This window comes from Propithecus coquereli, unplaced genomic scaffold (assembly GCF_000956105.1).
Source record: "Propithecus coquereli isolate 6110/MARCELLA unplaced genomic scaffold, Pcoq_1.0 Scaffold153, whole genome shotgun sequence".
Lineage (NCBI taxonomy): Eukaryota > Metazoa > Chordata > Mammalia > Primates > Indriidae > Propithecus > Propithecus coquereli.
Window position 1 is genome coordinate 6,078,079 of NW_012139747.1, and position 71,071 is coordinate 6,149,149.

Consider the following 71,071-nt stretch of genomic DNA (forward strand, 5'->3'; position numbering starts at 1 on the left):
GAGGCGCACAAAAGAAGGCCTAAACAATGACAGAAACATGCCATGTTCATAGGTGAAAAGAATCAATATTGTAAAGATAATGGATTCTCCACAAATTGATTACTAAAAACAGTGCAATACCAATCAAATGCCATGAGGATTTTTTTATAGAACTTCATAAGCAGATTCTAAAATTCATAAGGAAGAGAAAATGTATAAGGATAATTTTTAAAAGAAGAATAGGGGCTTATCAAATATTTAAAATATACTATAAAGCTAGAGCAATTAAAAAGGTGGTATCTATCTAAGAATAAACAAATCAATGAGAAAAATAGAACAAGCAGTAGACCCATGTTGGTATATTTCTATGTAAGAATGGAATATATGGTAAAAATGATATTTTGTACCAATGGGAAAAGGATAGACTAGTTAGACAAATAGTTATGGGACAATTATATATATATTTGAGAAGAAAATAAAGTTAGATACCTCACAATATGTAAAACTAATTCCAAATGAAATCTTGGTGGTAGAAAGGCTTTCTTTAGCAATAGTAAAAATGCAATAACCACCAAAATAGGATTGATAAATGTATCTTATTAAAATATTATCATTTAACATGTTTAACATCTTTAAAACATGATAAAAGACATTATAAACAAAGTTAAAAGATAAGAAACAACTAGGAAATATATTTTTTTACATATATATATCACAAAAGATTAATAATCAGAACACTTAAATAACTTCTAAAATCAGAAAAAGACAAAAGGAAAATCAGTAATACATTAATATATATTTCACAGAAGAAGAAATGAAAAAAAAAACTTTGGAAAAATGCTCAATATCACTAGTAATCAGGAGATTGCAAATTCAAGTGATGAGATACACTTTTCATCCATTATATTGACAAAATTTACAAAGGTCGATGTCTGGATTTGGTGAGGATGTGAAGAAATGGGTAATCTTAATATACACTGTTGGTGAGAGGATAAATAGATAAAGCCTTTTGGAACAGCAGTTCATCTTTCAAGAATTTGAAAGTTTCAAGAATTAAATGTGCATATACTCTTCAATCCAGAAGTTCTACTTTTTAGTTATCTATACTAGAATAGTAGTTATCCATGTGTAGTAATTAGTATCTTTTTTTTTTTTTTTTTAGTAATTAGTATCTTAATTGCAAGATAGTAGTTGCAGTCTTGTCATTGGAAGCTACTTAAATATCTGTCAGTAAGGTAAATGGATAAATAAACTCTGGTATGCCCGTAGTATAGAGTACTATGTAGCAGAACAAAGAATGGGATAGATCTATTAGTAAGGCCATAGAAAGATGTCCAAGACATACCACTAGTGAAGAAAGCCAGTTGCTGATGGAATATGATACTATTTATGTTTTAAAAAAAATCACATGCACACAAAATCGTCTACCTACCTACCCACCTACCTACCTACCCACTTACTTACCTATGGTGTGTGTGTGTAAATGAACATTTTAAACCAATGACAGGGTATAATTTTAGTGACAAGGGAAAGAATTGCAGGGGAGTGAAGATGAAGTTTTTCTATATAGAGGTGGGTTTTTTCCTTAATAAAAAGAAAGTATTTCCAGATAATTTGTATACTTAATTTTGTTTTAAAAACTCACATTTTTATTATTAGATAAAAAGGTGATGGGACAATTAATAGGGGACATTTATTTTCTTTCTTATACATTTTCATATTTTTCCCCCAATAAACCTGTATTTTTTAATAACCAGAAAAAATGCACTAAGGTGATTTCCATTCTGAAATTATCTTTCATGCTCTTCGGCTCAACCAGCAGAACATCCTAGGCCTCTCTGTGTCCTGGCGCCGGGCCCAGGCCCTGTCCCTTGGCAAACAGTGAAGTGAGGTGTTCTTGCCTGAGCCATCCCAACTGCTATCTCTGTGCCTGCCAGCGTCACCTTGGCTACCTGCAGAGACACTCCTGTCGCTGCTGTGCCAGTGGGGAGAGCTCCCTCCCCATTGGGTTGCAGTGGTGACTAATATGAGATAAGTGCGGAGAAGCAAAGAGAGGCAAAGTACAGAGGGCCAGGCCAAAGGAACAGCCCTGTTTCCCCAGCACAGACACCGGGACCCACATCACGTCTCTCTGATTAATCTGGCTCTCCCAGTTTCTCTCTGTGGAGAAACTCGAGATAGGTTTCCCAGCAGCTGGTCAAAGGGCAGTCGGATGCAGTGTCCCATTGCACTTCCCTTGCCACCTGCCCTGGGGTTCCAGACCACGCCCGGGCACTTCATCTCTCCCCCACCTCAAGCTGGCTTCTCTGCAGGAGCTTCTGGAATGGCTTTAGCTGTCTCTGCCTCCCACCTCCCCAATGAGGTATTCTAGAGTCTCAGTCCTGTGCCCGACATCTGCCCCACTCGGCTTCCCACTTGCTCTAGGGAAGTCCGTACGTCCATGGCATGACCTGGCAGATTTATGACATGCCTTTGGTGCCACCTTCTGGGTCCCTTTCCTGGGACCTTCCCACATTTAACAGTCCCATTAGCTGTTTTATTTGAAGCACAGAATAGTACCCTAAGTCTTTTCTTGGTTTATTTTGTGATTAATCCTCTTTACCACATGTTTACTGTGATTCCAGACTGTATTGTGTGTATATGTGTGGGGTGTCGATTCTAAAGAACATGGCTAATACGTAATGCTGCTCTGTTAATAAACCTCAGTTACACAGGATAAACCGGATGAAAAGCAGAGTCAAGCTACGCATCACTAGTTTTCAGTAAGTGGTTTCACTAGCCTTTTCATTGAGTATGTTTATTAGTATATTATATTTTCTTTAGAAACAAAATCGGCTGATGGGAAGTTAAAGTAATGCTGACTTTGTTTCATAAGAAATAAAAACTCAACTCAGGAGGACCCCAACCATTATCAGTGGCTCATGCTCTCTACATTTTCTCTGAACGAGTTGATATTCCAGATTCCTGTCTCTCCAAGATGCCCAGTGTCATATACGCAGAGATAGAGGGATTTTTACTCAGCGAGGAAAATACTTATTTTCCTTTTTTTTTTATTTTGAGGAGAAAATATTTTCATTTTCATCTTCATTAATTTTTATGGTTTAATGGTTTTTCATTATGTTAGCCAAAAAGAGTCTGGACTAAATAAAGTGTAGAACCAAAGCCATTTGAAAAGTCTTCTTGGCCACGAAGATATTGCAACCATCTCAGGGAAATTTCTGACATCAGGAAAGACAAACGGAACCTCGGCAGGTTAGAAAGGGAAACTCACAGACTCCAGGCCTTGCTTTCTGCTTTTTTTTCTCTGAAAGCTTGGAAGTGGAGTCACAGTTTATTTGTTGAATGTGCTCTTTTTGTTTCTTGTAACCATGGTGATTTAGTTGAGTGTTTCTTATGTCAGGCTACTGCTGAGCCAATATTTATCATTTTAGAAATTTCCATGAGTCATAAAACAAACCCATAAGCTGCCGTACCTTGTATGGGCGTTCCTTTTCTAGAGTTATTTAAAATGAAAGGAAAAAAATGCTGAACCTAGAATCCAACAGTGGTATTTATCAGGACACATGCGTACTTTCTCCTGAGTGGAGACTCCTCTAACATTTCAAAAGCCCTTCAGCACACGTCCCAGGTGTGCTGCCTGCTGCCTGAGGCACCCAGTTCATCCAACAGCCCAGACCTCTCTCCAGAGGGCGGGGTCTGGGCTCAACAAGAAAGGAAGCTCTACAGATTTGCAGGGAGGAAGTGACTCACTAGCTCAAGGGGTGGGAGGGAAGTCTTTCCGCAGGATCAAGAATAAAAATGAACAAGTGATTCCTTCCACCTCGGAAAATTTTACTAGAGGACCAACTCTTAATGACTGGGCCTGAATTTACTGCTCACTCATCTCCCCACCCCCACCCCCCCAAAAAAGAAAAATAGAACAGGACGGATTGCAAGATGTGACATAGTTGACTCATTTACGCGTGAGGATGTGTGAAGCTAATGCTGTTTGCTCCCTTTGCTCCAGTCAGCTCCCTTTCCCCGGACACGGATAGCCGAGAGAACCCTGTCACATCTGCAGTCTGGACAACTATAGCAATTCATTGCTCTTGCTATAAAAAACAGACCCTGAATCTAGAGCCCAACGCCTAGAGTTTATAAATCAAAATTCAAGGACCTGCCTTAGCATTACTAGGATACTCCAAAAATTGCTAAGCCTGTGCTCAATAAATCTGTAGAGCACAGGCATCACATTTTTGAGTTTAAAGGGGTCAAACTCATTAACACCTTCAGTTTACAGGTGAAGACAAGGAGGCTCAAAGAGGTGCCCCTTGCAGAGGTCACGTGGCCAGTCAACAGTAGGGCCAGGCAAGATTAGAGCTCCTGTCAACCAGAATCAAATACCTCATTGGAGGACTGCTGATACAAACATTGGAGTCTTAGTGATAAAAATTAAACAGTTATACTAAAAGACACTCTAATTTCATATCCTGATAATTGCCCTTTGGCTGTTTCTGGCAGAGTTGTCCTTGAATATAACTTCGAGTTCCGTCCTCAGGAAGAACTGGGTTTCTTTGGCTGAACCATCATTTGACATCCTTCCTCCCATACCCAGAAGAAGGGAAAACTAGGAAGTTTAAGGCAGAGCAGTCTCTGAAAGAAAACAAAAAACCCAAAAAGTCTCATTCATGTCTAGGAGCAGTGGCACTCGCCTGTAGTCCCAGCTACTCAGGAGATTGAGGAGGGAGAATCACTTGAGCCCAAGACTTCAAGTCCAGTCTAGGCAACATAGCAAGACCCCATCTGTAAAAAAAAAAAAGAAAAAAGCCATTAATATTTATATCTATCTTATGTATCTTGGACCATGAACCATGGAGTTTAATTTTTTGGTAGGAACTTTAGGTGTTCTCTTCTTCCAAACATCAAATTCTAAGTAACTCCTGCAGCCATCTCTTCTGTACTCATATTCACCAACGTGAGAAGTCATGTCATTGACAAACACTTCCTTCCTCTGTGAATGTCTCATTCATCAGATTTGGTAACATCTCCTGGTGCGATCTGCCCCACCAGTCATCATCCTGAGAATTCCCAGGGGAAGATAGGCCAAGTATATCTTGGTGTTTATCTGTTTTCACTTGTGATCTCCTTGTTTATCTTCATATTCCTGGCAGCTAACATGGCCACAGCTGGCACACAGTGGGACCTCAGTGAACATCCGTCAAATCTAACGAAAAATTTCAAAGTTGGATCCCATCGTGAATGTAAACAAGATACTTGTTTTGCCTTCAAATGCAAACTTTTATTTTTTCACACTTAGCTCCTCTCTTTCGTATGAGAAAATCAGGAGGTAATAATTGATGATGAGATTATCTGAACAATTCTTTTAAAAGTCCAGGCAGCTCAGACTCCTACTTGGTTAGCATGCATTAGATTGAACCATAAAAAATTCCTGTTTTTGCAGGTCAAAGACAGTTGGATATTATCAGCAGGAAACTGTTCAACCTCATATAAAAGAAAATAATATGACTATAAATACATCGCTCAATACTGAGGCTGTAATTCAGTTTTTTCACAAATCCACCCTGATCTCCCACCAAGGTCTCTATGGCCCTATATGATCAGATTGCTGGTTATCCTTCAGCCTCATCTGGGTCCACCCCTCTGGCTTGCCAGGCCCCTTCCTTCTGTTCTTTGAACACGCCATGCTCATTCCCTCCACCTGGGATGCTCTCCCTCCAGATCTTCACGTGGCTGGGTCCTTCCTGGCATTTAAGCCTCAGCTTAAATCCCACCTCTTCAGAGAAGACTTCTCTGAGTACCAATGTAAATAGCACCCTCCCCACCCCCAATTACCCACAGTCATATCACCCAGTCTCTTTGTCACCAAAGAACCTATCACTCACAACCCGAGACTTTTTCGTTTAGCTGTTTGTTGGCTTCTGGCAGACTGGAATTTACGCTCTAGGACAGCAGGAACCTTGTCTGCCTTATTCATGGCTGTGAACAGAGCAGGCACATCACAGGCAGAAAATAAATATTGAAACAATGGATTCAGTAATTAATTTTTAAAAAGTAGCAGAATCAAAGTTGCAGTCATTATTTCCGCAAATATTTCTTTCTCTTTCTTTTGTTTTACTAATTTCACTATCCTGGGATTCCTTTATACAACATGGGCCCTTTTCCCTCTATCTTTCTCGCTTCAAACTTTTCTCTGATTCTTTGCATCTCTTTATCCCTCCTTGATACCTTCTGAGTTAATTTCTTGACCTCGTCTTTGGATTCACATCTTTGTTTTTTGCATATATCTGGTTTGTTTCCCACCCCATCCACTGAATCTTTTATTCCTAATGTCCCCAATTTTTCCATAACTGCTAGTTTCTGTTATTGGCTTCCCAATATCTCTCCTTACGTCTCTGAGAATAGTTACTGTGCTCATTTTAATTTCTTGTGCTGTTTCTTCTGCTTGAGTGGATTCAGCTTGCTGTCTTTCTTTCTTGGATTCCTCTTATGTCTCATTCTTTACCTCTATCGTTATCTGCAGACCATACATATGTCCTTAGGGTTTCCATCTACCTGGGCTTGCAGAGGATACCTGGCGGGAGAGTGAGAACTGGTGCTGCTCCTGGAGTTTATAGAGAGACACGTAGGGACGCACCAGGCTGAGCTATCACTAATGTTGTAACCTGGGCTCAACCTCACACCTCAGCCACGAGGTCCTGTCCCTTACAAATGATTTCCCGTTCCCCACCCCTCTCTATCCTAGGATATAAATACTCTTCAGAGCTAGGGGAGGGGAAGGAAAGTTCCAGCCTGGGCAGTCCATTTGCATGTGTTGGTATTACCTTCCCAACCCCAGCAGGGTGCCGGCGGTGCATCGACATTACCTGGCAGCTTCTGGAGTGGGCACTTTGCCAGTCCTGAGGTTTTCATGTCCTACAGTAGCTGTGGGAGAGGCAGAAGCCTGCAGAGAATAGTGGGACAGGGTAAGCAAAAATGGGTCCCAACCAGAAAGCCTGTCACTACCAGCCTGTTGCTGTTTGTGACCTTTCTTCTCCTCCGTCATTTTCCTCCCATTCTTACCCATGTAAAACAGTCCTCCTATTTTTCCTAAAATAACTTCTGAGCTTTCAGAAAAGCCCTCATTTTTATATGTTAAAATTTGCTACAAATTTTCTAGTTACTTTGCTCGCGTCATGATTTTACGACTTGTAATTACACTCAACCCTTGGGCTTCTTTACCTCCTAAAGAGTTGGAACTCATTTAGTCTATTCTCAAAGAACACAAAAACAAAACACCTTGATTCCCTCATTTGCCCCTTTCTGAATCTTTGGTAGCTCAATTTTCTTTCTCCAGAAGTGCAACAAGCAGATTAGAATTGTAGAAAGAACGTACCATACTTATGAAAAATGGGACAACATGGATAAATCCCCAAGAGATACTGCTGAACGAATGAATAAAAACAAGCTGCAGTCCTACATGTACTGCTGAGATCACTTGTATTCTTTAAAATGCTCTGTATTGTAAGGTCTGGAAGGTTCCGTGTTAAACTGATAAACGCTGTGATATCTACTCTGATCTGAGCGCGTGCATGAGGAATTGTTGTACTGTTCATTTATCCCTACGTTGTGTTTCCTTTTTAGAACATTCCCAAAAACTTTCCTGAAATACCTGGCTTAATAGATGGGCTTCAGGGCAGTCCATGAGCTCCCCGAGATTACGGGCCAAGCTTTGCGAGTAGGAGCAATCTCTCTTTCTAGAGAGAGGTTTTATACCATTCATAAGAATCTCAAAGGGCACATATGGCCCAAGAGGGGTTAAGAACCACTGGGCAAGCCTGTTGTGCCACTTTCTACTCCATTTTCTCATGGTTTAACTCAAGTAGCCCACTATTACCTGAAAAGCACATATAATTGGTCAATCTTTAACATTATAAAATAGTGGTATATGACTTTTATTCTATCATAAGGACTAATAGAGAAATCAATAATGTTACCATGTGGTACTGTATTATTCCCATGAATATGCTTAAATATATTTAGCCTTTTCCTAAAATAGATGCCAGGGCCCTTGGGGCTGCCTTGTCCACCAGGCTACGGGCAGTAAGGAATGTCCAGAATGTATTTTCTATAGCTTCCATTTGTTTCATTTTGCCCTCTGTGGTTTGCACCCCCTCAGAGGGTATTGAGGAAGCAAGAAATGCCGCAGTTCTCTTGTTTGGCCTCACCCACAAGTGGTGTGCCATGTGGCCTGATGGCAAAGGGTTTGGGGTCAGATCGCTTATTCCCCTGGGCTCCCACAGAACATCTCCTCACCTTACCTCGTCCGTAGAATGAGACCAGTAATAATATCTACCTATGGCAGCCACAGCTGGTTATCTCCCAATAACCATTTTCCCCTTCTTCCTTAGTAGAGGAACCGCGATGTCTTAGCTGAGCACACTGTTAGTTAGAGAACAGACCACATTTCCCAGTCTCCCTTGCAGCGATATGACTTAAGTTCGAATCAATGAGATAAAAGCAGAAACTCTACATGGGAAGTTTCTACAAAAAGGGGGGTGCCTTTTTATCTTTCTTTCTGCCTAGAATGTGGAAGTAATGGCTGGTGCTCTAGCAGCCATATTGGACCATGAAGTGACCTTAGGAAAGTGTTGTACAGCAAGGCAACAGTATAGAAAGTAGGTTTGGAACACCACCTAGTTAATATGCTGAATCTGAATTTCTTGCCTCTGCATTTCTTTTATACACAAAGTAAACATCACACCACAAAAAAATGTAATAGTTGCTCAAACCCCTATTTTGTAAGTTTTTGTTACTTACAGCTAAATATAATCCTTACTAAAATACTATTTTTATTCATTTAATAAATATTTATTGAATATGCACCCTGTGACAATCCCTGTTCTAAGCATTTGGGACAAGGCAATGAACAAAACAGAGAAAACCCCCAGCCTTGATAGTTACTTTTTAGTAAGGGAGATGAACAATAAGCAAAGTGTATAATGTGTTAGATAATAATAAATACAATGACAGGAATAAAACAGAAAGAGGGAGACAGAGGGTGCTTGGGATGGTAGTTTCCATTTTAAACAAGCAGGTAGACAAGGCCTCATGAGAACATGATGTTTCTGCAGGACTTTAAAGGAAGTGAAGGAGCAAAGCTTGTGAATATTTGGGGAAGGAGTATTCTATGTAGAGATGCTACAAATGCAAAAGCCTTGAGAGAGGAGTATGTCCTGGGCATCTGAAGAATAAAGGAAGCCCAGGTGGCTCGGATAAAGTGGGCCAGGGAGGGAGAAGTATGATCTGAGATCAGAGCAATAGCCTGGAAGCTTCAAAGAGTTACTGGGACAACTAAATGAGATTGTAACTCCGTAAAATCAATCCGGTTCAGGCTCAACTTTTAGTAACAAAGTTGTGAGTTGTTTTTCAGTTGCCAACAACGCCCAGGCTGAAGGTCTTGTAACCTGAGCACACCCAGATGAACCAAGCATGCAACCATGGTGGGAACCCAAGCGCTTGCACCGAAGAGTGGGGACGGAATTAAGAAGTGGACACTGCATGGCAGGATCCCGGATCCAATCAGTTTGAGCCCTGGCATCACCCCACTGAAAGATTCTGTCAGATCTCACGTCATTACCCTCTGACTATAAAACCAGCCCAACCCCCTTGTTCAGGGACATGCTATTTTGGGAACTATCCCTAGTGTGTTCCTTACTTGTGTCAAGTAATAAACCCACTTGCTATAACCAACTTGGCTGTGTCTATTGACTTGCTACCCACCAAGCAAATGAACCCTCTGTTTGGGAAGTAACAAGATGATGTCCATGCCATTCTTAGAATAGTGCCTGACATACATTAATAGTACATGCTCAATTAATGTATTCTTTCCCCTCAAACTGCCCCCTCCAAATTTTCAAACATACAGAAAAACTGAAAGAATTTTACAGTGAACACCTGAATGCTCCACCTGGATTCTATAATTAACATTAATAAGCTATTGTTATCATAGGTCTATCTACCTATCAATCTAGCAGTCCATCTTATTTTTTGTGGTACATTTTAAAGTAAGTTGTGGATTTCAGTACACTTGACCTCTAAACATTTCAGCGTGTATATTATTAACTAGAGTTCAGTATTTGTTTAGACAAGGGTTCTTTTTTCTTTTCCAGGTACGATTTACATATGGTGAAATGCACAAGTCTTAAGATGAGTTTTAACAAATGTACATACTCACGTAACCTAAACTCCTAACGAAGTAAAAAAAACATTACCCTCACCCCTAAAAGTTCCCACAGGCTCCTCCCTAGTCAATAATCCACATTCCCACCCCAGTTAACACCTATTCTGAATTTTTTTAACATAGTTTAGTTTTGCCTGTTCCAAAATGCCTCAAATTTTTAATAAAAAGTCAATGGAGAATAAACAAATATTCTCAAATACTGTGGGATTATAAATTGGTATAGCCTTTTAAAAAGGCAATCTGGCAATATGTAATTATAAAAATAAAAATACATGCACATTCCTTTTTGCCTAGTAATTTGAATGAGAGGAATTTTCTAATAAGTATACTAGCTCAAGTATGCAAAGAGGCCGGTCACAAGGTTGTTCACTGAAGCACTGTTTGTGATAGGTAAGAACTGGAAATAACCTAATGGTTAACAGTAGGGGAAAGTTAAATAATGCACAGTCATGCTTTGCAGCAATGACATGATTTATTGACATGGCAAGACTGCCAAGATAATTATTAAGTGCACGAAAGCACGCTACAACTATACAACCAGTACAAAACTGTTAGACAAAAGTATATGTACAAGGTGTATTTCTCTGTAAGGCCATACACTAAATTGACAACAGTGGTTACCTCTGAGGAAGAGACTGAGATTAGGGGAAAGGAGAATAGGTGCTCAAGGGCTTCCCTTTATTGCGCTGTCTGAATCTTTTATGAGGAGACTATATTCATGTCTTACTTACATGGTTAAAATTATTTTTTAAAAAGACTACAGACATAAATAAGGGCAGAGGATAGGGAATAGATTAATTTGTGGGGAGGCAGGGGAGAGACTAAAAATGGTTTTTTATATGCTATACACTGACAGGATTATGTCACCTGGCAAAGGAGCTTTTCCTAGAATTTTTTAAAGAGATGGGGTCTTGCTTGTTGTCCAGGCTGGTCTGGAACTACTGGCCTCAAGTGATTGGCCTCCCAAAGCACTGGGATTACAGGCGTGAGCCACCGGGCCCAGTCCCCAGATTATCTATTAATATGCATCTCTCCTTAAGCTCCTTGTTAATGTATAATTTATTTTTCCCTGCCACTCATATTAATGGCTTTAAATGAAAGTGCTGATATACTCACAGATTGTTAACTATACAAAATGTTTTCTAAATGAGAAATGGAATATGCTGCTCTCATATTTAAGGAGAGATTTTATGTGTTTTAGTTCATTTGGGCTATTATAACAGAATACCATAGATTGGATGGCTTAGAAACAGCAGAAATTTATTTCTCATTGTTCTGGAGGCTGGGAAGTCCAAGATCAAGGCACCAGCAGATTCAGCATCTGGGGAGGGCCAACTTTCTGATTCACAGATTGCACCTTCTGTGTTCTCACAATCGTGAAAGGGGCAAGGCAAGGCAGCTCCCTGGGGCCTCTTTTATAAGGGTACTAATCCCATTCATGGGGGCTCTGCCTTTATGACCTAATCACACCCCAAAGGCCCCATCTCCAACTACCATCATACTGGGGATTATGTTTCAACATTTGAACTTTGGGAAGGAATAAACATTCAGTCTATGGCATTATGTTTAAACATTTTCTCTCTGGGGGTGAGAAGGAATGAAAATATCTAGAAAACTAAATGGGTGTAAATACAGAGGCTAAAGTTCAATGAGACCTTACAAATGAGGGCTCATGTTAGGCTACAATAAACTCATATGGAAGTTTGCCTGATAAATCATAAAACATCTTCAGATATTGGTTCACTTAACAAACATTTATTAAACACCTATATGTATCATAGGCTATGCCAATTGATACTAACATATCCTAAATATCCCATGACCTCGAGGAACTCCCGGTCTAATCTGGCAGCAGTGGCAAATAAATATAAACAAATAATTATGGAGCTATATTAACAGTAGGGAAAACCTATAAAATCTTCATACACAAAGTTGTGGTCTTAAGACCAGCAGCATCTGCATCAATGAAGACATCTAAAACTACACCTCTAAATTCCTGAGTCTGCATGTTAACAAGATCCCCAGTTGATTTGGATGCTTGTATGAACTAAAAATCTTAAGCCCCTCAGCTGACTAAATGGACCCCACCTCCTGGCCAAGGAGACCCCAGAAACACCCTAAAGCTGAGTTGCTGGCCATGAGAAGGGAGGTCAGACAAGCCTCATCATGCTCCCCTCCCTTCTTAGAGATATACATTGTAACTCCTTAACAGGCTTTAGGCTATATAAGGTAAAGCTTAAATCACACCTGCTGGTCAATTTACTTATCACTTGAGTCTGGGTATTTATCCATATATGGGATGGCTCATCTCTGACTAACATACTTCCTTATCTTTTCTGTTTTTAAAGAGACTGGATCTCATTCTATTGCCCAGGCTGGAGTACAGTGGCAGGTTCATAGCTCACCGCAGCCTTGAACTCCTGGGTTCAAGCAATCCTCCTGCCTCAGCCTTCCGAGTAAACTCTCTTATCCTAAAACATCCTAAGCCTTTAGACGAAGCTTCATTTCCTTAACCCATCACAAATCAAAGAGTCTTTAAACTCACCTCTAACCTGTAATCCCCTGCTTTGAGATGTCCTGCTTTTTCGGGTCAAACCAATGTATACCTTCCACGTACAGATTTACAACTTTATGTGTAATTTCTCACAAATTTGGCTCAGAATAAACCTCTTTAAATTATCTGACAGAGTTTGGGTTATTTTCAACTGATACTTATTACTATTCGAGAAGTGATGAATTGCAGGATTATAGGAGGAACCAGAATCGATCCCTTGGGATGTGGACAATGAAGTCTTCAGATGGGAGAGGTGACAGGAACATTCCAGGATGAGAAATGAGCAGGCCCATCATCATGGCAGTTAGGAAGTGCAAGTGTTTCAGAATGAGTTTAGTCCAGGAAGACCAGTGGCCACTGGAAGATGTGGGAGATAGGGCAGAAAAAGTAGGCTGTGGCCAGAGGCAGAAAGGCCAGACTGAGGATTCTGGAGGAAGCCACTGAAACTTTTAAGCAAGAGGGGAGTGGGGAGAAAATTTTAAGCAGGAAAGTAACAAGACCAGAGACTTAGGTTTGGACATAACTCTGGTGGCAGAGTGGAGGATGAAATGTAGAAGTGAGAGGCTGGAGCTGGCAGACGTGTGTCCTTACATGAGGACTATTCATTTTTGGACTAGAAAAGAAGCCTGATACTTAGAGGTGGAGGGGGCCTCTGAGTCTTAAGTAGACAGAAAAATAGAATTCCAGCTGTAGTTGGATACAGGTGGGTTCTTTCTCATCAGCCCAGGAGGGTGGTCTTCAACCAGCATCATTAGCGCTACCTGGGAATTGATAAAAATGCAAATTATTACCTTGGAAGTACAGAGTCAGAAACCCTGGGGTTGGGGCACACAAATCTGACTTTGAACAACTTCTCCAGGTGATTCTGCTGCATGTTAAAATTGAGAACCACTGCTCTAGCCTGCCAAAAATCTTGTAGCAGGTGGTAGAGGCTTAAAATTGCCAGAACTTCCTTACTGTCCTAACAAAAAGAGAGTAATATAAAATGGATTTCTATGTTGAGTGGACAGAACAAAAGCCACATACAACCTAGACTTTATACAGTGCCCAGAAAAAAGCAAAAAACATACTGACCATCTTGTCCAAAAGCCCCATATTTGTAGAATTAAAATAGTTTTGGAAGAGGCCACGAAGTTCTCAGTAGCCTAAAGTAAGTAAAACTTATTTTTTTAAGTAAAAATAAATTAAATAATCATCCCAGTTGTAAATTCTTTCTGTCCCCTTTATTCCCCACAAAAACACCCTCAGGAAAAGCGTTGGGATGCCTTCCAGCCCTCTGGAAATTGTGTTTCTGATGCAACCGCCCTCAGAAAAAACACAATCCCAAATTAAAAACCCAAAAAAGCGGAGCAGCGGGGCTGGCGCCATCATCCCAAGACAACGCTGCCGTTTCCCAGCCACACCCCTGCAGGCCGCCGGGCCTGTTTCCCGCGGCTGTTCCCAAAGATAAATAAACCACTCCTTGTTTTTCCAGACCTGAAATTAGCGGTGACTCACAGAGCACTCTGAACGGCCACGGTCGCCTCGGGAAGGAGGAAGAATGTGCAGATTTTTCCCCTCACGCGAGGGCCCGAAGTGCCGGGCTCGGCCAATCAGGGGAGGGTGGCGGGTATCGCACCAAAGTAGGTAAAAAATGCGGGATGCGTCCCCTGGGCCGCAGCCTGCGGCTCCGCTCCAGCGGCTTCTCCCGCGTGACCCCCTCCTCTGCGGGCCCCGCCCACCCCTCTCCCCCCCTTCCTGGGCCCGCCCCCCGCGGCGGGGTGCACCTGGCCAGGTGGCTACTTCTGTGTAAGGGCATGGGGGGGGGGCCGCAGTGGGCGGGGCGCCACATGGCCCCGCCCGATGAGGGGAAGAAGGACCCCCTCCCAAACACACATGCGCCCATCATATTTTGTCCGCTCCTCGTAAGCAGGCGCCAGCCCAATCCGCTTCCGCTCCCCTAGCCGACGAGGGAGGACCGGCCCCCACCTCCAAACACCGGAGCTAGTGAGGGGCACCCCGCCCCCTAGCCTCCAGCAGGTGAGGAAGGCCCCCGCTCGCCCGGAGTCCGGACGGCCGCCGGGGCGGGGCGTTGCCAGGCCGATCGGTTGCGTAGCAACGGCGGGCGGTGCGAGACGTGCGCAGCCGCACTTCGGTCCGAAGCGCGCCCGCCCCTTGTTAGACTTGCGCCGCCGCGTCAGCTCGGCGCTCGGTCTCTCGGCCCGCAGCTGTGAGGAGGACGTTCTGCAGTCTCCGCGCCCGCCGGCTCCCTCCCCTGCGTCCCTGCGACCACCGCGGCGAAGATGGTGAGTTGGAGGGAGCCCGACTCGTGGGCTGAGGCGGCCAGGGCGGCGTATCTCCGGGGCGCCGCGAAGTCGGGGCTGAGGAGGCTGAGCCGCGCTTGGCCGAGGCAGGGACCCGGGCCCGGCTGCAGTCTCCGGGCGGAGCATGGTCTCGGGCTTCCTCCGGCTCGGCTGGGCCCCAGAGCCCCGCGGCGGATCCCCGGCCGCTGCGTCGCTCCCAGTTGCTGCGAGGCCGGTGCCTCGGAGCGTGTCCTCCGCCGGGCCTCGGTACGACTGGCCCGGGTCGAGCACCCCCACCGTGGAATAGATCTCGGGGTCTGCAGACTCGCAGGCGGGAGGGCGTCGGAATCCGGCGACAGTCTTGCTGGCGCGGGTTTCCCGAAAGCTGGCGCTGAAGCGGCCCGTGACTCGTGTGCGTTTCGGTCCTTGAGGTCTGTCTCAATAAGGAAAATAAGGCCTTTATTGAAGGATCCTAGAGGGCGGAATGATCGCTAACGAGCATGACCCTGGCATGATGTAGAACAGGCTAGCCTTGCAGCCGCTTTGTTTCTTCTTCTTTTTTTTAATCTGGCAATCAGCTTTCAGCAGCACTCTCATTGTGCTTGTCAAGCTTGGCAGTGTCTCTTTTAACCCTCTCCTGTCCAATTTGTCCATGTATGGTTAGAAATTTTATTTTACGTGTAAACAGTTTGGTTCTACCAGAACTTAGTGTGTAAGGTGTGGGCATGATGCTGGTATGCTAATACAAGCAAATTTAAGAGTTTTTAAAAAGTCAGTTAATTTACTGAGGTCACTAAAAAGTAAATAGATTCTGCTCAGTATTTTCTATATGATGGACGTTTTGCTTAATTTACATGTTTTTCCCCCTCTAAACTGTCACTCTAATGTGCTGTAAAACAGTATTCTCAACCAGGGGATCAGATCAGGTAGAACATTTTGTCATTTTCTGTAGTCTGCACAGACTGTTACCATTTTTGGTCAATGATTTGCAGGCAAAGCCTTACCAGACTTTGCTAGAAATATTACACTGTTAGTGCATCTGTCTGCCTCAAAGCAGTTGGTAATAGCTTATCTGCATACAGACTTAACTGAATTACAATTTCGGTTTCCTCGAGGTATTGCCACTTTCATGAAGATGGCAAGCTGACTCTTTAGGGAAAGAAAAAGATTAACAGGTAGTTTCTTGATGACTGAAGATATGTCATAGGGATTTGATATTCTTCAGTTTTGGGTTCTTCTTTGGTTTAATGCTATAAGCTACAAAGGCTCAGCACCTTAAGTCTTTTTAACCTCTTATAGATTTTAGATGTATATACTACTTTATACTGAAAGACATTTAATCTAAGGGCTTTGAGTTCTGATAAGTTTAAGATCATCCGCACTCTGAATGTGCTTTAAAGTGGACTGGAGCCTGCTCTAGGGTATTCCGATTTGACATTCTGGTTTTTTTGAGTTGCTAATACACTTTATTTTTCTATTTGAAAATAGGACCAAACATTTTAACTTCAGTTAAATGATTAGTTTCAGTTAAAGCTTAACTTTGGTACTTCCATACATTCAAATAAAGCAAGAGTGTGTTATATTTTCTGGTTTTGGCGGGGAGAGGGAGAAATAAAGCTGAGCAGATTCCAAATACATTTTAAACTTGTTGGCTTTAAGAAGGTCAGGAAGACCTTACAAACTGCTCTTGTTTAGATACCTGTTTAGAATGAGAATTCAGAATATAAACTGACCATTTTTAAAGATTAGTTTTATATTTAGCTTTATGAGCACAGGAGCATCTTAGTTCAGTCCAGCAATTAGAGAATACTGTGGTTCTTATCCCAGGTTAGATGCTTGGTTCCAAGTTTCTTTTTATTCTTTTTAATATTAAACTTTAACTACTGATGGATTTGTTTTAAATTAGCAGAATCACTTCCTGATACTCACCAAGTCTTCTAGAAGTACTTGAAATAAAGCAATTTGAAACCAACTCAAAAAATCATCATCCTGGGCACTTTGGGATGAGATTTTGTGTTGCCAAAAAATAAAAAGTCTACTTCCTTGAACTACATTTACACACATCAAATTAAACTTTTGTGTGTGTGTACTGGGTGTGCCGGCCTCCTTATACAAAGATTATTTACCAGCCCACCATCAAGTTCCTAGGGTTATTTGCTCAGTAGTTTTTATTGGGTGTGGATTGAAATATCACACGTAGACTTGGCTACCTCCTTTTGTAACCAAAGTGTGGATTTTCAGCTTAATTATATGGCTGTTTGGAAAGTAGGGGTGTAGTCTTGCCCCAGAAATAGAATTAAAAGGTCTACATGATAAACCCTTAACTTTACCTTAATCTGAACTTTGGTCCAACAAACTGAGTTAATTGGCTTAGGAATTACAAATGTATTCTACCATGTGGTGATTAGCAAACATACTTTCAGTTATAACAACCAGTGAAGTAGGTTGGGCATGTGTTCATGTACCTATTTAACATGTGAAAAAACAGATTGTAAAGGATTAATTGACTTGTGACAAATCACTTTTTCTGACTCTGTATCAAGCTTTAAAATAACTTAAACATTAATTTTGAAACACTTTAAGGAGAAAAGTATACAGAATAACAGATCTCTTTCTACCAAATAAAAAGTTAACTTTTTGCCTTATTTGAGATTTTTATGTTACTGTAACAGCTAAATATACCTCTTCTTCCTCATCCCATTCCCTTCCCTCCCCAGAGATAACCACTCCTGTGTCAAAGACATAATATGCCAATTAAGAAGATGGCTATTGCAATTAGGAGAACATTTCTAATGTCCTTATCTGGGAATATGCAACAGGCCAGTCCTTTTCAGTTACCTGTTTCCCAGAGTGCAAAATGATGGGGGTGGATTTCTTAACCATCACTGCTTTCCAGGTGCACAGGAGTCAGGTAAAATTAAACACAGTCACCTGAAATTAATATATTTCATTTTCACTGATATTTCCATACTTTCAACTATAGATAATGTATCCTTAATAATGTATATTGTCTTGATGTGTTTTTAAAATTTATATAAATGTTATGCTTCATGTATTCTTTTGTAGCTCTTTGAAAAAAAATTAAACTTTGTGGGTTTTCTGAGGAGGTCATTTTTTTGGTTTTACCTGTAGCTCTAGTTCTTTATTTAATTTATTTATTTTGAGACAAGATCTTGCTCTGTTGCCTGGCTAGAGTGCAATGTTGTCATCATAGCTTACTGCAACCTCAAACTCCTGGGCTCAAGGGATCCTCCTACTTCAGCTTCCCAGCCTCCCTACCACACCTGGCTAATTTTTTAAATTGGTTCTTTAACTGCTGAATAGTATTCCATTGTATGGCTATACAAGTTTATCTATTCACCTATTGACGGATGTTTGGAAATTTCCCCAATTTTTTGCTTTTTTAAATTTATTTTTTGGTCTACTTAAACTGTTTTTATGATAGGCAATTGTCATGCTATATCTTACATTGTATTACTTCCTACCCTCCCCCCCATGGGTATCTCTCCTTGATATATATCTAGAAGTGAAAGCCCTGGGTTAGAGGAAATACATATGTACTTTCTACTACTAGTTTTTTCTAATTTGCATCCCATCATCTACAGCCTGTTTCTCCATTTCCTTTCACCACTTGGTGTTATGAAAAATACCATAAAATTTTTGCTAATGTGATGGGTGTGAAATGGTTTCTTACTATTTTAATTTGCATTTTTCTGATTAGCAGTGAGTTGACTATCTTTTCATATGTTTATTTCATGTTATGTTTTTAAATGCTACATTCTGTAAACCTGACATTGTGTAAATACTCATTATGTCTTCATCTTATTTGTGGAGCCATAAGGTAAGTCCAGCATTTAAAAAAATCAACAAGAATGTGATTGTCACAATGCCGGAACTTCATACTGAGGACTAATAATATTCCTCTCTCCTCTGCTACATAAGTTTCTTTCCAGACCTCTTAAGCTGCTAAGTAACAGAAGTTCAGTACTCTGTGGATTCTAGCCACCTGCTGTTTTTAGGCTCCTGGTAGCAGTAGAATGTAAAGTGATTAAGGATAAAGTTCCTTCTTTGCCAAGTGCCATGGAGATTAACATCCTCTACTTTCTACTTATTCCTCTCTCTTTCCTAGGCAGTTCACCTAGCCAAAACATTAAAACCAAATACACAGGGTATATTGATGGGAACTCTGTTGCACTGTCCGCTCACATTTGCTGCCAACCTAAGACTTGTCTTAAAAAAGTCTAAAAAACAAACATACAAAACAAATAACCATGACGGTTTTTTATTTGTGTTTTTACGTTAATGTAACTTTATAATGTATTTTTTTTCAGTAATAAATACTTTGAGATGAAGCATACCACACTTGAAATTTGAAAAATCTTGCAACTCTTGAACAACTGAATTTAACAAAGCAACACTACAGTCTGAGTAACTAGATCTAGTCTCTTTATTACACTATTTGCATATGTAAACCACAGACCATATAAAGAAATAAGTAGAAGATTGTTAAGGTATCTTGAGCTTACTTCCCTTGTAGCATAATATTCCTCTCTAGATTATCTATGAAAGGCATACACCTAATGCTTCAGAAATATTTCAGCCACAACTTTTCTGCTGTCCCTGTGCACTGATGTTAGAAGTGAGAAGTTTTCACTTGGAATTGTGCTTCTGAGCTATCTCCTATTTGGTTTTCTTGATATTTTCTATTTGGAGAGGTATAGACTTAAAAAAATAAAATAAGGTTCATGCATCTCAGTAATACTTTGAACATACTTGTTATATTCATCATGAAAATTGCTGTGCAAAGACCACTGTTGAGTTGAATGGTTTTTAGTCTTAGAGTGCTTCTTAGCTCTAAGATTGGTTTTATAGTAGCTGACGTTGTAATGCTTACATGCTGCTTACTCTACTCCATAATTGGCTTTAAATAAAAATTGAAGAACCAATTTGTATGTAGATTTTTAAAAACCAATTGATTTTTGGTAAAAAATGCAATTAAAGTTTTAAAATGAACAATTTAATCTCTAGTTAAAGGTGTGAAAAGGCTGAGAACTTGTTCTGTTACAGCAAGGCATAGATGAGCGCTTGAAAGAAATTTAAGTTCATACTATAGATGGAAGGTCATTTGTCATTGTGTTTGTGCTTTTGGATCACATCAAAGGAAGACTGTTTAGTACTTTCAACATTTTTTCATTACTTCATAGGTTTTTACTTCTGTTTGCCTTATCACAGAAAAGCAAAAATGAATTTCCTACCCATATTCCTATCTTGGCTTACTTTCAGAAAATAGCTTATAAATGTAATTAGCATTTATTTTTAATTGGTTCACACTTTTTGTTGGTATTTTCTTGTATATATTGAACATCCCTAATCCAGAAATCCAAAATGCTCCAAAATCCGAAACTTTTTGAGTGTCATGACACTAGAAGTGGAAAATTCCACATCTGACCTTATGAGATAGCTGCAGTCAAAATTGTTTCGTGTATAGAATTATTAAAAATATTGTATGAAGTTACTTTCAAGCTATGGGTATAAGGTATATATGAAACACAAATGAATTTCGTGTTTCTACTTGGGTTCCATCCCCAAGGTATCTCATTGTGTATATGCATATATTCCAAAATTTGAAAATGTCCAAAATTCAAAACACTTCTGGTCCCAGGCATTTTGGGTAAGGGATACTTAACCAGTAGTAATAGAGTTAATGCTAAAGCACAGGCAAATACAGGTAAGACTCTTCCAACTTGTTCTGGAAGTCAGTTATTCAAGCTCAGGAGCTTTGAGGAATTTTCAAATCATTGTAAGACTCTTCAGAGCAACACTCTAGTTATAGGAATGTTAATGCTTTAGATCAGTGTTGTCGAATAGAAATAAAATGTGAGCTATGTATGTACTTTTAAATTTTCTAGTGGCCCCATCAAAAAAAATTTAAAAAGGTGAAATTTATTTAAACCAATATATCCAAAATATTATACCAACATTTAATGAATATAAAAATTAATGAGAAATTTTACATTCTTTTTTCATAAAAATTGAAATCCAATGTATGTTTTGCACTGAAAGTACATCAATTCAGATGCCAAATTTTCATTGGAAATATTCGATCTGTATTTAGATACCATAAAATTTACAATTGAAAAAGTAGATTCATCTACCCAAGTTGCTTCAGATATATTTATAAGTTTTCTATTAATGGTGTTAAGAATCAATTTTTAAACTTAAGTTAATTAAAATAACGTTAAAAATACAGTTCCTCAGTCCCTCTAGCCACATTTAAAGGACTCACTTTATAAACTGCATGTGGTTAGTGGCCACTTCATTGGACCAGGCTTAGAATTTGTGGAGTGGCCTATTTAATTTGTAATGGGAAGTTAGTATGAGTACCAGCTAACCTAATTCTCTGCATTTCTGCACATGTTTAAGTTAGCATATGAATTTATTTTATAGCACTTATTAGGATGTGAAACTAGACTGTTGAGTGCTTTTAAGATGGGGTTTATACATTTCAGCACAGGAGTTTTGATCTGTTCCATTTCTGACCTGGGCCTGTTCAACCTTGCTTAGGCAACCTGGTGGTCCCCCTACTCATGGGAGGTCAGCATATTGATGCCAAACTTAGTGCAGTCACCTGATTGTCCTAGGGCACTACAACCCAGAACTCCTGGACTCAAGCTATCCTCCTGCCTGAGTCTCCCAAGTAGCTGGGACTACAGGCGCGTGCCACCATGCCTGGCAGGGTTTGTACATTTCTTTTTTTTTTTTTTTTATTTCAACAAATTATGGGTGTACATATGTTTAGGTTACGTGTTGTTGCCCTTGGTTCCCCCCCCACCGAAGTCCGTGTTTCAAATATGTCCATCCTTCGGGTAGTGCGCATTGCCATTTCAATAGCAAGATACCTCTCTCTTAGCAGGCCCACATAGATGTTACTCAAAGAACGAGAGGGCATTCTTAATTATGACAAAGGACAGGTTATTATTTTATTTTTATACCTTCTATTCCTATATACCTTTTTTTAATGCAATGGAAATTGAGTTTTAAGTACTGAACTAATTGAATAATACCTCTTCTTTGTATACTGCATTACAATTTAATTTGAGTCTTACAAGTGAAAATCCTTCAAGATAGATAAGGCAGGTATTAGTAGAGTAAGTAATACCTTTAAAATGATTCTGGCATACAGAAACCCCTCAATAATGTCCATTCCCTTCCTTTCCTTACAAATGAAACTGAATAGAATTTGATGCTCATTGAGGCATCTGAATCATAGAAAAGTACATGAGGACATAACAAATGAAAAAATAAGAAGTAATGCTGTCTTAGATAACTTTTAAGTATTTACTATTATGACACGCATTGTGTTACCTTATCTCATTCCATCCTTACAGCAACCCAATGAGGTAGATGTTATTGTCCTTTCTATTAAACTATACTGACAAGTGGTTAAGAGCACAGGCTCAGAGTCTGGCTTCTGCACTTTTTGAATCTTGGCTCTGCCAGTTACTAAGTCTGTGACCTTAGGTAACTTATTATTCTGTGCCTCAATTTCATCATTCTTCCAAGTGGGAATGATAATTGTACTTACCATCGCAACAATATGAGTGATGCATATAATTAGTTTAAAGTAGTGCCTGGCACGTAGTAAAGTGTTTATCAATGTTGGCTAAAATAATAATATTAAATAGTGGCAACCTTAGATCTAATTAGATTAATAGTCTTTTTTTATTGCTTGCTATCTGAATGGAAAAAGCCAAAATCACTTATTTAAGTCTTTGAAAAGGGATTTTTGCCTAGCTGTTCGAAGGGCAGGTTATCCTTGAAGGGTCAACTCTAGGAAGACTTCCCTGATATGACAACTTCTGCAGTCACCTCTCATCTTACAGAATCACTCATTTCCTGGGCCATCAAAGCATGGAGATCTTGCTGGTGGTGTAGCATTAATCATATAGTATTCCATGTTATCTCTACCTAATTGGATATATCTTTAGAATAGTTCAAAGTTCCTCTTAATTTGATTTTTCAGGTGACTTGATTCTTGATGTAAAAATATCTTGTCTTCCACTCTTAGTTATATTTTTTTCTGAAGTAATTAGTGAAGAATCACACACAGTTCTGCATTGTCCTCAATGTTTATAATAGCAATCATTTATTCAACAAATATTTGACGTATGGTTATATGCCCCAAACCAGCATATAACTGTTATTACATGCTAAAAATAGGGTCCATGCACTAGGATATAGTGCAGAAAAACAAAGTTCTTTCCACATGGAAGTTACATTCTAATATGGAAGAAGAGGCAAAAAAGACAAGGTCATGTCAGATAGTGGTAAGTGGTATGAAGAAAATAAGGTAGTCAATAGGGAGTACTAGAAGAGTTGACTACTTTAGTTAGGATTGTTAGGTAGGACCTCTTACAGGTGATTTTGGAGGTAAGGCTTGCGTGGCAAGAAAGGGATAGCTATGTAAAGAACATTTAGGGCAGAAGGAACTCTAAGTAGAAAGCCCTTGAGAAGAGAATGAGCTTGACATAGCCAGCGTCAGAAAAGGCTTGTGTGGCTACAATTGAGTGAACAAGGGGGAAATAAGTAGGAAATGGATTGTAGGCAAGGACTAGACCAGGAAGTGTCATTAGGCGAAAGGCGAGGAATTTGAATTTTATTCTGATGACATCAGGAAGCCATTGGGTGTGTGGTGGTGGGGAGGTGTTAAATAGTAATATAAGATGTGATTTATCCCTATGGCTGATGTGTGGAGATTTACAAATGGGGCAAAAACAATTAAGAAACTATAGCTATTACTCAGACAATAGATGATGGTAACTTCGATTAAAATTTGTTAATAGTGGAGATAGTAAGAGGTGGTTAGATTGGATATATATTTTGGTACCCCCCACATCCAAAGAGCTGGAAGGACTTACTAATGATTTGGATGTGTGGCATAAGGGAAAGAAAGATGATAAAGGATGACTTCTAAGATTTAGACCTCAGCTACTAGATATTTGATGGTGTCATTGTGCTTGGGGACCTGTAGAAGAAGCCAAAATGGTTTGGCAAAAATTGAGGTTCTTAGAACTTTGAGGAATAAAAAAATGATCCAGAAGTATTACAAATCTTTAAAATACCTTAATTTTGTAGCTGATTATTAAGAGTAATATATGTTCATTCTAGAACATTAGGAAAAACTTAGTTTTAATAGCAATTCCAAACAAAGTATTAACATTTGGGGCATTTTCTTTCAAGCCATTCTAAATAAATAAATAAATACACATACATATATACATATACACACACATACATTCACACTCATTCTTCCAATAAAGAATTATTAGGTGCCTTCTAGGAACCAAGTACTGTCATAGGCCTCTGGAGATTTGACAATATAAACCACAAAGTCCCTGTCCCTACCAAGTATACATTCTAATGGGGGAGGTAGTAATGAAATTAAGTAAAAAATGAATAAAATAATTACAGATTTTAATAATACTATAATGCAGATAAGGGAATGAGAGAGTGATTATCTGGAGACTGCCAATATAGATTTTTCTCACACAATTGAGCTCATCTGTAAAGGATATAACTTTATTTCCCATGTCCTAGTGTAATAAGAGAACCAAGTTAATTCGGTAGGGGGAAAATACTGTTTTCAACAAATGGCTGGGACAACTGTATATGCACACGCAAAGAGTGAATTTGGATCCATGCTTCATCCTATGTGCAAAATTTAACTCAAAAAAATGGATCATAGATCTAAGTATAAGAGCTAAAGCTGTAAAACTCCTAGTAGAAAACATAGGCATAAATCTTTGTGAGCTTGCATTAGGCAATTTTGTTGGTAGTTTTCTTAGTATTTCTAGGCAGTGACATCAAAAACATAGCGTGACAAAAGAAAAAAATAGATAAATTGGACTTCACTAGAGTTAAAAACCTTCGTGCTTCAGAGAACATTAAGAAAGTGAAGGCCGGGCGCGGTGGCTCACGCCTGTAATCCTAGCACTCTGGGAAGCCGAGGCGGGCGGATTGCTTGAGCTCAGGAGTTCGAGACCAGCCTGAGCAAGAGCGAGACCCCCGTCTCTGCTAAAATTAGAAAGAAATTAATTGGACAACTAAAAATATATAGAAAAAATTAGCCGGGCATGGTGGCGCATGCCTGTAGTCCCAGCTACTCGGGAGGCTGAGACAGAAGGATCCCTTGAGCCCAGGAGTTTGAGGTTGCTGTGAGCTAGGCTGATGCCACGGCACTCACTCTAGCCCAGGCAAAAGAGTGAGACTCTGTCTCAAAAAAAAAAAGAAAGTGAAAAGACAACTCACAGAATGGGAGAAAATATTTGCAAATCATATATCTAGCAAGGAACTTGTATATAGAATATGTAAAGGACTCTTACAGTTGAACAATAAAAAGACCAATCATTTGGACAAAAGATTTGAATAGACATTTCTCTAAAGATGTGCAAATGGCCAATAAGTCAGTGAAAACTTCTTAACATTATTAGCCATTAGGGAAATGCAAATCAAAACCACAATGAGATACTGCTTCATACCTGCTAGATGAGCTATAATAAAAAGATGATTTTAACAAATGTTGTCAAGGCTGTGAGGTTGGAACCCTCATATATTGCTGGTAGGAGTGTAGAATGGTGCTTCAAAAAGTTTGGCAATTCCTCAAAAAGTTAAGCTTGGGAGCTACTATATGACCCAGCAATTCCACTCCTGCTTACATACCCAAGCAAAATGAAAACGTGTACAGAAAGATTCATAGCAGCATTATTCATCCTAGCCAAAAAGTGGAAACAACCCAATGTCAGCTGATGAGTGGATAGATAAAATGTATATCTATAGAGTGGGATATTGGCAATAAAAGAAGTGAAGTATGTGCTACAACATGGATGAGTCTTGAAAACATGTTGAGTAAAAGAAGCCAGTCACAAAAGACTACGTATTTTATGATTCCATTTATATAATGTCCAATATAGGTGGATCCATAGAGACAGAAAGTAAATTAGTGGTTAGCTATGGCTGGGGTGGGTGGAAGTAGGAAAGAGTGACTGCTGATGGGTATGGCGTTTCTTTTTGTGGTGGTCAAAATGTTCTCAAATTAGGTTTTGGTGATGGATGCACAACTTTGTGACTATACTAAAACCCACCAAACTTACACTTTTGGTGGGTGAATTTTATTATAAAATATATCTGTAAAAACTATTTAAATTGTTTAATGGTATCATAAATGTACAGTGATATGAAATCATCCCTGTGTTAAGTTTTTTTATTATAAGAAATACTTTGTAATCTTGCTCATAAATCTTTTCCTGCATTTGCATTATTTCTTCAAAATAGAGTCCTAGGTATGAAATCACTGAATCAAAAAGGGGTGTGTGTGTATTTCTAATTGAAAAAATATGTTCATCAGTGAAAACTTGGAAAATACAGAAAACTAGAGGGAAGATAAAAATTAGTTATGTTTCCACTGTTAAAGATAAAATTGTAGAATTTCTTTTTCTCTATATGTTTTATATAATTGAATTACATATAACTTTATATCCTGCTTTTTTATTCACTTCAGGTAAATTATAAATATTTCCCCATGTCATTAAACACTTTGCATAAACATGATTTTAATAGCTACATCAGAAACTATCCTGTGGATAGATTATAATTTACTTTGCAGTTCTCCTCTTTTTATTTATTTGGGCTGTCTGGGGTTTTTTTTTGTTTTTTGTTTTTTTTTGTCTGTCTTGATGTTTTCATTTTAAAATTTTACTTATTTTTTTATTTTGGTAGATTTAGGGAGTACAAGTGGTTTTTGGTTACAAAGATGAATTGTATAGTGGTGATATCTGGGTTGCTGTCTGCTTTTTATCATTATGTAGGTTATTTATCCAAAATGAATTCCTAGAAGTGGGATTACTGGGTCAAAAGGTCAAAGGGTATGGATTATTTTAAGGCTCTTTATATAAATGGCCAAACTGATTTCTGAAACATATTAGTGAGTATTAAATAGGATTGCCTATGGTGGAAGATGAATCTGGAAAAGTAGGTTGGTTCAGACAATAGAGGGCTTTTTATGTTCTGTTAATGAATATGAACTTTATTTTGAAGGTTTTTGGGTATTATTAAAGATTTTTAATTTTGAGGATGATATGAGATCTCGAGAATAGATGAGTGGGAATAGATTTGAAATACACATTTAAGGAGGAATTGGTAGGGCTTAGAAACTGTCTGATGGGGAAACAGAAGTAGGTCAGTTAACCAACAACATCAAATCTGTTTGATATCCATGGACATGCTAGCTAACCATCCAGAGAGAACTAAGACAGTTTATTAAATCAAGAGAAATCTTTCACCTTCAGCTTATTATTTGCTTAATATGCTGTTTCTCAAAGAGGAGTAGAATATTTTTTATATTCTCAAACTCGAAATAAAGATTAGATGTATGTATAATTTTTTTCTATTCAGGATCATTTACATAGAGTGAAATTCACCCTTTTTAGTGTAAGTTCTCCAAGTTTTGGCTTGCATACAGTTGTGTAAATACTACCACAATCGAAATACAGAATAATTCCTTCACTCCAAAAAATTCCTCCTATTAATCCATTCTCTCATCTCCAAAAACCACTGATCTGTTTTTTTATCCCTGTAGTTTTACCTTTGCAAGAATGCCATATAAATGGACTCATACAGTCATATGCTTTGAGTCTGACTTCTTTTCACTTAGCATAAGGCATTTGTGCATCACCAGTTCCTTTTTATTGCTGAGTTTTATTCCATTCCCCAGTGGAGGGGTATATTTTAATTGTTTCCTATTTTAGTGAAGGATGAGGCAGAATATTGTGAAGATTTTTTTTTTCTTTTTCTAATATTGATAAATCCTTAAACAGTCATTCTCTCTACCTTGGACAAAACTTCTAATAGATGATACATCTAATTAAGTATGTAGTGCTTTTTGAAAATTATTTCAACTGCAGACTCAAATGGCTAACAAGGCTGATGACTGCAAAAATTTTGAGATGTGTAAATATGTTTTATAGCTGCAGTCCCCAGTCCCTGGGCCAGTGGCGGTACTGGTCTGTGGCCTGTTAGGAAGCCAGCCGCACAGCAGGAGGTGAGCAGTAGACAGGCGAGCAAGAGAAGCTTCATCTGTATTTACAGCCGCTCCCCATCACTTGCATCACCACCTGAGCTCCGCCTCCTGTCAGATCAGCAGCGGCATTAGATTCTCATGGGAGCTCAAACCCTACTGTAAAGTGTGCAGATGAGGGATCTAGGTTGTGCGCTCCTTATGAGAATCTAATGCCTGATGATCTGAGGTTGAGCTGAGGCGGTGATGTTAGCGCTGGGGAGCGGCTGCAAATACAGATTACCATTAGCAGAGAGGTTTGAAAGCGCAATAAAAGTAATGCGCTTGAATCATCCCGAAACCATCCCTGGTTTGTGGAAAAAATCGTCTTCCATGGAACTGGTCGTTGGTGCCCAAACGGTTGGGAACGACTCTTTTATAGGATATTGACTATATAAAGGCCATGCTTTTTACATGTTGATTAACGTGTGCATTAATGTCTTTTATGTAGTGTTCATCTTGAAATTAAGGGATGCTTACATACTAGACATTTATAAAAATAAAAAGTACATATCCACAAGTTTTAAAACAGAAATACTAAAGTATATAACCTTTATTGATTAAGTAACCATTTAGTTAGCTTCACAATTCTGGGTAGATGGGGGAGTGTGTGTGTGTGTGTGTTGGGCCGGGGGATTGATAAAGATACTAAGAGTTCTTAAGAAGCACAGTCTGGTGAGGGATTCAACCAACAGACAGTTAATCACAGTGTTAGATCATACTATGATAGAAATAAATGTGTTTGTATGTGGAAGGATCATGTAATTTAGATTAGAGATGGTGATTGGGGCCAAGTAGGGAGTTGCTTTCCCGGAGGAGGTTATGTTGGAGCTGACCGTGGAGGACTTGAATAACCAACTGAGGAGGAGGAAGGTAAAGCATCACAAGAGAGCATGGTGTATTCAGGGCATTGTAAAGAGTTGTAGATGACTGGAATCAAGGGGTATCTGTCAGGGAGAAGTGGGAAAGGAGGCTAGAGATAGGGCATAAAGGGCTTGACAAACCATTGAGAGAAAACAGTAATGACATAGGACTATTTGCCTGTCATCCCTGGATTGCTTTTCCCCCCTCCACTCCATTTTTTTAATTGAGTTTTTTTTTTTTTTTTTTTTGGGTACCAGGTGGGTAGCAGTAGGTGGGGAAAAGTGGGGAATATTCTTTTCTCCATTGGGTTTATAAAACTCCTTATTGTTCCTACCTTTCCTTTCTGATTCCTGTCTCTCAATTTGAGTAGGAAACCGGTTAACCTTGTTAGGATTGTCTACAAAAAAGATTGCATACAATGTGAGTGAGATAGATTATTTTTAGTAACCAGGCTTTTTTTTAATACATATCTAATCTACTTTGGCTGTTGAGATGATTTTCTGACTTGTTCGAAGATTTTTTCCTTGTTGGTGGGGTGGGGAGGTTGGTTTATAAAGTTTAGGTTATTAAGCGAACCTTACTTTTTCCAACTAAGTAAGGTTTAACCATGAAAATGTTTTGGTGGAACTCGTTAAACCTTAATATATAGCAAATAGAATTGCTGTTTGGTCTGCACAGGCTGTCATCCTCAAGGACATTATCTGTACTTTGCTGTAGGTGAAATAGGATTTCTGTAATTGGAAATTGGTGGTAAATTTAACATATTTACCTTGTTTTTTGGGGAATGAACCAGTGTATTAAGGCAGAGCATTAACTTGGAACGTTTTCTGGATCACTGATAGCCTATTAATGGCTGTGCAAATTAGAAAATGGTGTTCCTGCTGGGTGATGCAGCCTCAGGAGACAAGCAGGTGGCACTCCTCCAATAGTGGCAGTTCTGCAGGTGTATAGCTTGGCTAGTGGAACATGAACGTGAATTCAGTTCTGTCTTGCCCCTTTGGCTAGGCACCCTTAAGCAAGGCACAATCTAAACGATTGTAGGCAACAGCTCTACAATTTTGAACTTACAAGAGATTGGGGCTTTGCTATGTGCTTGCTTGACTAATACAGGCATACCTTGTTTTATTGCACTTTGCTTTATTTTGTGCTTTGTAAATATTCCATTTTTTACAAATTGAAGGTTTGTGGCAACCCTGTATTGAGGAATTCTGTTGGCACCATTTTTCCAAAAGCATGTGCTCATTTGTATCTCTTTATCAGCAATTTTTAGCAATAAAGTATTTTTAATTAAGGTGTGTACATTGTTTTTTGTTTGTTTATTTGTTTTTTGAGACAGAGTCTCACTCTGTCACCCTGACTAGAGTACAGTGGCATCATCATAGCTCATTGCAGCCTCGAATTCCTGGACTCAAGCAATCCTCCTGCCTCAGCCTCCTGAGTAGCTGGGACTACAGGCGTGGCTAATTTTTCTATTTTTTTGTAGAGACAGGGTCTCACTCTTGCTCAGGCCAGTCTCTAACTCCTGGCCTCAGGCAGTCCTCCCACCTTGGCCTCCCAAAGTGCTAGGATTACAGGCATGAACCACAGTGCCCGGCCCGTACATTGTATTTTTTAGATATAATGCTATTGCACACTCAACAGACTACACAATAATGTGATCATAACTTTTACATGCACTGGAAAACCAAAAAATGTGTGACTTGCTTTATTGTGGTATTTGCTTTATTACTGTGGTGTGGAACTGAACCCGAAATATCTCCAAGGTATGCCTGCCTATACTGGGAAGGGACAGATTTTAGGACAAAACCTATTGACTCACCTTATAGGTCTCAGTTTTCATCATTGTGGATTTTGATTTATGGCTGCAGATGATAGTTGTGCCTAGAACGGTAGGAGGTAGTATAATTGAATCTTGCAGTGTTAAGAGGACCATTATCGTTCTCTTTGCTGTTGCATGTTTTTACTATTTAAGCATTTAATAGTCATGGAAAGAAAGAAGAACTACTACACACCAAATGTCAGGTTTGTTGTTAATTCATAGTTCTGGTCATCAGAGAATAAATAGAAATTACTGTCTCCAGTATCAATTTGAAGTTGTCTGGATTTCTTTATCCATAGCATTCCATTATCCAAAGGTTTCAATAAAAATTGGCCACATAGATAACCAGAAAGAGTTGAAGAAGCTCTAACCAGATTTTCTGGTTAATAATAAGAATCTTTGCTTACTGAATGGTACCATTGCCAGGCACTGTACTTAGGTACCCTGTGTGTGTTGTCTTTTCAATTTTCTTGAGTTAGCAATACCATAATTTACATTTTACAGGGGATGAAACTGAGGCTTACAGAAGTTAGCTGACTTGCTCAGGTTATAAGATTTTCATAAGTCTGATTCAACCCTGTGGTATGCTTTCTCCTCTGGTTAAAAAGGTCTTCTAAGGTTAAATATGTTCCAAAGTCTGTTTATAAGAAAGAGAACATAGTTTCTTAACAAAAATTCCATATCTGACTTCCTTAATTTATTTAAAAAACATATTCCCAGTTAATTTTAAAATTCACTGAAATAGCCCTATGTGTAATATTACATAAAATGAAGTTACCTTTATTGCTATTATATAAACCATTATTAAATTATTAAAGTATTAAATCCATTATTTCAGCTCTTCCTTAGTAGCCAGGGTTTTTTCCCTCAAAGAATAAGAGAACTTTTGTCATGCCTTCTGTAAGAATTAAAGTCTTTGCTTAAAGTCAAGCCCTCTTCTATGAAACTTTATGATCATTCTTCATTTTGGTTGTTTTGACACTTCCAAATTAACACTCAGAATGTGTACTTTAAACAAAAACAAAAAGTTTATCTGAATTTCCTCCAAATTTCTTCCTTTCTCTCAGAAACAGTCAACCATAATGATAGTAAAATAGAGTTGAAATCCTCACCTTTGGAGGCAATATTCTGTCATTGCATGGTGTGATAACTGAGGTTCCTGATGACAGGAGTAATCAAGAAAGCTAAGTAATATATTGTTTTCCAAGGCAGGAAATGATATAGTTTTATAAATTCGTTTACCCAGAACATACTATTCTAGTATTAAGAGAGGTAATTTTGTGTTAATTTTATGTGTTAAATTATTTAAAATAAAATTAAAAATTTAATTATGTGTTCAGTAGCCACTCATGGTAGTGGCTACTGTGTTAGTGCAGAAAAGGAACATTTGCATCATTGCAGAAAGTTCTATTGGACAGCACGGCTCTCTAGAACAGTGCGACTAAGGATTTAGTAATTCATGGTCAGGCTTCATGGTGGTGGTGGGGAGGTCTTAACATTCATTTATGTGTAATCGCCAGTAGCCTCTTTTCAGTATGATGACCAGGCCAGAAAGAACTACTGTTTACCCTCTCCAAAGAATAAATTACAGAAATCTAAGGGTAAAGAGGGTGGGGAGTGGCAGGGTGGAGTTCTGGAGAGGGGATGTAGGAATCTAAATGCTTCACAAACTAATTTCACTCATTCTTCCTAATTTGAACCTCCATATTTCTTGGGATTATGTTCTTTTAATTTCTTTTTTATACTTTCAGTATTTCATACAAGCTCTGCCAGAGGAGACTCGTGTAGGTTCAGGATCTATTAGACTTGACGAACAAGTTAAAAACTGGTAGTCAAGTAAGATAAAATGCAGTGAAGTATTTGTTTAACAGCTACTATTTTGACACGGGGGTGGAGCTCTAAGAGCAGCTGTTATTCTCCAGTGGTCACTGATACAGAACACCAGAGCACAGAGAAACTGAAGTTGTGGATAGCATATCTTTTTAAGGTAATCACAGAGCTCTTGTTATGATAGCAATCTATTTTTGCTCTCAAGATTTTTCTTCCCAACTGTGCAGCAAATTTTGGTGCTATGTCAGACTATCCTTTAATGGTCTTTATTGTTAAAACTGTGTTTTTGAATATCAATAACTTTTAAAAAATAAATTTAAAATCAAAACTGGATTAGATTTTGCTTTTTAAAATACACTTTAGATTTCTCAACAGCTGAACAAGTTAGTCTTAATAATCTAATGTTTTAAACAAATATTTAAAAACTGGGATTGATGGGAGAGGACCTTTTTCTACTAGTTGAAAGCACAATGTAAAGATAAAGAACAGATGGTTCTGTATGTTGTTGTTACAACCGTTTTTGTTTTATTTTAAGATTCACCATGGTGTTGCTTTGTGATAACAAATCCATCAGAATTAATACAGGAATTTTTTTTTTTTTTTTTTTTTTTTGAGATAAGAATCTCATCCTGTCGCCCCAGCTAGGGTGTAGTAACATCATCATAGCTCACTGCAACCTCAAACTCCTGGGCCCAAGCAATTCTCCTGCTTCAGCCTCCTGAGTAGCTGGGTCTACAGGTGCATGCCACTGTGCCCAGCTAATTTTTCTATTTTTAGTAGAAACTGAGTCTTGCTCTTGCTCAGGCTGGTCTTGAACTCCTGAGCTCAAGCAGTCCTCCCGCCTTGGCCTCCCAGAGGGGTAGGTAGACTTATAGGCGTGAGCCACTATGCCCTGCCGATCTCCAAGATATTAACAAACTGCAGTTTCTTAAGGATTATTTTATCTTTCCATCCCACTAATCTTTACCCCAGATTTCCAGTTCACCCACTGAAGTCAAAGGTATAAAAGAGCTACCAGCTTGTTGAGAGGAGTTGTGCTGTCACTAGGAGAATTGAGTTTAGAGGAAGGGAAGAGCTCTGGGCAGTGTTGGGCCAGACTTTATTTCCTGCTTCCTTAGTCAGCTCCCATGGTTTTAGTTTTACTATATAAAAATCATTATCAATCTAGGGACCAGTTCAGTATTCATTTCTTCCATGTCAGTGCTATTTCTGGGATGTACTAAGTAAACCAAGTTGTAACGAACTTAAGTATATTCATTGACTGTAACATACACTTTCCCTTGTGGTTTTTTGATTATTTGCACAGGCGGAATTTATTATTATAATGTTACTAGGCATGAAGAACCGTAGTGCTCTAATATCAAAGTCTCTAAAGCCACCAAGGTGGAACGATTAGGAAGTACGCATTTGGCAACATTGATCAGTCTCCTAATTACCAAACTGAGTCCTTCCTTTCCACCCTCCCTCTCCCAGTTCAGTGATTGTCAAGGACAATTGATTGTACCTATGTAGTGTCAGCACCCATCCTGTCCTCTCCTTAGTACTGTTGTCACTAACCTAGTGAGGGCCTTTATCACCTCTTGCCTTGCTTGCCAAACTAGCCTTTTAGCTGGTTTCCCTGTTACAGTTCTCTTCTTGTTCTCTTATGCATGGCTTGATATGTTTTCCAAAAGCACAGCTCTGGTCATCTTCCATTTTCTTTTTAAAAATATCCAGTGTCTCCAGACTCGTGAGCCTGCCATTGGCGGCCTTTTCCACTTAATCTCAGTACAAGTGTCCAATTTCCTTCTCCCTTATCTTCCTCTCATATTGTATTTGCTGGGTTCTCTTTGTCAGGAACTATCTTTTCATCCTTTCGGGCCCCTTGTTTTGGAGTGCTTCAAGTCATCTTCCATGCTTCCTGGTGAAAAACTCCCTGACTGCCTGCTCCTCTGTCCCCACCCCCCTTCCGTTTAAGCTCTAACTTCTTTAAATTCCCTTCTATTGGAATCTATCAGGGAATAATGAATGTTCTACCAAGTATTAAAGCTTTATATTTAATATATGCTGTCTTTATCTTCTCCATTAGACTTTCTTAGGGGTCTCATTTGTCTTTGATTTCTTTCCGGGGAACACAATAATGAATGAGACAGACACAGTCTATCTTAAGGAACTTATAATCCTTTTGGAACTTATAGCCTTCTTAGGGAGACAAACATTAATTAAATAATTTTAAAGATAGAGCATTGAATTGGTGGTAAGTGCTATGGGGTAGAGATATGTGATCTCATGGGAGTGTGTGGTAGTGGTTTGCACCCTGATGTTTCTGCAAACTGAGATTGATCTGAGATCTAAAGAGTGAATTAGCCAAAGAACTGTAGAGAAGTGTTACGTCCAGGCAGAGTATACAGTATGAGCAAAGGCCCTGAAGTGGGAGGGAGCATGATACAAACAAACAACTGAAAAAGAAGGCCAAAGTAGTGAGAGACAGAGAGTGTGTGCTGTAAGATAAGGCCAGAGAGGTGGGTAGCATATTAAAATATTATTGCTGTTTTTATCCTCAGATCAATGGAAAGCCATTTCTGGCTACAACGTAGAGAATAAATTGGAGGGTGGAGGTAATTGGCAGTGGGCATGGGCAGTCTTATTGTATTAGATTACAGCGGTCCCAACCTTTTTGGCACCAGGGACTGGTTTCATGGAAGATGATTTTTCCATGGACCAGGGATGGTTTTGGGATGATTCAAACACGTTGCATTTATTGTGCAGTCAAACCCCTCTGCTAATGATAATCTGTATTTGCAGCCACTCCCCAGCGCTAGCATCACTGCCTCAGCTCCACCTCGGATCATCAGGCATTAGATTTTCATAAGAAGTACACAACCTAGATTCCTTGCGTGCACGGTTTACAGTAGGGTTCGAGCTCCTATGAGAATCTAATGCCGCTGCTGATCTGACAGGAGGTGGAGCTTCTGCGGTGATGCGAGTGATGGGGAGCTGCCGTAAACACAGATGAAGATTCGCTTGTGCGGCTTACCTGCTGTGCTTGGCCTGGGAGCTGGGGACCACAGTATTAGAACAACTTCATAACAAACCCAAAATCTTAGTGGTTTAACACAGTGAAGATTTGTCTCTATCATGCAGAGTCCAGCGGGGTTGAGTATCCATCATGAAATATGTCCACCAAAGTCATCTTGGCAGGGGAAGACAGCTTAAGATCACTTTTATTTTTTAATTTAATTTTTTATATTTTAAAAACCATTTTATTGAGGTATAATGCACATATAAAAAGCTGTACATATTTAATATATTTAGAGATCACTTTTAAAGGGCCAGAACTGAGAGTGGTTTACATCACTATGCCCACCTTGGCTGCGCAGAAGTCAGACATATGGCCAGCCCCAACTGAACTTGCAAGGAAGGCTGGAGAATGCAGTCTTCCTGTTTGCCTAGGAAGAGAAAACAATATGGTGTACACATAACCTAATCTCCCCGCTCCTCAACTACTTGGGAGGTTATTGTAGCAGTCCAGGTAAAAGGCTGGTCTTGGACTGGGAGGGTGGCATGAGGTGAGTGTCTTGGAGAAAGATGGAAGTCCAAAGAGCTAAGTAAGGTGAGGGAGGAGGAGTTAAGAATGTTGTTTAGATTTGGGGCTTATGTGAGTAGGAGGATGGCGATAGGTACTGAGCAGGGAAGACTAGTTAGAAGGAGACCAGCTTGTTTTTGATTTTGGACATGCTGAGCATCAGATGCCTTCAAGATAATCCAGATGGAGATGGTAGATAAGAAATTGGGTATAAAGGCTGAGAGCTCCAAAGAGCAGAAGTCTGAACAACATGTGAGTCATTTTTCTTAGATGATTGAAAGCTTGAGCTTGGATAAAATTTTCTAGGGAGAATGCAGAGTCCTTCCACCTACCCTGACATCAGTGTCTGCTTTCTGTCACATTGCCTGCCCAACCACCTCCCCCTCTAACCCCCTCCCCCAGCTCAGCTGAACCTTAAGAAATCTTGAGAGCCCTTTTTGTTGTCCTTAGGTGGTTCCCTTTGGAACTCCCCACAATAGCTATTCTGAATCTTTGCCTAGTGTGCCCTCAAACCCTGGCCCTATTCCTCCTGGCTTATACTTCACAGAGAAAATAGAGCCTTTCAGGCATAATTGTTGGTAGTATATCTTCCTTACTCCTCCACACTGTTTTTGCCTTCCCCTCTTCCTGATTTTAGAGAAGAAAATGTATATCTTTTTCTTAGACTAACTCTCCCATCTGTGACCTGGATCTCATCAGTCTTTTTAGATCTCTGACTTTGTTAATTGTAAGAATGGTTAAGAGTATCCTCTGGAGCCAGATCGCCCAAATTCAAATCTTAGTTCTGTCATTTCCTGTGTAACCCTGGACAAATTACCTAACTTTTCTATGCCTCAATTCCCCCATCTGTAAGATACCAATCATAATAGAAGCTACCTCATAGAATTGCTGTGATTTAGAAGTGTCTGGCAATAGTAAGTACTCAATATTCGTTAGGTTTTAGGTTTTCTGTTTGTTTTTGAATGTTTTGGTTCTCCTTTTGTTCCTTCAAGCTCTTAAACTTCTAGTATGGTCACACACATCTCCCTAGTCAAAAGACAACGTTCATGAAATTAGCATTCAATCTTCCCTTCACCATTAACCACCTTGTGTTTTCCGTGTTTACCTCTTCAATTCCTCTGGGCCCTGAGCCCATTTCCCTGGACTTACACCCTGTTCTTCCAGTCTACTGAAATGCTCACAGGCCCACTTGCCAAGCCCAGTGGTCTCTTCTCAGTCATTCTCAAATACCTCCCTCCTCAAAATACTCTCCCTTGGCTTCTTAGATGCTGTTTCTCCCTTCTTTCTTTTTCTTCTTAGCTTCTGATCATTTCTTCTTAGTCTTCTTGATTGGTTTTCTTTTGCTGCTTAATGTTGTTGCCGCCATGGTGAGGGCTAGTCCAAAATATGTATTAGGTGAAGTCATCCTATGAGATCCATGCTTATGTTTCCATCTGCCAACTGATCATATCTTCACCTAGATGTCTTGCACAATCTTCAGAGTTAATGTGTCATACTGTGCCATATTCCCATTTCCGTTCATACATTACAGTCTAGTTACCAGTCTAGTAACTACCTGGGTCTTCTTTGATACCAGTCGTTCATGTCTCATTCAGCTATATTCGTTTGACTTTGACATGTCCTCACATTTTTTTGTTTTCAGCCTCGCTGCTGTAGTTCAGAGATTTCTCCTCTGGATGTTTGTAATTGTCTCAAAAATTCACGTTCTGCTTTCAATCTCTGTGCCAATTCCTCCTTCACAGTCTTCGGTGTTAATTTTCTCAAGCACAAATGTCTAACGGTATTCCTGATATGAGAAGCCTCCATAGACCTTATTTCTGGTAGAAAAAAGCCCAAACTCCTCCTTAATGAGACTTTTAAGGTAAATTATAGCCAAACTTAGCTGACATTTAGCTGCATTATGATTGCAGATACACATTTACTTTCTGTTTTCAGTTAGTAGTACATGATTAATTTCCAAATTGGAATTTAGAATGTTGTTTGAGATACTTAGATACTGACAGATATATTCAGATTTTGGTTGGCTACATATAAAGCTTCAAATGTTGCCTTCTTTTAAAAATTGTTGGGTCAAATGTGACTTATAAATCAACATTATGGACTAGGGAGTTAGAGGAATGGAGATCTGTTTTTAATTCTTTATTAACTTTAAGAACCTATTGATCATTTGATGGACATTAGAGTTGTTTCTACTTTTGGTCTATTATGAATAATGCTGCTGTGAACATTTGTGTACAGGTGTTGTGTGGATACGTTTTCATTCCTTTTGTGTGTATACCTAGGAGTGGAATTCCTAGGTCCTGTTAACTCCATGTTTAACCTTTCCAGGAACTGCCAAACTTTGCCAAAGCAGCTGCACTGTTTTATAATTCTACAGTAGTATATGAGGATACCAGATTTTCCACAGCTTCGACATTTGCTACTGTCCATTTCTTTTATTTTAGCCATCCTAGTGGGTGTAAAGTGGCATTTCATAGTTTTGATTTTGCATTTCCCTAATGGTTATTGATGTTGAGCATTTTTCCCATGTGCCTGTTGGCCATTTGCATGTCTTCTTCTAGAAATGTCTATTCAAATCCTTTAGCCATTTTTTAATTGGGTTGTCTTTTTTATTGTTGTAAGAGTTCTTTATATAGTCTCAATACAAGTTTCTTATAGGATTTGCAAATATTTTCTCCTGTGGACTTATCTTTTATATGCATTTTTATTTCTTAAATTATTTGACATTAATTTTGGGTATCATTAATATTTTGCATGGTTTAGTATTCTAATTCTTGCTTTAGAAAAGCTAACATGCAAAGTAGTTAATGAAGCATAAAAAAATTATGGATGTAGTAATGTTAATAACACATTCCTTAAGATGAAAAGATTAAAGGTTGCTTTAAGATCTTGTTCCATCAGGATGTTATTTAACTGTTCTTCATCCCAGAATAACAAATATAACACGATAAAAGGTTAAATTATCCTCTTTGTTATAGCCGTGATTATTTTCTTATTTATTCTAATCTTAATTTAAAACTTGCAGATTTTAGAAACAATTTTAATGGCAAGTGACTAATAATGTTATTAAATATTGATTACATAATTTTGAAATGTGAATAGAACAAAAATCTTGTCATGATTCTTCTGTTATTAGAGAAGGAGATGCTGTAGGAATGGAATTTTCCCAACCCAGCAGCTGTGACTGTCTACTGTGAATTATGAGAATTTTATGTATCATTGATATACAATCTGTGGAGATAATCTACCCCCAGTCAAGGCTCTCAGCAATCTATATAAGAAGAAAATAATCCAGTACCTTAAGAAGCATTTCTTTCTAGGTTTTAAGATAGGAGAGGCAGCTGTAGCTGAATCTTTCCTTACCTCCACGTAATAGTGATGAATGACTTATATATGTGATCTTTAAAAAAGTTTGATGTCTGAAATTAGTAGTGATTATAGCTCAGATTTTCTAGTTTTCTAATTGGATAATGCATATACCTTTAAAAATTTAAGTATATGCCATCTATAATAAGAAGTTAAATAGTGTTTCACATTTGGCACGATAAAAATTGTAAACCTTTTATTTATTTTCTCATTATAGGCCTCAGGAGTGCAAGTTGCTGATGAAGTATGTCGCATTTTTTATGACATGAAAGTTAGGAAGTGCTCCACACCAGAAGAAATCAAAAAAAGAAAGAAGGCTGTCATTTTTTGTCTCAGTGCAGACAAAAAGTGCATCATTGTAGAAGAAGGCAAAGAGATCTTGGTTGGAGATGTTGGTGTAACCATAACTGATCCTTTCAAGCATTTTGTGGGAATGCTTCCTGAAAAAGATTGTCGCTATGCTTTATATGATGCAAGCTTTGAAACCAAGGAATCCAGAAAAGAAGAGTTGATGTTTTTTTTGTGGTAAGCCCATGTTAGGAATATTGAGCTGCTGTGAAATTTATTAAGAGAATTACTTTCTTATTGTCAGCACTTGGAGAACCAGATCTGGGACCAGAGTAATTTATGTTCACGCTATGTGCAGTTGTCATTTAACTTTTGTTCACAAGGTTTCATAATCGTAGCTGAATTGATATTCGTGAGACCAAAACTAAATTGACTGCTCTTTGTCTACTTGAAAGAATGCGATTTTCAATAATGGATTTGTTTTGGGTGGGGGAAGGGCAGGAGTGAGGTTTCTATGCATCCTCTGAATTTACTGCTTTTATAAGCTAAAATTTCCTATTTTTGTTAAATTTCCTACTTATAAGCCAAAACCCTACTTTTCCAACATGCAATGCCAGGAACCAGCCTCCTACTCTTTTAAATACACGCCTTTTACTTGTATCTCTGTAGTTTGTTACTTTTGAAGAAATTAGTGCTATTCCTTCCCCACTATAATTTGCTCTACATTTCACACTGTCCAGTAGGGTAGCTGATGCATGGGGTGTCTCAACGAAGGGAGGAAAGCCCCCTGAGCTCACCAAGTGGGTTCTTAGCTTTGTGGAAATGAATTTGAGAACAAGCCAACTAGCTATAGGAAAGATTTATTGAGACGGAGGCAAGACAGCAGGTCCAACTCCACAGACAGAGTAGGGGTCCTCTCCTGAGCAGGAGGGAGGAGGACCCCTTATGAGGCAATGGTAACATTGTTATGTGTTCAGAAATTCTGCTAGGAAACAGCTGTATATGACCAGCATTGTCTTGAGGTCAGGCCGTAAAGGTTAATTAATCATAAATTGTTGTCACAGAAAGGTAAGCACAGTTTGTGAGGCATCAGCTTAGTAAATTCATCCATCCTTGGGTGGTCCTGGGCTGGCAGCTTGCTGGCAAATTCCTTTTTCAGGGTGGTTAGGGTCTGGTATCAGTCAAAATGGCTGCGCTCAGATTCTCTTGGTCTACCTTTTCTGCCTTATCCTTACGTTATAGCCACTAGCTGCATATGGCCATTTAAATTTAAATTAATTAACATTAAAAATTCGGTTTCTTAGTTGAATGAATTACCACATTTCAAATGCTCAGTAGCCACATGTGATTAGCGGCCACCTTATTAGGTAGCACAGATATACATTTCCATCATCACAGAAAGATCTTTTGGACAGTATTGCTCTAGATAGTGCTATAAAGTGATTTTACATGGCCTTTTTCTTGAAATGCTGTTGAAATTATTATTCTGGTCTTTCACGTAAGTCAGTATATGAGATAGAGCTTTAGACAAAAGTTATACTTGTATCCCTCATTTAATTTATATTATACTACATTCCTTGATATGGCCAGGTAGCCACATAGAATATTCTCAGGCTTCCAAGGGGAAGTGGAAGTAACACCCTCTGACTTGGTGGGGGGAGGTGGTTGAAGGCTTCTTTTGATACTTTGTAAGGCAGGGAGGGACTTAGCTCTTATCTGTGTGCCACCAACAGCTTGGCGTGTGAGGGGCATGGGGCTAGGAGTTTAAAAGAATTGAGTTTAAAGGAAAGTAGATCATACACTGCGGTTCCATTTCAGTAAGGCTTTACTGCACTTGATTAAACCAGGTTGCTGTGAGGAGTGCAAATATGCGGTCAGGGTGTATGTTTGGGGCAGCTTACTGTTCATTGAGGCCGGTACATAAAGATAATAGTTGATAAGACTTAAAATTAGCACAATTTTGATTTGAATGAAGGTGCATTTGGTATTTCTACTCCATGCCAGGTATTGTGTTAGGGACTTAGAAAACAGCTGTGAATAAAACACATACAGTCTCTGCCCTTCTGGAACTGACAGCTGAGTGGCAGATATGCCAGCTAACGGTTTAGGCTTTTAAAAACTGGTCAATATTTCCTTCATTTGCAATTTTTTCCTACTTTTTTAAATGTATTTTTTCCACTGTGAAAACTATACATTCTTATAAAAAGAACATTGGAAAATAAAAGCAGAAAGAAGAAATTGTTAGTGCAGTAGTTTATTTTGCACTATTACTTATTTTAAAGAAAAGAATAAAGCCTTATTATAGGCATTTTCCATAAGAAGCTCTGTCCAGGGCCTGGGGAGTGGCTCTGAAAGTATTTTAACAATCTGGTTACAGTAAACTCAGAACAGCTGATGCTTTTTCATGTTCTTGACCTATTATTTGCATGAGAAAGGTACACACTTTGTAGCTCAAACATCTGCCAGTCCTGAGGTTGTGATGGCTTTGCCTCCCTCACTGGACCTTAGAAGTGGGAGGAATAAGCCTCTGAGAGAGAGACTGCCTTCTTCCTGGTTCCCAAGAACAGAATCTCTACTCAATAAGATGGGTGTAGACTAGCTGAGATCCACATGCCGGCGCTCATGGGTGTCCATTCAGTGTCCTGGATATATGGCAGCTAAATGCAGTCATTAAATGCTCAAAACTATTTAGCTACACAGTAGTCAACATTGTCAGTGGGTTCTTGGAAATTGCCACTTTAAGCGAAACAGCGTATGGCAGGTCCTCCAGTAACATCAGTTCATTCACATATTGGTGAGGAAAAAGTTGGTTTTGTTATACATCATTTTGCTTAAAGTCAGTTTCCAAGAACTTTCTGACAATGTTAAGTGAGGCCTTACTGAACTCCGTTTTCTCTTTGATACGTTGGTAGTGTGGTGTGGAGGCAGGCCTGAGGTTTGGTGGTCTAGTTGGAAGGAAGGCATTCATGTACAAGCAGTGTGAGGTTTTCTGTCCATTATTAACATTTGTTATTTTTCAAAATTGCTGGCGAAGAAAGTGTTTTGAACCATATGCTGTGTTTTCAGCATGTTTCCATTCAAGAGGGGCAAGGTGCTAACATTTTATAAATACAAGATAATAGTAATACTGACAATTAAGATATAATTGCTGAGTTGCCATATAACTTAAAAAAGAGATCTTTGTGAAAGGTCTATTTAGAATTATGAGATTGTACATGTGGATTTACTAGTTTTTCAAGAAAATTATTGAAACTCAGATTTTGACTCCAAGTTTGACAATTAAACATGTATTGCATTAGATCAGGATGGAAAGCAAGTACTTGTGTGCTCAGAATCTACTGTTGGAATAGATGTAAATGAAGGGACTGGTGAGGATTAAGAAGGGGACATTTACTTTATTTGTGATTTATTCTTTTCTAGAAAACAATCTGAAGCAAAAATGCCAAAATACTAGCATTTCTTAAGTCTGGGGGGCAGATACTTACAGATTATTCTCTGTACTCTTTTGTATTTTGAAACTTTTCAACTAGAAAAGCTGTTAAAAGCCTTGTTTAAATATGATTATTAGCCTGACCTCAATCCTTTATTAATAAAAAATGAAAAAATATTTTAAAGAAAAAGAACTGGGTTATACAGTAAAGTGCCCAATGTTCGTTCTTTTATTATGGACACATTAATCTGACTTTTAGTCAGTGGTTCTCTTACTTTTTTTCACCCTGGTCAACTCGAGTGACTCTGCATATGCCCATCCATGACAGTCCGCCTCTGAGGCAGCAGGGAAATAGAAAAATTTTGTAGTTAGGAAAACTCTCCAGAGAGTCTGAGGACCCTCTCCCTGTCACTGAAGCAAATGTTTAAAAAGATGTAAGTTATACTTTCTCTAAAGAAGTTTTTTCATTTTTGACATCCTTCTATCTAGGGCACCAGAACTTGCACCTCTGAAAAGTAAAATGATCTATGCGAGCTCCAAGGATGCAATCAAAAAGAAATTTCAAGGTATGGTCTGGCTTTACTTCTGGATATTTGGAGGTATGGTGAGCCCCTGGAGTGGGAGCTGCAACTTTTCTAAGAAGCACCTCGTTTTCTTGGAGAGCTTTGGGCAAAAAGAAAAAGGCCAGGGGGAAAGATGCTTGTTTTGAGAAAACCATAAGGTTGAACCCAGCTTTTCATCGTGTCTTCTGCCTTGTGCTGGTCACTTTGAGTCTGGGTGGCCTGTGTTTAATAACTGTTCCTTCGGCATTGTGTATCACGTGTTCAGACTGGTTTTAAACTAGTTTGAGGGGCTCCCAAGATTCTCATGTAGTAGGTTCGCAGTGGTCATAATTTAATAGTAAATTTGCCATTGCCTTTGAATGTAGTAGCTACAACAAAATTGCAAAAAGGAAATGTTCATAAATGGGAAAGGTACTCTTATTTCTAGTTTTACTATTGTATAATTTTAGGTAAATGATGCATCTATGTCCAAAGAAGTGCAGTCACTCCTTGAGCTGGCTGGTCGTATTTGACTTGCCACTGGGTGATTGGGATCCTGATGAGATGGCCTGGCCAGACTCCAGCCAGGAGGAAATGTTGGTATGATGGAAAGAGCATGGGGCAAGTGCCCAAAGAGTTAAGCTTGATGTCTAACTGCTGTGTGACGTTGGCCAAAACCGCTTAACTTCCATGGGCATTGATTCTGTCAGCTATAGAATGGGAGGCTTGGTCTGGATCATGTGAGCTTTAGTCTAAGAGTTTGCCCGGTCACCTTCCTGCCATGGCTATCCAAACAGCTGAGTGAGCCAGAGTCACAAGGGCTTGGCCTAATGTTGGTTTCGTTTTGTTTGTTTTACTGTGACTGACTGGTTTTTATATTCTTGTAGTAAAACAGGTTTGTCCTGGCGTGTGTTATTTAGTCAGAAAAACAAAATTCTCGCTTCCTTTCCCGAGCCTTGCTGCTGCATAGTTCATTGCCTTGTTAGGTTTTTCATGCATTTGATTTGATGTTGGGCGACCCCCAGAAGCATGTTCACTGGTCTGTTAACTGATGTTTTAAAATGATTCCTCAGCTTCAACACTTTCACAGCACAGCCAGAAAAGATTCAGAGTAGATTCTTCATCACCTTTATTCTGCATTGCCTTTTAGTAAAGCGAATTACTATTTAGACTTGATCTGGTGATCTGTCTAAAAAGACAGGGTCTTGCTGTGTCACACAGGTGGGAGTGCAGTGGTGTGTTCATAGCTCACTGCAACCTCAAACTCCTGGGCTCAAGAAATCCTCCTGCCTCAGCCTCCCAAGTAGCTGGGACTACAGACATGCGCCACCATGCCTGGCTAATTAAAACAAAATTTTTTTTGTTAAAGACAGGGTCTTGCTGTGTTGCCCTGGCTGGTCTTGAACTCCTGGCCTCAAGCAGTCCTCCTACCTTGGTCTTCTAAGGTGTCAGAATTATAGGTGTGAGCCACTGCGCCTGGCTGGTGATCTGTCTTTGACAGTGACCTTATCACCTTTTTTATAATGAAACCATCCACTGGCTTTCTCAAACCAGTCCTGAGTGGTCCAAAAGCTGACCTATTGTGCTTTCTACAGCTTGACAAATGGTTTTAAGATGATGGAATAACAATGCAGCCATTTAAAAGATAGCAGCTGGTTATGGAGAAGCTACTGTATATAATTTCATAATTGAGCTCATTCTGCAGTATGGTGATTTAGTTTTTCTAAGAAAGCAATTAGTAACATTTCACAGTTTTCGTTGTGATGGTTTTCTTAAATGTGTGATGTAATACCACTGGAGAGCTAGCCGTTTTCTATAGCAAAAGTGATGCCATTTTACTTACTTTTCACTACAGTTGACTAAATCAACTGTGCAATCAAAAACCATCTAATTCATATTTTTATTTATATTTTAAAAACCAAGAATAATTATTGTTAGAACTGCCTTTTAATTTTTTATTGATAAATACAACATATCTATAGAAAAGTATACATTACAAATTGTAGAACTTGATGACTTTTCAGACTGAACATAATGATTGTTTCTTGATCTAATGGCCAGCAGCACCCCAGAAGCTTCCCTCGTGCCCCCTTCCACTCATACCGCTGTCCTCTGCCCCTTCCTCCACAAGGATGGCCAGTACCCTGGCTTCTACAAATGGAATCACACGGAATGTCTGCTTTTTCAATCCGGCTTCTTTCAGTCAGCATTATGTTTATGAAGGTCATCCATTTTGATGCATGTAGTTTCTGATTATTCTCATTACTGTGTAATAGTCCATCGTTTGTAAATACTGACGTTTATCTGTCCTTATTAGAAGTGGTCTTTAAAAACAGTTTAATATCTTAGAGAAAGAAGTAAGCTTCTGCCATAATTCTAAATAGAACTGTTGTTTTTTCTCTCTAGGCATAAAACATGAATATCAAGCAAATGGGCCGGAAGACCTCAATCGGGCTTCTATTGCTGAAAAGTTAGGTGGGTCCTTAATTGTAGCCTTTGAAGGATGCCCTGTGTAGATCATCATTCAGTGCCACAAATTGAAAGCTTCCATGTTTAATGTTATCCTCTTGCTATATAAATAAAGCAAAAATATATTTAGGCCAGGGTCTCACTGAGGGGGAGCTGTCTTGTCATCTTTTAGAGTAAACTAAATATTCTGTGAACTTGTGCAAACAGCCCTAAATAAATCTAAATTCTAAAGTTCTATTGGTGTGAAATTAAATTCTTATTGGCCAAATGCCTGTTTTGATGAGTTGACTTACAAAGGTTTTTGTTAAGCTCAAGATTTTTAATGCAGTTCACAGTACAAGGCCATGTGAAGAGAATTATTACATCTTTGTTAACCTCAGCTCTTACTTTATTTTGCTTAGAGAATTGGTCTTAATCTGGTTATAATTTTGGCCCAAATTTTTTATTCCTTGAGCTAAACAGAATGGAATATCATACATCCTTATAATATATAAAAACACTAATACACTAACAACAGTATGGTTAAGGCAGGCAGTCTTTCGGTTCTACCAAATGTATAATGGAGAGTGCCTCCAAATTGTGTCCACTTACAATCCACGCTGATCTTGCAAAGCACTATTTCAAGCACGACGTTGGAATACAGGAAGCAGCCCCTGTAACTTCGGTGAGCTCGCCATTCGCTAGTTGGGAGACTGTTCTGAGAGTGACCTTGCATCTTGGAAATCATGGTGTGTCCTCAGGAGAATGTGCAGTGTCTTGTAACAACTAATTATAATGCAAATTAGGGCACCATTGTAATATGATTTGTTAATGAAAATGATAAAACGGTATATTGATGAGCTGAGACACCTGTGATAACTTTCATTGCGTCTCCTTCAGAACTGTGCTGCTTCTGATACAATAAAGTGTGGAAGAACATTGAGTATATGTTTACTTTGGGGCCTGGGAGAACTTAGTTTTTTAGGGCAGCCTGTGGACTGTGTGAAGTGGGAGCAGGTAGCAGGCTAACACGTGCAGGGAGCCACTGTTCATGACACTTGGACACAATTGTTGTCAACATCACAGGCATAACACTGAACGGTATAGAGATGCACAAATAGCTGAACTTAGAAGTAGCAGTAATGGCTTTATGTAATAAAGGAAGCATTTTAAACTTACCTCTCGTGTAATTATTCATGTACGAATTGGGACTAAAGGATTTTGCTCTCCATATGGGACATGTCATTGTGGTTTTGGTATTTCTGACAGAGTTATGGTCACAGCTGCCTCCTCTGACTGAATGAGAAAGTTGGTGTAACCGTTGGGAACCTTTTTCTTTTTTAATTTACTTCAGTGTTTGTTAAACTTTTCTAGATTATAAAGGTTAATAAAATCACATTTAAATTTTAGAAAACAGAAAAAAGGGAGAATTATCCATTGTCCTGCTATGCACCATAACATGGTTAGCATTTTGATACACAGTCATGTGCTGCGTAACATTTTGGTCAGTGAGACTGCATATATGATGGTGGTCATATAGAAGATTACAGTACCATATTTTTACTATTTAGATAAGTTTAGATATACAGATACTTGCACTGGGTTACAAGTGCCTGCCGAATTCAGTAGTGACGTGCTGAACGGGTTTGTAACCTCAGAGCAATAGGCTATGCCATATAGCCTAGCTGTGGACAGGCCATGCCGTCTAGGTTTGAGTAAGTGCACACCTTTTTCTTATTCCAAATGCCACGCTTTGGGAGGCAGAAGTTATCGTGCTTAAATCAAAATACTTCCTTCAAAGTTGTCTGGAAAATAGTGCTGGCTGCTCGTCCTTCTTCTATCCTGAATTTGTTTTCTCTACGGCACAGCAGTGCTTTTAGTGGCTGTGTATTAATGGGCCTCCAGGGAAGTGTTGCCGGCCCAAGACCGGCTTACGCAAGAATCAGCCATGTAGGTAGAGCCAGGTGTTTGGTCAAGGACTGTGAGAAGGAGCAAGTCTTTTCTGTGGTTTCAGCTTGTGAAGGGTGGCACCGCTTCTGTGACGGCCACTCTGCTGCAGTGCGGGCACAGGCGCGTGTGAGAGACGGATGGTGCTGTGGGAAGGATTTCAGACAGTATGCAGAGATGGAATGGAATGTAAACACGTCCCAGCACCCCACTTTTATTCCAGAAACTGGGGAGATGCTACTAGTTATGTCTCTACCTAGAGAAACCTTTGAGAAAAAGTTTTAGTGGATTCCTGAGGTTGGGGCCCAGGAACCGTGCTAACAAGCACTCCAGGTGATTCTGGAACAAAATTAGGGTTTAGACCTCAGCTCACCTTGATCAAGTATAAAACTGCAGGTGTACTCTGCTTGCAGAAAATACATTTACATCTTCACAAGTGTTAATACATTACAAAAATGTATGGAAAGCTGACCTAGGCTTTTGACTGAAGTTTATTTCAGAGAATATTAAACTCTCAGAAAATAGTGAACACAGTGACTTAGATAACAGAATTAGGTTTAGTCTAGTGGTTTCCTTTCTGCAGAACTGTCCAGAGTGTTGGCTGGTCCAGCAGACACAGGAAGTGTAATTTCTGTTTCTTGACATGTCCATTGCCCTTTGGACCATCAGGGACTGTATGCCCAAGGACACATCACTTTCTCATAATTTGGGGCATTTCTGAAATATAACAGGCTCCACGTGGGTTCCAGCTGGGCTGCAGCTGGAAGAAGGGATATTAATTGCATTATGGCTGGTGGGGACAGCAGTGAAGGCGGCTGTTCCAGGAGCCAGGGTATTTAGTGGGAGGAAGGCTGTAACTTGTGTCCAGCTGGTGAGGGTTCTCCCTGGGCTCTGCCCAGTCCCAGAAGGGCAGCTGGGAAGGGATAGAACCTCTGACAGCCTCCTCAGTAGCCAGCCCAGAGATACCTTGCCTAAAGCTCACTTGACTCGTAAAGGGCAGAACTGGGACAAAAACTCAGATCTTTTCTCTTCCTGAGCTATTCCCACTGCACCTCTGGAGAGTTCCACTTCATTTTTTTCTTTTTTTTTTTTTTGTGAGAGAGGGTCTTGCTTTGTCACCCAGGCTAGAGTGCAATGGCGGCATCATAGCTCACTGCAACCTCAAATTCTTGGGCCCAAGTGGTCCTCCTGCTTCCTCCTCCTGAGTAGCTGGGACCACAGGTTTGTGCCACCACACCCAGCTAATTTTTCTTCTATTTTTAGTAGAGATGGAGTCTCGCTATTGATCAGGCTGGTCTCGAATTCCTAAGCTCAGGCAGTCCTCCCACCTCGGCCTCCCAGAGTGCTAGGATTATAGGTGTGAGCCACTGAGCCCGGCCCTCCACTTCATTTCTGACATCTGAAATTCGAAGGTTAGATCTTGTTCAGTGGTGCGATTTGAAAGGGGTAAGAAGGAAAGCAATACATTTCTTTTGCGCTCTGAGCTCCCGCTAGACCCAAACCTGAAGGAAGTACAATGAGTAGACATTTGTAGAGGGTGTAGACTGCTTTCTAAAATCTCATTTCCCCCTATCCTGTCCACCAAAGCTTTGCTGGTTTCCCTGCTCTCCCTGTCCTCACTGCACTGCTTCCTTTTCCAGGTGGTGTAGGTGTGGCCTGTAGGCCAGGCATCCTGGTGCCTGTGCCTTTCGCTGGGTATCACACAGAGATGACCGAGTAAGCTAGTCAGAAGAGCGTGTGTGTGAGGGGCTTCTGGTTCTGGAGGTGGGTTATGCTCAGTGTGACCCTGGAGCTTTACTCTAAAGGGGAGGGTTTAGGCAAGATGTTCTCAGGACTCTCCTAGCCCTAGTATTGGCAAGGTAAGATGCAGAAGCCCTGCCAAGCCCAGGCAATGGCCTGTGAAGCCAGGCCTGGGAAGAGCAGTGCTTCCTGTTAGCAGGCCCGCGAAAGCCACTTCTCCAGTACCGCTGCATTGGCAGGACAGAGCTGTGTGGCCAGGCCAGTGATCCAGGCTCTGTCCCATGTTGAATACCATGGGGGGAGGCAAGTAGGGCTTATTAACCTCTTTTGCAAGAAATCTGCTGAGGGCTGCTGCTTTAAATAACACTCCCGAGCGCCTCTTTCCTCCTCCCCAGCCAGATGGTGGAACCTTGCCCAGGCACAGCCCGCTGAGGAAAGGCAGCCCAGAAGGCTGCCTGGCAAACTCGGGCTCCCTCTGCCGGCCTCTCCCAGAGGCCTCTGCTGGGTCTAAGGGCTGCTCAGACCCTGCTGGGGTACACGGGGACAGAGGAGGGGCCTTAGGTCCCATAAGTCAGCGGTCCCCAACTTTTTTGGCACCAGGGGCCAGTTTCCTGGAGGACAATTTTTCCACGGACTGGGGATGGGTGCCGTGGTGGTGTGGGGGGGCTGCAGAGCTCAGGCCGCAATGCAGGGCCCGTTTACTAACAACAGGCCACAGACTGGTAATGGGCTGCAGCCCAGGGGTTGGGGACCACAGCCTTGAGTGGCATTTTCCTGACCTCCCCAGGTGGCCCACACCCTCTCTGTGCCTGCCTTTGTCTTCCCTCCTTCCCCACAGTAGACACTGGGCTCCCACCAGGTGGGCTGAGGGGGAGCAGCACTCCAGCCAGAACCCAGGGGCAGCCATTGCACCTTAGAACCCCCAGGTAGCAGACTGGTACCCTCAGTGTCCCTCGTCTCTCCCAAGGTCTGCCTTTTCCTCTGCTCCAAGTGAGTACCCCGCCTTCCTGTGTCTCCAGAGGGCCTCTGCCCAGCACAGGGGCTCGCAGTTCTGCAGTGAGACAGGTGATGGGGAAATGCAGGCTCCCAGGCCCACGATGGCGATTGGCAGGAGGCCTGGTGCCAGCCACAGGCCTAGCCTGTTCCCCCACCCACTTGCCAGGGCCCCAAACTGGCGTTGCATTGAGGCCGCCCATGTGCGGAGATCTGCCTCCCCCACCCTCAGCCCCTGCTGCAGACACGAAGGCACACAGGTGCAGCTTTGAGAGGCTCAGTGGCTGCTTGGCAGCTCTTCGTGGGGTTCCATACGCTCCCAAACCCAGCTCTTTCCCTCCGACCCTGACCCACCCAGCTGCCATGCACTGCCAGGCAGCAGAGTAGGTTAGAAACCTGCTCTGCCTTTCACCAGGTGAGGCTCACCTCATGTGAGAGCCAAGCACAGGGCCAGGCACGTGCAGACACCTCCTCCTCCTACCTAGTCTCCCTGCCAGAAACCATGGTGTCAGTGTCCCAAGACCTGTGGGCTCCCTCTCCACAGAGTTCTAGAACAGGAATGATTGTCTCCTCTAGCTGAAAACCCTCAGCGGCTCTGCCCGCCTTAGCCGGTCCAGTCCCCCTGGGCTTCATAACCTGGCCCCATGTGCCTTTTCGGCCTTCCTGCCTTTCACAGCCTGGCCTCTGCACCGCTGCCCCATGGCCGAGACCCTCCTCCTCCCGTGAGCTCTAGCCGAAGCCACTTCTCCTGGAACCTCCCCAGGATTTCCAGCACCTGCTCCCTGTACAACCACTAACAAGTGCCACTGCATGGTTAGGTGGCCCAGACAGGTGCTCCAAGAGCCTGGCAGAGGTTGAGTGTGTGTGGGAGCTGAAGGAAGGAGGCAAGAGCGTACACAACGTGCAGAGATACTTCCCGAGGCCTTGAGGTTCCGGACAACCACCCCCAGAATCGCACCCACCACCTAAAGGGGCCATGAGGTGCAGAGATCCCAGGGCAGACTTGACTCGGGCTCTTGGGCTGTCACCCTCCCCTCTCCCCATGCTGTCTTGTAGGACCTGTCATCCAGGTGCCCCAGCCAAGTTGTCCAATCAGACCCTCTACCAGATTTCTGAGGCTTGACAGATCAAAGTGGAACAGCGCTTGGTCAAGGGAGCTCCTTGACAAGACCGGGTGATGTTGGCCCCCAAGACCCTGGAGCTGCTCAGACCCACTTTCCATTCCTGGCCTGGTTCAGGTCCCCGTGACTCTGAGCCTGTAAATACAGTTTTCTGTTTTTTTTTTTTTTTTTTTTTTTTAGCTCCAGTCTCCTATTGTTTACCAAGAGCCCCTCTGCGCTTCTTGGGCTTAAGGTTCTACTGGACCACACGGCCATGGGCCACCAAGGACACTACGTATGAGGGTCACAGAAGGTCTAAGCTGGCGTCCCCCAGTGAGACTGCTTCCAGAGGGCAGGCAGCAGGCTGCTGTAGCCACAGACCACCCCTCCTGACGTGGCTGTTCGCCCCAGTCCCAGCCAGGACAGAGGCCCACCCTTGTTCATTCACTGTGCTCACTTCACACAGCAGCCCAGGCCACCAGCCCTGCTCACAGAAACCTCAGGACCTCAAGGGCAGGGGACAGCAGTCAGTGCATATGGATACCAGGTGTCACAGGCCCTGTCCCTTACCCTACCCAGCTGGCACTTGGACCTGGGAGGCAGCACGGAGAAGCGCTGGGGGGCCGGGAAGCAGCGAGCCTCACCCCCACTCTACATGGAACCGAGGACCACACTTGCTCTCCCCCCAGGGGTAGCCCCTCTTGGTTCCTCATCCTGGGCCTGAAAGCCAGACGGGGGAGCCCCAGCAGAAGACCAGAGACTGCAGCGCCGGGCAACAACGTTGGTTTTAATGGCATTAACATCGAGGAGGTCACAGTCAGTTCTGGCTGGCAACTTCGAGGGGTGCAGGGTTGCTGCCTCGCTGGGCTGGGCCGCGGCCCTCCAGTCTGCCCCACAGCCTTCGAGAACTTACCACCTGGTCCCGGCCACCTCCCGGCCCTGCCCCACTGAAAAAAGACAATTGCACTGACTGACAGATCCCCAGAGCGTTGGCCTCCTGGCACACACCCGCGGGGGCTGTCACAGAGTTGACGAGGGCTTTGGCGTCTGCGCGGCGGCGGTCCTGGGCTGCTCCCGGGGAATAGTGTTTATCAAATGTGACAAAGGTTCTTTTACAAATTGGGGGTCTGGAAGATCTATTTCTGTGGCTCTAAGAGACTCTTGTCTCTAATGGCTTCTCTTGGAGCTACCGGAAGTTGGGCCTGGATAACGCTGTATTGGTTGGTTTATGTATTTGTAAGGAATGTGTAAGGCATTTTGGTAAGTTGAACAGTAACTTCTTTTTCCACAGAGGAGACTCAGACAGAGGTGCCCTCCTTTGAGCTGCTACCGTCCTCCTGCGAACACAGAGGGCAGAGTGAGGGACAGGCTGGGCTGAGGAGCCGAGGCACAACCGCTTGTCCCCAAGGCCTAGGGACAGTTGGGCCTCTCCCTGGATTAATGCCCCCAGCCAGTCCACAGAGCAGGAGCCCAGAGCCAGCCCCAACTTGGGATGCAGAGGAGAGCCGGGGCCTTGAGTCTGGGGGAGAAACTGTGGTCCTGCAGCCAGGGGGCTGGGCCTGTGGTAGGGGCACTGGCTGAGGGGCCCCTGTGGGCTGCAAAGGGAGGACCTGGGCCGGCAGAGGGGGTCAGACATCCCTTCCCACTGAGGGAAGCAAGGCCGGGTGCCGGGCCTGGTGGGCTGATGCCCATGTTAGAAAGTCTCTGTCCCCACCACTGTTCCAGTTCCACGTCTCCGCGGGGCTCCCAGCACTGTGCCCACCTCCCAGCAGCCCGATTCCCACCCACCCGCAGTGCGGGCTGAGCCCCAAGTGTGGCCCTGGCAGGGACAGGGCACACTCACTGTTTTTTCCAGCTGTTCCTGCAACTTTTTCACTGTGTCTTTCTCCTTTGCCAGCTGCTCCTGGGTTGTCTTCAAAAGCTCCTGCAGTTTGGTGGCAGCACGTCCCAGGTCACTTGTTAACTTTTTCTCTTTTTCTAGTCTTTCCTGCGGGTCACAGGGTTGGAGGGGGTCAGCCCTCACATGGCACCAGCAGGAGGGCCACCACAGCTGTGAGCACCGGCCCCTAAAGCCCTGGGGACTGGGTCCTCTGGGGGCACGAGGAAGGCATCTCCTGGTCACCCAGACAGACAGTGATGGCTGGGAGGCGACAGCCTGTGTTGGCCCTTAGGTCTGTGTCCTGTCGTTTACCAGCTGCTGGGAGAGCTTCCTGGGATAAGAACGGTCACTCTGCACTGTCCAATGCAGCAGCCATGAGCTACGTGGCTGCCACACCTGGCACAAGGCTGAACCGACTTCATTTAAACAGCCACACCAACTAGTGGCTGCCATGTAACCACATGACATTGCAGGGTTAGCACCCTCCCCCAAATAAGCCTGGATCTGCTTGAGAGGCCTCAAGATGTCCCCCACCAAGCGGGGACAAGGGCAAGCTGGTGCTGAGGACTGGCCCAGTCTCCCCTTCTTGGCCTCAGTGGCCCAGCCTTGCGGCGGATCCCACAGGTCCGACTCCCACCCCAGCGCCCACCGCTACCTTCAGCTGCGCGGCCTCCTCTATTTCTGAAGACTCCAGGGGCCCAGCAGTGCGGAGCTTCTCTAGCTCTTCTTGTAACCGACATGCCACGGTCTGAGCCTTCTCAGAGAGGGGAGCAGGGTCTGGGTGAGACGCCTTACACGTAGTCGAGCCGTCAAACCCCACCAAGCACGCTCAAGCCTCTGGCTGGGACGAGCAGGCAGGACCCACATGTCCCAGGGGGCAGGAGACTGCCCGAGAGCACCAGACCCGCAGAAGACCTGAGGACACAGACCACCCACAAGCCACCAAGGTGCCCACCCGGCTGGGCCCACCCCCAGAGCTAGCCAAAAGCTAGCGGGGGCTGAGAGCCGGGGCAGGGCCTGACCTCCTCAAACTCGGCCGTGAGCTTGTGCCTCTGCATCTGCTCGTCCTCCAGGACGGCCTCTGTCCGCTCCAGCTGCGTTTTCAGCTGTGTGGAGACATCGCAAGCATAGCTTGGGAACCTGGAGAAGCACTCCCTTGGGGGCACAGGGCTCCGGGGCAGGCTGAGACCATGGGTCCACCTTCTAGCTGCTTCTAGCGCTTCCTTGGCCTTCCTCACCCAAGCGAGGAATCTGCAACACGCCCCCCTTGGGAGATGGTGCCCCAGCCCCTCGCATGGAAGATGGCGTGTTTGAAGAGAGGCTGATGGGGCCTCTGCAACCTCAGGCGCCATTAATGAGACCCCCAGGACAAGAAAGATGCTTCAGAATCCCAGTCCCACAGCAGTAACTGCCCCAGCAGCCACACCACAGCCACCCTGGTGACAGGCCCCTGCCTCCTGGTGAGGGCTCTCAGTGGCCATCACTTAGATCAAAACCCTGGAGAGCAAACCTCCTGCTAGTGATGTCCCGGCAAGGGCTACCACGGGGCCAAGTCCCCTTCTGTGGCTGCAGACCCTGCCCGGGGCTGCTCCTCCAGCCCTGTGGGTGCTGACCCCGAGTCGACCCTCCCTCACACGCTGTTGGGGCCAAGAGTCCCCCTCCCCACTCCCTGGCCTCTCCACCCCGCCACCTTCCCTGCGTCATTCAGAGGCTGGTGGCCCTCATCAGGGCAAGGGGAGAGGAGGCGCGGGTGGAGGCTGGCAGCAGCCGGCACGTGTTTAGTAAGAACGGGCCGTGGAGCCTGCGCCCCACCTGGGGTTAGTGGCGTGTCTGGGGCCAGCTCACCGCCCTAACCTTGACAGGGTCCTGCTCGGCTGGGGGTGCCTCTGGGGAGGCAGCCGGGGACCCAGCTACGTCACCATCCTCTACGTGGCTCTTCATCTCACTCAACTGCTGCCTGACCTGAAACAGGGAGGGTCGGTTTGTGCAAATACACGGTCGCACGCCCACCTTGCACACACTCACACACTCGGACCCCCCTTGGAGGACCAAGGCTGCTCTCAACAGTTAAAGCCCCTTCAGGGACCTAGTCTGGTAACTGTGACCTGTGTCCGAGTCCCCACCCCCATGAAGGTTTGCTGAGACAGGGGCCAAGGTCACAACCCCTGACCGGAGCTACAAAGAGGCCTTGAGACCAATAAGCCTCTGGACGGATGAGCCCTGTGTGTTCTGCTCCAAGGCCAAATGGGCAGGGAGCCCTCCCGGAGGGCGAGGTGACCCCTGATGGACACAGCCCGCGCAGAGCTAATGAGTCCAAACGGAACAGGAGGCGGCCGACAACACTGTCTACGCCCTCCGTTTCTCCTCCAAGAATGCGGTTTACTCCTCAGAGCCCCTTCTGGGGTCTAGGAAAGATAATGGGATGATGTTCTTGCCAAATGAGGTCCCCCACCTCTCAGCTCCATCACTGGGGGTGACACATCTGATGTTCCACAAGGGCCCCCACACCACTGGGCCTCCAATTTGAAGGGCACTGGTGTCACCTGAGAAGGTTCCAACCAGGAGACCTGCCTAGGGGCCTTGGCAGGAGCTCCCCAGGGGATATGGGTGGCCTCGGGCCCCATCCAAGAGGCCCTGCTCCGAGGAGCAATCCCACGTGCAGGGGCTGCCCCCACACTGCTTTCCCTCCTCCACTCGAGCCCCCAAAGGCAGAAGCTAAACTGCACAGTTCAAAGATGACAAGAAACTCTGAGGGGTTTTCTCTACGTGCACCCCAAGCCTGGGCCATATCCCTGGGCCTGTCACCCAGACCTGGCTTAGCAAAAGACCTCAATGAGTGGCCCCAGACTTGGGAGACTTGGTCTGAGCCGTACCCACCCTCTGGTGTGTGGCCCAGGTAAGACCCGAATGACCGGGGGCCACCCAGAGAGTTGGGCGCACGTGCCACACTCACCGGATGCTGCAGCCAATGCCAGCTCCAGGGACCAGACCTTCTGTCCCGCCTTAGAAAGCCAGAGCTGCACATTTTTATTCAAAATCTCCCGATTTCTAAATGTTACCAACCAAGTCAAGATTTTAAAAGACCATACAGACCAAACGCAACGGGTCTGTGGCCTTACAGCTGCTGCTTACAGCCCCGGCGCCGCGCTGGTACCGGGTCCAGCGAGGCCCCACTGGGCCAAACGTGCCAAGGAGCTGGGACTTGGGCCCCTCCGAGGCTGCTGTGCGGTGGGCGCTCCTCCGGCCCACGAGGGGGGCTTGTCTTTTTCTGCAGCCAGCACTCGGTACTGGGCCAGGCACAGAGCAGTCCTCCCTGCACGGCTGCGGGTTTGACTGAACGGGTATGAGCAGTCGTTGAGGTGAGAAAAACCCGCAGAAGGCTAGGAGCCTACTGAGAGCCACAGTGGGGGGTGGGTAGCCAGGCCAGGAGGGACTCCCAGGCCTCCTGCTCTTGTGTTGCCAAGGGTCGCAGTGTCCCTGATGCCCCCAGGGAAGACAATGGGCTCACAGGGAGTGCAGGCCCCCAGAGCTCCCACTGCCTGGAGCAGGTGGCCAGGGGATGGGAAAGGGAGCGTGAACGCTCTGGTCCCCGCAGCCACAGGCCCGGCATAGAGTTTGGGCAGATGTACAAGAAGGGCCCACGAAGCCTGCCCCACACAGCCAAATTGGCGACATGGCCCCCTCCGCTAAGCTTTGAGTGGATGTAAACACACGACCGGCAAACTCACTGCACACACACAACTCCCAGGTCACACTTCCCGCCCCAGGGACACCAAGTGCACCTACCAGGGCAAGCTCATCACTCTGTTTCTGGGCTTCACTCTTGGCTGCATCCAGCTGAGACTGAGATTCTAATAAAAGTTGCCTCAACTTGGGGAGAAAACAGCCCGGTGACGGGAAAGAAGAGAGAAGAGAACAGCAGCTCCTGTGAGTTTGCGCCTGAACACGAAACCTAATCCCGCCATCAACCAAAACCCTTGAGGAGAACACGGGACAGGGCAGGGCGCTGGGCAGCCGAGGCTTCCCGCGGACTCAGGAAGGATGGCATTCACTGCACGCCTGGCTCAGCCCATCACAAGTGTTTATGGATTGTTTCTTGCAAAAAAAGGCCAAAAGTTTGGGATTAAACCAGAATTGGGGTGCCAGGTTTGTGCTTTCGGCTTCAGAACAGTCACAAAACAGTATCGGATTTAAATCCATTCCCCACTGCAAATGATGTCAGCGAGGGGGGCAGAGAACTCCTTTGCTGGGAGTTCCAGGGGCTGACCTAGAATGCCAAGTCCCCACTTTGCTGGGAGTTCCAGGGGCTGACCTAGAATGCCAAGTCCCCGTCAGTGGGTGAGGCTGCCGTTCTGAAACTTGCCCGAGACACGCCTCAGGCCTGACAGCCCCACGAGGAGTCAGCAGGAGTCGGGCAAAAGCTGAAAATCCAGACTTTTAAGGCTCACGTGAGAGCTGCTCCCAGGGGCTGAGGAGCAGCAGCTCCAGGGAGGACCAGACTCTGCCGGGCAGGGGCTGCGGTCCTGGGAGAGCCGGACTCACCCCTGCCACCTCCTTGGCATAGTTCTGGCACTCAGCGCTGGCGGCTGCCATGTGCTTCTCGAGCTCCGCCTCCAGGTGCGAGGTGTGCTCCCTCACCTGCACGGACACGCACAGGCACACGTCAGCAGCCCCCAGCCGGCCGCAGGAGGGCACTAAGCACAGGGCACGGGCTGGCCCTGGATAAGCAAAGACTGTCAGGAGACCTCTGAGGCCCACGAGAAACCAGCCATGGCAGGAGAACCCTTCAAGAAAATGGTGCCCTGAACTCCGCACACCTGGTTCCTGACAGGCTCTCAGACCTCAGGCGTTGGGAGAGGACAGCTCAGAGATTCACTTGCAAAGGCAGGTAGCAAGGTACCTTCTCCAAGGCCTGGGCTTGCTGTGTTGTCTGAAGAGAGCAGTGGGGCCACCTTGATTCTGAAGGCCATGACAGAAGGCATTGTTTACCAGGGCCGAGCAATCTGCACAGGCCATTCTAGGGTGCAATGTCTCTCGCCAAGGAAGAACAAGACAGACAAGATCCCTCAGCTTGGGAGACAATAGCCTCTCTTAAGGCACGTGCTCCACGAGGGAAAAACAACTAGTGGTCTCTGTAATGTCACTTTCTAAGAGGCTCATGGGATAGGAGAAAGGGCCCTCTGAGCAGAGCCCCACATACCTGATCTGAACTCTCAAGTTCTCCTTTTAGCTTCTCTACAATCTCTTCGAGATGTTTCACTGCAGCCTGTGACTATGAAGCAAAGGAAAGGTCCCATCAGACGAGGACCTGGGGGACGTCTTCTGACCGAGGCCATCCTGGGACCCGGGCAGCACCCACCCCTCCAAGCCCAGCCAGTTGCTCTAGCGCCCTCCAGCAGCATGTTCCTGGGGGTGGGTCTGGGGATGGGGGCCTCCTGGAGACAGGGGAGCTCAGCTGCCATCCCACAATTGCGTCACCAGAAAACACCAACCAAGACACACAAGTCTCGTAAGCGAGAGAGATGACCCTGTGAACCATCCCCCCGGACTTCACAGAGTTCCGGTCCAGCTGTGTGTCTCGGCAGGTCACGCCTGGCTTCCCGAGCCCCAGGTGTGCAGGGCCCGCTGGTACCTTCTGCAGCTCCTCCTCCGCGGCACCCACTCTGGCCTTCCACACCTGCTCCTCCTCTTCCACGCTCTTCTGCAGGTCTTTGAGCATGCCCTCCTGCGGGGACACCACACTGAGGCGGCAGTTCCCTCCCGGGCCCCACCCCACATGGATACAACGGCCTCTTCTGGCCCCCAGCCCCTGTGACAATCTGCTGGTGCTTCCCCTGCCGCGACTTTGTTACAGTCCGCACAGCGTGGGGAGGGAACGTGGCTGCTGTTCCGGGAGGGCGGGCCTCTGGCCAGTGCCAACACTGGCTGCAGGGCCTCACAGGGAAATGAGGTCTGCAACTTGGAAGGGGTCCTCAGGACTCTCCTCACTGTTGGGCTTTGCCACCAGCACTGCCCTTGTTAGGGGCCAAGGACCAGGAGCACAGGTCGGGTTGGCCAGAAGGGAGGGACGGACCTAGCATCAAGCTTGGAGTCACCAGGAGATGGGGGTTCAACCCACAGTCAGCCACTTACCTCGCCCTTCCCCATGGCTGGCTGCCTGATCATCCTCTGTTACAACCGAGTCTCTCCTCCCCTGAGAGACCAGCCCCAAGCCTGCAGCTCAGCCCTCTCCTCAGCGCAGAGCAGTGAGGACCTCAGAGCCTCGTCCAGCCCTTTACCATTCAGCCAAAGAAACCGGGCCCAGAGCAGGGAAGTGACTTGCCTAAGGCCACAAAGAGCCAGTGGACTTCTCTGAAACACCACCTGCCTCCCTCCCTGTAAGTCCCGAAGCTCTCCTTCCTGGCAGCCCCTCAAGGGGTGGGAGGGACCCCCAACCCACAACATTCACCCGGTCCGGTCTCACTCACTGTCTCGCCCAGGATGGTGCGGTACTGGTCGCACTCGGCCTGCAGCGTGCTCTGGGTCTCCTCAGCCTCCCTTAACTTGGAGGCCAGGTCCTGAGGGCAGAAGGGAGAACAGGTGCCCAGTTAGTCAAGCGCTATGGATTTTCTCTTGGCGCCCACTAAAATGAGGCTGGGCATCTTCCCGTCCCAGGGACAGGGGAGAACACGGGGACATTGGCAGCCCCACTTACCAAGGAGGGCTCTGTGGTAGCTGGCGGCTGCTTCAGCAGCTCAGAGCCTTTCTCTTTGAGCTCCTGCAGCCACTCAGTGTAATTCTGCAACAAAATGTGCGTGGTGAGGCCCGGGGATGTTCCCTGGGAGCAGTGGGGTCCCCAGGAGCCACCCAGCCTTCCTACCTGGTGTGCCGAGACAGAGAGTTCAGGGAGCAGAGCCAGGAGGGCCTCCCTGGTCTGCGTCTCGGTCAGGCGGAGCTGCTTCTCTGACTCCTCCTAGAGTGTTGGCAGGGGACAAGAGCGTCAGCTAGAGGTGCAGAGCACCCCTCAGGCGTTTACTGACACATCTTGGTCACCACTCCAGGAAGGACAGGTCCTCAGCTGTCCAGGGAGGGACAAGAAGCAGTGGAGAAGCCGAGTGGCTCTGTGGGCTACCTGAAGTCGGGGACTCGCCCCAGCCCATGCTGCTCAATGTTAAACAGCCTAAGCTCTAATGGAAGGAGGGGACTGGGCTGCCGCGGCTGGCAGGCTCCCCCCAGCAGGTGTGCGGGTCCCATCAGCTCTCCACATGTAGGGGAGGGGAAGGGGGTACAAACGGATGTGGGGCCAGGGTGGGAAGAGGCAGCTGGGGGACACGCAGTGTTTTGAAGGCAGGAGCTACGACGGGGAGGCGTATGGAGGAAGAGAGGCAGGACGTCTCCCAGTAGCCAGCACGGACAGTGGGCCCAGTGTTTCCACTCTGCAGAGGCGGAGCCCACTCAGAGAAGACAGGGCACTTGGCCTGCCCCGTCTCTGGTCACGTCCCTCCTGAAGTGTGATTCTACACCCCAAGCTGTGCTGGGCCTGGAGCCCCGACTGGTCCTCAAGGAAAAGCCAGCAGCTCCCATTCAAAGCACAAAAAAGGAAAAGGAACCAAGGACTTAAGTAGCCATGAAGCAAAGCCTAGGACCACAGCGTCCCCTGGGGACAGAGGACGGGGACCCTTTCTGCACGCTGTGGGTGACTGCTGGGGGTTTCTGCCTAAAAGAAAGTTTTATCTGATAACCTGTCCCCAGCAGGCTGCACTTGCCACCGGCCCCAAGACCACCTGGGCATGACCTGAGACCCGGGTGGCATCCCAGAACGTGCGTGGAGGACGGCTGACCACGGGTGCCCAGCCTGGCCACAGCACACCTGGTCTGCCGTGTGCCTACGAAGCCGGCCCTGCTGGGCTCCCCAGTTACCCACACAGTGCGGGAGGCCTGCATGGACCCCCATTCAGGCCTTCTCGTCGTGTGAGTCCAAGGCAAGCCACAGAGGACCTGGGGGCCACCTTCTGTCATTATCTGGCTGTGTGACCACAAGCAAGTCACATGGCATCTCTGGTCACAGCTTCTGCACTTGCCACAAGGTGGCCAGATGGTCTCTGAGGTCCCTTTTGGGGCTAAAAGTCCAAGACTCTAAGAGTCTACTGACAGCTCTAACAGCATGGCCTGAGGCCAGCCTTCACCCCTGCCCCGTCTTGGGGTCCTCATCTGAGATGACCCACAGGCTCCCTGGGAGAGTCATGGGAGTCACTGCAAAGCTCACACTATCGGGACAGACATTCCTGTGTGAGTGAGGCTGGGAGAGAAATATGTGACCTAAAAGGGGGGTGAGGTTTAGTTGCCGCTGCCACCGGCCACATCCCCTGCCAGAGCCTCTGTGCTGGCTCCTGACTGGCCCAGGGCCCCAGAGGTGACATGGGGGTCCTAGACACTGAGAGACGCCAGCTTTCACCTGAGCTGGGGGCAGGGAGCTTGTGGCCAATGCAGACTTCACTCCCAGAGTGTGCGCTGCTAAGCTTGCTGCTCCCCATGACTTACTGTAAAGATTACTCATGGAACCTACTGGGCCATGAGCTCAGAGGGCCCCAGAAAGCATTATTCACACAAAACGCCACACAACAAAAGCAACATGAAGTCCACGAAGGCTGTACAACGTGGGGCTCAGTCCCACCCAGTGGCTGTGCTCAGCCCTGCGCCCTCACGACAGAGGGCCCAGCGGGGAAAGTCAACCAAGGACACACATCTTTGTCCCCTCATTTTAAAGAGGAGAACAGGAAGGCAGGGAAGGAAGGGAAAGAAAGGCGAGGAGGGAGAGAAGCGGAGATGCAGGAGCCCAGGGTCTGGCGTGGGCTCTGGGGCCCACGCTGCTCTGTGCGCAGTCTGGGGACCAGCAGGAGTCTGGGGACGGTAGGTGCTGACCTTGGCCTGGGTCAGGGAGCGCAGCTTCTCCTCGCAGGCCCTCTCAGCCATGGCCAGCGCCTCCATGGCCTTCCAGTTCTTCTCTCGGAGGTCCTGGAGGGGACATAAAGGAAGAGTCCAGGGCCCATGCAGGGTCAGTCGCTGACACGTGTCCCACGAGCCGCCTCAAGCCAGTCTTGGGCAGGGCCTGGCCTTGAGAACCTCCCCAATCCACCCCAGACCCTACAGGGGACCTGCAAAGGGACAAAATGCCCTTTACTTGGCCCACACCCACGTGGCCTCTCCCTGGCAGCACTTAACTCAAGGCCAGGGTGCCACAGCTTAATGCGGGCGGTCACGGCACAGGGGCGAAGAAGCAGGTGCCCTTTAGAGGAGGACACTACTAGTATGAGGGAAGAGGGAGGGCCAGCCGCCTCTGCCACCAAACAGCCAGCACTGGCCTGGCTGGCTCTGGCAGAGCCCGGCACAGGGAGGATGTGGTCGAGGCCCCATGGTCACCGTAGAGGAGATGGCACGGTGGGCCTGTCACCTGTCTGGCTTCCTCCACATCCCCTCCTCCTGGCACCAGCCTCCCCGCTTGGGGTGAGCACAATGACCCAGGCTAGGCCCATTAGCACAGTGTCCCCATCACGGGGACTGGCTCCACCCTGGGGCATGTGATGCAAGCTGATCTAAGGGCAGTCAGCTCCGGGTCTTCTGGTGGAACTGAGGGTGGGCAGAGACCCCAGCACACCCAACACCCCCAGGGGGAGGCAGGCCTTCAGCCACTGATCCCAGAACGACGGGGTGCAGAGCAGAGCTCAGCCCTCCCCTGACTAGTCTGGGCAGGGGCCACGCGGCAGGTGTCTTCAGGCTGTCATGGAGGAGCCACTCCCGGCCGGCCACACGCTGCGCTGGCCTGCTCTTCCCAGCCCGGCTTGCCCACCCTCCCCACTCACGTTGTTCTTCACTTTCTGCTGCTCCACAGCCTCCCTGAGCTCAGTGGCCTCCTTCTCCAGACACGACACCTGGGACTCCAGGTCCTTGAGGCTGAGGGGACACAGCGAGGTCACTGCCCTGGCTCCAAGGTGCCACAGCCCCCACAGGTCCTGTCTCGGGAGGGCCCCCTTCCTCTGCCCAGAGCACCTGGCCTGAGGCCCCTCCCTGGTGAGGAACACCCCTAAGGCTGAGCCACTTGACCGGGGATGGTCTCCTCCACCTGACAGGGCGCAGGCTCTCAGGGAAGCCAGGCAGCTGCCCCGGCCCCTCCTCCCTCATCCAGAGCCTCGACCTCAGAGCGGCCACGGTGGCCAGCATGGGTGGGCCCTGGACAGTAGGCTTTCCAGGATATTCTTTCTTCCTGATAGACCCACTCCTGCCCTGTCCTCACAGAACGTGCCACACGGCCCTTCTCATGGCCACACCTGACTCGCAGAAGACCTGGGCTGGGCCTCCTCAGGAGATGCCTGAGCTCCACACTCGCACGGTGTGACAGCCCCGGAGACTCAGCACCGCTGCTCGCAGCAGATCACAATAGCCACGACTCCCCCTCGAGTGCAACGGACCATCCTTTGTCCAAACCCTAACTCTCCTGAGCGCAAGGGCTCCCTCCTCAATCTGTGCCCTGGGAGCTGAGCAGTCAGCCTGAGACGACCCCCAGATGTCGTGTGATTGGCGAGATGCTAGTCCCCATCTTTCCCACGCTTCTTTCCAGCTGCAAGGACCCAGTGGGCTCTGTGTACGCCCATCATGCAGAAGTGAGGGGCTGACGCTGCAACGAAACTGTACTAGTGGCTGTGAAGGACAAATGCCACGCAGACACTCTAATATGCCACCTTCTGCATGAAGATTTAGAACAGATGGGGAAGGCTCCAGGGACATATGAACTAGAGATTCCAGAGTGGTGAGCAGGGACCTGAATCACAGCAACTCAAGCCACTCTTAAGCTACGGGAAGACACTCCAACATGGGGGGTGGTCTGTCACTAGCCCGGGGAAGGGACATACGTATTTCTATTTCTTATTGTTGGCTCTGACCAAAAGCTTTTTGAAAAACACCATTCAAAGACACACTAACACTGAACAATTTCAGCACAGGCCAAGCGTGCTGATTGTGCTAACTACCCTGTCTGGTAATGGACGCTGGCCGTGGCACAGCCTCATTTTTTTAATCTTAAATACAGTTTGCACCTCGTCTTGAAGACAGCTGCTGGCTTCCTGGCTGTTAGGTTCAGGCTCACAGCACCCTGCTGGGCCCCACAGCCTCTTCCTACAATCCCTGCAGATGCAACAGCCTCCTCCAGCAACCACCCTAGGAGCGTCCCCAAGGGAACAAGACCCCGAGGAATGAGAGTCGGCAGGCCGATGGCAAGGACACACTGACAATCGCTTGCTTGGTGGCCACTGCCTGAGTTCCAGAACATTTGGGGCTGAATACTCCTCTCTATTCCAGAATAAGATGGCCCAACTTAGACAAAACTTTCAGATCAAAGTTTTGAGAAGGAAATTTTGAAAAAACAATTTCTGCCAGACACATCTGCACGATGCAAAAAATTAAAATTGATCCTATCAGCAACATGAGTTAATTAGCCTAGGAGCTTACTGTGTGGTCCAAGAGTCTGCTCTTAAAATACAAGAGCAAAAACCTGAGCAAACACGACCTTCTCTACCCCAACAAACCACCATGAGAAACAAAGCGAGCCCATGTTTTCCAGGAAAGGAAGGTGGAGAGGTTTTGGTTGGGGGGTCTTCCATGAGGCACTGTGGGCCTTTGCATGGCTGTTCCTTTCCCAGTCCCCAAGCCACAGAGCCCAATGCCAGGGAGCGTGGGCTGTGGCCTGGGGAGCCACGTCTGCTCAGCAACACACAGGGAGACGAACTGTTTGGCAATGACAGCCAGGGTAAGGGAACCTTCCTGGCTGAGCTCCCAAGACTGTCGGCATGTGCTCAGGGATGCACGGCCCAGGGCTGACAGTCACAAGGACTTGGGCCCCTGACTCGAGCCGCCCCACCAGGTGTTGGCTCTGGCCTTAGCAACAGCAAACAAACAGTCCCCAAGTGTGGCCTGGTGCTGGCGCTGCTGACACTGAAGGAAAACAAGGTCTGGCCAGCAGTGAAGTCACCTCATGGACAAAGGAAAACAACTGCACTGTCGTCAGCTCGAAGCTACACCAACGTCCCAAAACCGTGGTCCAGCAAAAAGCCTGGATGACAACCTGGGCTCTCCATTCTGGGTTGTGCAACCATTTTCCTGTGAGATTTCTGGAACTCAGTCCCTGAAACCCTCGTTTGTAGACACAGAGAGAACCCTCCAACCGCCAGCCCTTCCCCTTACAGAGATGGAAGGATGGAGGGACAGCAAGTGGCAGGAGGTCCACCCACCCCCGCTGGGCACTTGCCACTCCCCACACGATGAGCTTTGCTCCTTAAGAGTGGGCACAGAGCTCTCTGCAAGTCTGCCTTCTTTCTTGCCCAGGCCTGTCCCCTGTCCTCTAAGTCACTGGCCTCTGAAAGTGGCTCTTCCACAGGAAACCCAAGCACCCCACCGAAAGCCCCAGGCCCCCAGCGTCCTTGGCTGTCCCCTGCCTTGCTAGCTTACCGGGTCTGCTGCTGGTCGGCCTCCGCTCGGCTGGCCTGAAATGAGACAGAAAGCTCCTTGGTCTCCACGAGACACACCTAAGCAGCGACCAGCCCGGGTGGGAGCCGCCTGCCCAACGGCTTTCCCCTCCCCACGTGCTGCCCGGGGAGGAGGCTGACCTGGGCGTCCCGGGCCTGGCCCGCCTCCAGCAGGGCCTCGATGGATCGGATTCTCTCCATGAGCTGGGAGTTTTCCACCCTGGCCTCTGTGAGCTGCCCGTGGAGACCACTCAGCTCCTCACATTTGCTCCTCATCTCTGCTTCAGAGGACTGTAACTTGCTGTGCAGCTCTGTGGCAGGGCGAGGGAACGAGACAGGGTCAGCCGCTGGAAAAGGCCTGGGGTGGGTGCCCTGACCGCTGCCCCCTTGGGACACATGGGACACCAACGGCTCCCTCCCCTGCCTCCTCTGTGTGCCTGGGGGTCTTAAGACATACTTCTGACCATGGGGGCCTCTTACTGGCTGCTGAAGAAAGTGACCCCCCGGTGTCGTTCCTGAGGACCATCAGGGTGGAATGAAATGCCTCAGACCACTCATGAGAAAAAGACAAAGGGTGGAAATGGACTCCAGTTCATATTAGCGGGGACCAGAAATTCTTTAGAAAGTGACTATGTGGCCCCCACTGACCATGCCTCCCCCACCTCCTTGGCTGGGTCCCTCCTCTCCCCGACCTTTCGGTGGTCCTCAAAAGCCACACCAGGGTGTGACTTTCTTCAACAGGGCCTGCCCTGGCCCCCTTCTCCCCTTGAGGTGTCCTCCTCCCCAGGTGGCCTCCATGTGCCTGTGATGCCGTACTCTCCCCCAGGCCTGATCTCGTCCCCAAGGCCTGGCTCTGCCACCTGCCACTTCCAACTGAAGCTCTGATTAGACAACTCGACCCAGCACCCTGGCTCCCCGGGTGCCTCACCCCTGCTGCTCTGTTTTCCTGCCCCCACCTCCTGCCCATCCCTGCACTTCCGTGTCCACCGTCTGTCAGGCCATCCCTGCTTCGCCAGCACTGCTGTGGCGCCTGGGCCTGGCTAACTACAAGAGCCTCACCCTGGTTTCCCCGGGCTACTCCTGCCTTCTGCTCTGTTCTCCCAGCGCCAGGGCACCCGGAAGAGCAGATGAGACCACCTCGTTTTCCCGCCTCAGCACTCCTGTAACGCTTACACAGTGCACAGACTCCTCAGAGGGATGGTGACCGGGGCCCGCCCATCCGGCCCCACATCAGCCACCAACCCTCTCATTCCAGCCACTCTCGTTCACCTCCTGTTTCCTGTACAGGCCAAGTTCACGTTCATTCCTGTCTCAGCGCCCTGCGCTGGCAGGCCCCCGCCACCACTCACCTGCCCCTGCCTCAGAGGCTTCTGCGACCACCCAACCTAAAGCCATGCCTGGAGCAAGCAAGCTGGGGCTCAGGCCTCCCCATACCCATTTTTATAAATGATCCTTTATTCAAACACAGCCAGGCCTGTTTCTTTCCTTGGTGTCTATGGGCACTTTCGCTCACTGTGGGAGATGAGTAGCTGTGACAGAGACCGTCTGGCCCATGAAGCCAGAAGCCATCCACCCCTTCACAGAAACAGTGTGCCAACCCTGCCCTGACTTAAGTCCCTGCAGAGGGCACCACTGTGTGAACCTGTCATTGTGGGTGGCCCTGTGCTATGCTCCTACTGAGCCCAGCATCCATGGCGGTCCCTCAGACATACTGGGGAGGCAGGGACCGTGGAGCTCTCACCAGCACGGTCTGCTCCTTTCTCTAGGGACTCTCCAGGCCCCACCCTCGCCACCCTCCTCTCCACCATCGACTGTGGAGCACAGCGGGACGACAGGCCCCACCTTCCAAACCTGGCTTGGCCTCACAGGCTAACCGAGTTGGGAGAGCAGAAAGGCCCAGAACAGACACAATGTGAGAAGACCAGCTAAGGCCTCAGACCACGTGAGTTCATCCACAGCCACAGGGCTCCATGGGCAGAGAGATGGGACCCAGGCCCGGGGGCAGGTGGTGCCTTCCACCCCGAGCCCCAGCCCTTGCAGGCTGTGCACCTAAGCTCCACCCCCAGCGTCCTGCGCACAGTGGACAGTCTCCTGCCAGCGTGGCTATGCCTCCAGCGGTCTCCTGACAGGACACAATCCTCGCCTGTTCGACTTTCTGAGGGGCAGAGTCAGGGACCTGCACTGCCCTCACTGCAACAGGACTAGCCGATGGGGTTTTGGCCCTGGCAGTGGGGCTGGGACGGTGCACAGATCCTGTACCCTGCACCCTGGGCCCCACCAGGAACAGGGTGCCCCCGAGATGCCACCCTCACCGGCCATCTGCTGCTGCTGCTCCTGGGCCTTCTCAGCGTCCGCCCGGAGGCTGGCGTGGCTGGTCTGTGTGCGGCAGAGTTCCCGGCTGACCTCGTCCAGCCGCTTTTGCAGGGCCTCCTCGCTCTCCTTGTGCGACGCCTGGGGAGGGGTAGAGGAGCATGGCAGTGAGGATGCGGGAGGAGGCTGGGCCTCATGAGCCCTGTGGCTGAGGACAAAGCTCTTTACACCGGCCATCCCACCCCCACCAGAGCCCCGTACAGTCTCTGGTCTGTCTGTGCAAGAAAGGGAACTTCATTGCTTAATGCTCTAGAATCTACGCAAACTTCACCCCAGCCAGCACCCTTTCAAGGAGAGACGGGAGCTGCCAGGGACCTATACCCACTTCCCACTTCTTTTTTGGGTTTCGATATTTTTACACTCTCAAGTGATTCATGAACACGTGCTTATTGCAAGAGTCCAAAGCTACCAATTCAGAGTCAACCAGCAGTTTCCCTGATGTGGCCCTTGATCCCTCCCAGAGGTGGACAGTCTGGCGGCCTCCCGCCTGCAGCTGTATGCGTTACACGTGCACAGGCACACGATTAAGATCACTCCCATGGCAGTTCTCTTAGTGCTTTCACTTAATGTTAGGTTGAACCACATGAAATTGCCAGGGTTCCACTATTTTTTGACGTACAAAAATGGCAATTTCGTACGGTTCAACAGTCGTTTGGAGACATTTCCACATCACTACAGCTAAGTTTACGTCATCCTAGTTTAAGAGCCACGCAGAGCTTTGATGTGCCCAATGTTTGCCCCATTCCCTGCTCAGCATCAGGCAGGCTACTCTCAATCGCCGGCAGTCCAAACCAGTGCTCCAATGGACACCCCAATCTGTGCATTAAGGACTCCCCCACACTGGGTTCCTGAAGCAGAAATGCTGCCCGAGGCTCCACTTAACCAGCCCTTTGGAGAACCAGATCACTGACTGTTTAATTAACAAGCTTGTCTGGGAGCAGGACCAGGTGAGGGGGCAGTCAACAAATGACTCTTGTTGACTAAAATGAGACTCTAAGGTCATCCCTCAACCCCTTTACCAAGCTGCTATCATCCATATCCCAGTTTTTGTTCTATTTTAAGGCCATGGTTACATAACCTGGTGCTAGTCCACCTGGGCAGAGGCAGGTCTGGAGCCAGGGGAGCCACTGCTAAGGATGAACCCACCAGGCCATGGATAAACGTGGACCGTGCAGTAGAAAACCAGGGCAGCTTTAGGATGGGCAATGTTTTCTGCATTAGAATGTAGCAGCGGATCTGTTCACTTCCAACTCCAAGGGAGGAACGAGAGGAAGGAGGGACTGCAAGCCGCTCTCCAGAGAGCAGACCCGCTTCTCCTTGACACAGCACCCTGGCAGGAACCTGCCTCCCTCCTGCTGGCTCCAACACCCTCATGTCTCTGCCTTGACTGAGATACACAGAGCAGAGTCATTTTACAACTGGAAAAAACCACCACCAGCTTCTTCCTCTTCTTTCTTTGAGAAAAGGGATTCCAGCTCAGACTGCAGAGAGACTGACGGCACATGTTTTTCCATTCATTACTGACACTGATTAGAACACTGGTTCCAGCAACAGTCAAACAAGAACCCATCCACCTTTAGGAACCAAAAATCTTAAAATCTTTAATGGAAACCACGTGCATACGCCTTTCTTAAGATCTGAGATGACAACTCTCTTTGCCTGGAAGGAGAATGTGGTTAGCAACAGCCAATCACACTGACCACCTTCAGAAGCTGGTCCCGCGGCTGGGCAGGCCAGCTGGGGACTTTTATAAAACCCTCCTGGATTTCTAAAACTCAGTCCATCTGGATGCTGTTAGCCCTCAATGGGTACTTTCTTCCAGGCAGGCCCCGACAAGCCAGCCATGGCAAGACAGGCAGGGGGGTGGGCGGTATCCGCTCCCTGATGCCAACGCTCCAGGACCCAAGGTCAGCACAGGAGGCCATGCCTGCCCTGGTCCCTCAAGAGCTGGCTCACAGGAAAGGGGCCTCCAGTAAAGGAAGGACAGTCACAAAACAGAGCCCCATTTTCACCTCAGCAGAACACAGAGAGACACTCACTACAACCTAAACCACCAGTCTAACTTGGAGATTTCCTGAATGGGACTTTGTAAAGTTCATACTCATTGAGCTCTTTTGCTGCAAGGCACTGTTTTAGTCCTAGACACTCTGTATATCAGCACAGCTAATCTCCACAACCACTCTGTGGGACAACTACTACTGTCCTACCCATAGTACGCATGGGGAAACTGAGGCTCTGAGATAACTTGCTA

At 45.2% G+C, this 71,071-nt stretch overlaps 2 protein-coding genes across 3 annotated transcripts in view; one reads left to right on the forward strand and one right to left on the reverse strand.

The window, feature by feature from the left end:
• The first annotated feature begins 14,739 nt into the window (after positions 1-14,739).
• DSTN (destrin (actin depolymerizing factor)) lies at positions 14,740-47,153 on the forward strand. Its single transcript, XM_012640465.1, has 4 exons — positions 14,740-15,037; positions 39,807-40,114; positions 43,797-43,873; positions 46,256-47,153. Exons 1-4 carry the CDS (start codon positions 15,035-15,037, stop codon positions 46,363-46,365), a joined length of 498 nt encoding a protein of 165 aa, XP_012495919.1. The 5' UTR covers positions 14,740-15,034; the 3' UTR covers positions 46,366-47,153.
• A 5,691-nt stretch (positions 47,154-52,844) lies between these two features.
• Positions 52,845-71,071, reverse strand: part of RRBP1 (ribosome binding protein 1) — a 69,845-nt gene continuing 51,618 nt past the window's right edge. The window contains exons 8-24 of one of the 2 annotated variants that reach the window (XM_012640467.1): positions 68,763-68,901; positions 66,592-66,761; positions 66,434-66,468; positions 63,796-63,886; positions 62,858-62,950; positions 60,816-60,908; positions 60,651-60,734; positions 60,424-60,513; positions 59,589-59,681; positions 59,157-59,228; positions 58,499-58,594; positions 57,743-57,826; positions 55,811-55,918; positions 54,979-55,062; positions 54,612-54,710; positions 53,921-54,064; positions 52,845-53,414 (exon numbers count right to left, since the gene is read on the reverse strand). In XM_012640467.1, coding sequence (XP_012495921.1) covers positions 53,376-53,414; positions 53,921-54,064; positions 54,612-54,710; positions 54,979-55,062; positions 55,811-55,918; positions 57,743-57,826; positions 58,499-58,594; positions 59,157-59,228; positions 59,589-59,681; positions 60,424-60,513; positions 60,651-60,734; positions 60,816-60,908; positions 62,858-62,950; positions 63,796-63,886; positions 66,434-66,468; positions 66,592-66,761; positions 68,763-68,901 — 1,614 coding nt within the window. In that variant the 3' untranslated portion in view covers positions 52,845-53,375. Of the gene's footprint in view, positions 53,415-53,920; positions 54,065-54,611; positions 54,711-54,978; positions 55,063-55,801; positions 55,919-57,742; positions 57,827-58,498; positions 58,595-59,156; positions 59,229-59,588; positions 59,682-60,423; positions 60,514-60,650; positions 60,735-60,815; positions 60,909-62,857; positions 62,951-63,795; positions 63,887-66,433; positions 66,469-66,591; positions 66,762-68,762; positions 68,902-71,071 lie in introns of both variants that reach the window. The other variant, XM_012640466.1, reaches the window with a different exon arrangement.

Excerpts from the sequence above, each read along its gene's own strand:
- DSTN (XM_012640465.1), top strand. Across the intron at positions 40,115-43,796 it reads GAGTTGATGTTTTTTTTGTG|GGCACCAGAACTTGCACCTC; the intron begins GTAAGCCCATGT and ends CCTTCTATCTAG. Across the intron at positions 43,874-46,255 it reads AATCAAAAAGAAATTTCAAG|GCATAAAACATGAATATCAA; the intron begins GTATGGTCTGGC and ends TTTTCTCTCTAG.